This window comes from Papaver somniferum, chromosome 5 (assembly GCF_003573695.1).
Source record: "Papaver somniferum cultivar HN1 chromosome 5, ASM357369v1, whole genome shotgun sequence".
Lineage (NCBI taxonomy): Eukaryota > Viridiplantae > Streptophyta > Magnoliopsida > Ranunculales > Papaveraceae > Papaver > Papaver somniferum.
Genome location: NC_039362.1, coordinates 53686759 through 53758847, shown reverse-complemented (window position 1 = coordinate 53758847; position 72089 = coordinate 53686759). Strand labels below are relative to the sequence as shown.

General features: G+C 39.7%; 1 protein-coding gene and 1 pseudogene across 1 annotated transcript; one reads left to right on the top strand and one right to left on the bottom strand.

Annotated features, from left to right (window-relative positions):
• The first annotated feature begins 1457 nt into the window (after positions 1-1457).
• On the top strand, positions 1458-6439 carry LOC113279053 (annotated as a pseudogene).
• Positions 6440-38133: 31694 nt separating this feature from the next.
• Positions 38134-39700, bottom strand: LOC113281582. The gene is made up of 2 exons (XM_026530373.1): positions 39038-39700; positions 38134-38854 (listed from the first exon to the last, which is right to left on the bottom strand). Exons 1-2 carry the CDS (start codon positions 39408-39410, stop codon positions 38343-38345), a joined length of 885 nt encoding a protein of 294 aa, XP_026386158.1. The 5' UTR covers positions 39411-39700; the 3' UTR covers positions 38134-38342.
• Positions 39701-72089: the final 32389 nt, after the last annotated feature.

Sequence of the window (72089 nt, the reverse complement as noted above, 5' to 3'; positions counted from 1 at the left end):
ACGGTTGCCCAAGTATTATAAACTGCAAGATCTTAAACTTCTCATACTATGTGGGACTAATAATCTCAACATTAAACAACGTCAGAGTAATTTGTATAAACCACCTAGTTCATCCCAAGTTACTGGAACCGATTTTTTCAATTTGAAGGATAAAGGTCAGACAAATTGTCACTAATTTTCCAAAATGGATGTAATAAAACGCCAATACAACGATTGATTCAAGAGCATCGTTAAGTTGATAATTGGTATAGACTACACATCTATGGGTTGGATGTTCCCATAACTGCCAAAATGTAACCCGAAGAACCTACTTCCAAAAAAGCCTCCGCTGAAAACTTCCTCGTACTTTCTATAAATGAGAGAAGGTACGTTATGGTTTGGGTTATTATGCAACCATTGCCTTGGGAGCACAGTGATATCTTCCCAAGGGGAGATAATGATGGTTTAGTCGGATCACGAGGCCGCGACCCTCTTATAATGCTTATCATAACTCAGAGTTAATGCAAGTTGAATATGATAAAAATGATAAATATGGCAGTATTGGGTAGTGAGAATTAAACCATTCACTCTACCAGCTTCATATACTACAAGAATTCTGGAAAAGTAAAATTGGATCGGGTCTAAAATTTAACATGAGAGTTCGACCCTTGGTCAACTTGGTTGTTCCCAGTTGGTTTCCAAGATGTTATTCTTGTTGACGCTTAACATAACAGTTTTAGTTTTATCCACAAGATGGATAGTAAGAAAAGAGAATCCAATTTAAAACAAGAGGCAATTACAAAATGGTTATACTTTCTAAGATGTTATTTCCTATATACGCAGCGGCACCACCACTACCAAATAACACCATTGTCAATAGGCCTGTCAATATCTGTCCTATATATGGAATCCGTTTTCGAGTATTCGAGATCCTATAAAATTTTATCCGTTTTATTCGATATCGGATCGAATATTCTATCAGATATTTCTTCCTTAATATATCGAAATCGGATTAGGCTCCATCCGAATTGTTAATATCCGATATCCGATAGAACAAGGACTTATTTGTGATTTACCCTAACCACATTAGAGTCGAGTAGAAGAGTAAGAAAAAATATCCGATATGAAATGTTTGAGAAATTGAACTTAAATTTCAATTATGAACATGTTTTACAGGGTTTTTAACATTTTTTATCTGAACCAGATATTATCGGATAAATATCTGATATCCGATAGTTTAGCCTATCGGAATCGATATCTGATTTTGATATCCTATAAGATATTATCGGATATCGAATATCCAATAGCGCTTAACCTATCGGATACAGATTTCCAAATATCTGACACCACTAACTGTCTACTAATGAATATTATCGGACACCGCTATCCTATTGGATATTATCGGATATCGAATATCCAATAACGCTTAACCTATCAAGATACAGATTTCATCTATTGACACCGCTAACTGTCTACTAATGAAGGTGAAACTCAACATTGCGTTTGGAGGTATAAATAGATAAACTAATTGACAAAATGTAAAACAACTCTCTCTCCAAAAGAAAAAACCAGCGACGAAAACTCCCTTACCCTGAAAATCCCTCTTCTCAGATCGACTCCTTTTGGAGTCGATCTGAGAAGATCAATCAACACCCCAAGTTTTCTTTTCACTCGTAATCCTCTGATCTGTGTTTTTTTTCTAGTCTTATTTTCGGATTTATCTTCTTCCAGTTGCTGTTCTTGTTGTTTTTATGGGTTTTTTAGTACATCCATGGATTAAAAGTGTGAGTAAGGTTTGTGCGAGTAGGATTTGGAGTACGAGTGCATCATCGGCTCGGATCTATGAACAAATCCAAGCAACAACATATGTATTAGTTCCATCAACAAATCCATTGAAGCTAAGCAGATATACTTTGGATTTTAATTTTGGTGTGATGTCCCCCAACCAGATTGCTACAGCAGGTTTTTCCCCGGCGGTTTGGAGCAAATCAGATTCACAATTTGTTCACAGTTTAATTTTTATTGGTATCTCTTTTTTTTTGTAGTTTGTAACTTGTTGCATCTTTTAATTTCATGTTTTAATAGTTTTAGTCTGTTTCTGGTTGAACCGTTTGGCTTGTCCAGATATTTAGTTCTAGATTTACTTGTATTAGGTTTAGTAATGAAAACAAAAACAAGAGCAACTCGTTCAAGATCATTATCTTCAAGTTCATTCACTGATACAATTTTTACCACATCTCCAAAGCCGAGTCAGCCCGTCGATTCGATTCACTTCAGACACCAAAAGACTGATTCAGATTACTACTGCTACTTTAGACATCCTGGTTACTCTTTGAGACACTTGAGACACTATGGTTACTTGGCTACTGTTACAACTAAATGGGTCATTGGTTCTTTGATTGCATTAGGCAATCTAAAATTAAAAAACTCTGGTTCATGTTTACATGTTCTGATGATCAATGGGTTGGATTTTATCCAATCATTGCCTTGTGCTTTGATTCATACCCTAGATATTTGGTCCTTTCCTTTCCAAGAGAGAAGGTTTTCCGAAACGTTTTATAGCTCCGAAGAGATCGATTGGATAAGCAAGAATTGGTGGACATACTACAAATTGTATGGCTTTTTTATGATCTTGAAAAGCTCTTGTAAGGTTCTCAATTTCCTAAATTGGCTTTATTATTACATGCATTGAGGTTAGCCTCTTTTCCGACAAAAAAAAAAGAAAAGAAAAAAAGATAAACTAATTGACCTATTTAGCCTCGTGTTTCCATTTAACTCTTTTTTTTTTGAGCATAAAAGATTATTCATGGCCATTTTGTAAAGTGTTTGCACTTTGCAGCGGTATAACCATTTATAAACGGGGTACTAATGGTAAATCGGGTACTAATGGTAGGACAATTTCTCACAATCCCCTAAAACAAAATAAATCACAAAATTGAAGGAATCGAAGGAAATCACTCTTTAGCTTGGAATCGCAAGGGACATGTTTTCACACGAAAAGAGCTTTCCGAATTTGCCTGTTTTTGTCGTTTTTCCTACAAATCGGTTCCTCGCATATGCCAACCAGTTGGCAAAAGTACAACAGCATCTGTAAGAGTTTATTCTTTCAAGGTGGAAAGTCAGTGAGTATTAAATACAACCAAAACTAAACTTTGGATAAAAAACGAACCAAATTTAATTAGAACCAGGAATCAATCACTTGGTCCAAAGAAAAACAATATTTTATCATCTGATCCCAACAATTCATCTTCCAAGTCACTTGTATTTTCCTACGTGGCAGGATACCTCCGCTACACGTTTCAAAATACTACTCCAGAAAATCGCTTAACCCTTTGAAAAAGTCCGACTTGTAGAAAAATCCACGTTTCTTTCTCATGTCCAAGTGCCATATCCGATCGCGTATTATATCAACGGCCCTGGTAAAAGGACATCATATTCCACCCTGTAAGATCCAACGGCGTAAACATCATATACTCAGTCACTTAAATCAGGGATTTCCTTGCCCCACTTTCCCCTTCTCCAAGCTCATTTGCGTTAATATAATAATCCTCCTCAAACTCTCGGACTCTCTTCTTCTTCTCAAAGTTACCCATCCTCTCTCCCTAAAGTCTTTTGGTCATAAACCTTTTAATCAGCAAAAGTGGTGAAAGGTCCAGGACTTTACACTAATATCGGAAAGACAGCTAGAGGTATTCATCATCTGTTCATCTTTTTGGGGATTTTTGTTATTTTGGTGGAGGCGGATTACTGATTTTTGGTTTGTTTGTTTTTTTTAGATCTTCTTTACAAGGATCATCAAAGTGACCAGAAGTTTAGTGTTACCACATACTCTGAAAACGGAGTGGTAAGTATTTTCTAAATAATTTAAGCTGATTGAAAAGTTAGGTTTCTTTTTTGAATTAGGATGATTTTATCTTTTCGTGAATATGTTATTGGAGGTTTTTTTTTAATTATGCTGATATAATGAGAATAAGCATGTGATGTATCCGATTAAGCAATCCCCTAACATGATTATTTTTGTATCTATTTTTTGTATAATCGGTATGATTTTTTTTTTAATCTATTCGTATCCTATTATTTTTGTTTAAAGTTCTTGAGTTTCAGTGAAATTTGAGTTTTCTAACTAGGTTAAGCAATCCCCTAGCATGATTATGATTTTAAGTTAAATGAATGTCCCATTTAAAAAAAAAATGTTTCTTGAAGAAGATAGTAGGAATTTGCTAATTTCTTTGAGGATCTTTGTGATTCAGTTAATACATTGTGTTGGATTTCCTGTAATATGTAATGATTGTTGGATTTGTTGTGTAATTTAAAATTTGTTAATGGTTTTTGAAGTCATAATTAGCTGAATATGTACTTGCTGTTCGGTTATGTAGGCGATTTGTTCATCTGGAACAAAAAAAGGTGAGGTATTCTTAGCAGACGTGAACACCCAGCTAAAACAGAAGAACATTACAGCTGATATCAAAGTGGACACAAATTCTAGGGTAAGACGTAATTTTATTGGATTTACTTTACTTCACTACGTCTCTGTCTATTATTGTTCTTTATAGTGCTCCTTACAAGCATAGACAAAGTGTGCATGCGGTAATAGATTGCTATATATATGTATTCTTATATATTTGATGACTTGATGATGTTCTGGATATACGATTTTCACATCATGCGTAGTATCATAGTAAGCACCAGCATGGAACATTATAGTTTCTTATGTGACGTGCCAAATGGGTCTGGGGATTATGATTTATTACAGTTCGGGTTCATTGACATTAATTGATGAAACTGTTCATTGGATCGCTTATATCCTTTACACAATGCTATTTTCCTTTACAAATAGCATCAATTAAAGACTATTTCAATTCAAAACTGAAAGAAAAAGATCTTATCAGCCACATTCAACTTTAGGTGTAGTTTATCATACCAATAGTAAGCAGTAATGGAGAGCATAACAAAAAGAAATAAGCACCGGGTCAAGAACTTGTGTAATAATGATGAGGTACACGCTACCTACTTGATATTTTAGCAAGTGTGTTAAGCAGCTTAAGCCAAACAGCTGATGCAAATTATATATATTTTAGCTCTCAGTTTGTGGTGTTTTATTTCTTTCCCCACTTGTGGTTCTTGGTTAACTAACGATTGTGCATAAATTTTCTCAGCTCTCTACGATTGTTACTATTGATGAACCTGCACCTGGTGTCAAGGCTATAATTAGCTTCATTGCTCCCGATCAAAGCTCTGGCAAGGTAAGTGACTTCATATATACGTCACTCTTAAACTAATGTTGGCACTATGTGATTTCATATTTTGCATTTTGTTTACTTTGTTTGCGTTTTATCGGTGTTTGTGACAACAGCTAGAGCACCAGTATCAGCATGAATATGCAGGGATTGCAGCTAGCATCGGGTTGACTGCCAACCCTGTTGTGAACTTCTCTGGTCTATTTGGAAACAGCCAAATTGCTGCTGGGACTGATGTCTCCTTTGACACAACATCAGGGAATTTTGTGAAGTACAATGCTGGGTTGAGCTTGGCTCGCCCTGACCTGGTTGCTTCGTTGACTTTGTGAGTCTTTTATTTCACCACATCTTTTCTTTTTTCCTTTTTTGTTTTTGTTTTCTATTGTGCTGTCCAAGAAGCCTTCTCCCTCTAGGTAAGTTAAAGTCAATTGAAAACTACTTTTAAATCCAGACAACTGGGCTATTAGATGTCATGGATATGCTTGGACTGTTTAACAAATGTAAGCTGGAAATATATTTCACATCCCTGGTTGTTGAAATTGTGTTGTTTGTTGATGATCTAGGAATGACAAAGGTGACAGCTTGAATGCCTCATACTATCAGACATTGACTGACCTGAGCAACGCATCTGCTGGTGCTGAACTGAGCTATAGCTTTTCCCGTGCCCAGAGCACACTTACTATTGGTGCCCAACATGCATTGGATCAGCAAACTGCAGTGAAGGCTAAGTTGAACAATTTAGGCATAATAAATGCCTTAATCCAGCATGAAATTTACCCCAAGTCATATTTCACCATCTTGGAGAAGTTGACACCAAAGCCATCGAGAAGAGCGCAAAATTCGGTTTGGCTCTTACTCTGAAGCCATAGATGATCGAAATCTCTTGGAAATGCGAGAGGTAGGTAGTAGAACAGTGCACAGTAGTAGTAGGGCATGTTTTTGAACTTGTAAGACTAAGCATTTCCTTTAGTTACATTTTCCATGCCCATTTCATTGTTTCATTTTGGAATGTTGTTCTGTTCCAATTTGATGAAATGTTTATCTTTTTCCTGTGGAGCTGGAACTTATTTTTATAATCAGTACTCAGTACTAAGCACTGCTACATTAGAAGTTCTCTAATGTTGTTTCTTTAGGGTTCGTGTGTTGTTTTTGCTTGTTTTTGTGTATGCACCTGCTTGTTTGATTTGTTCCACTGCCCCATGAATTGTATTGTGATGATTTTAGTTCGGCCTTTTCTGGTGTTTGAGAGGAGCTGTATCTTAGACATCTAAGCTGCAAGGTTTAGGGCCTTCCAGATCGTGAAGCTTAACAGAGTACATATATTAAGTGACCATCTTCTTCCCTCTGCTCCAGATGAGTTGAACATAACTCGTATTTTGGCAATTGTGTGGCTTTGTGCTTCTTTTCCTGTTTCCTGTTGTGGCTACTACATCTACAGAAGACTGCATGACCCTTGTCAGATACACCCATCTCATCGCCATGTCTTTTTCTGTTTGGATGGTGTGGTATGCATTTGGGTTGCAATCGTCGTCAGATATGTACGTCTCCCAAGAATTTGTTTCTTCCGTGGACTATTTGAAGCAATGCCCAGCATGGTTTCACTAGCAGAATATCTGATCCTAGCATTGCACCTCCACCATTACAACCTGAAATCCCTACCATTCATGGCAGCGATACAGCCATTTGGCCCCAACACTGTGAAGCCCACCATTCTCTCGGAGAGAATCCTTCCTCACTTCTCAACTACGCCTGCCGTTCCCACTACAAAAGTGCTGAGAAGACTGGTTCAACTCTTCCCAAGTCACACAGAATTCATTTTTCCGACCCATTATGCCCAATCCTATTTACCAGTTTGGACCTTGGTCTGTTACCCAATAACCCTAATACCCACACCCATAAATCCTAAACCTTCCGCTCCATTACCAACCACCCATATCCAATCCTGTCCCATATGCATAGAACGATTTTTTGGGCACTACTCCATTTTGATGGGGGACTATTATGTGATAAGAATATCTACCCTACAGTTATAAGGGGTGTCCTAAAATGTGGAAATGACTAACCTATCCTTAACCTAGTTTAATTTAAAACCAACCTAATAACCACATATATATATCTATATTATAAAAAGAAGTGCTGTGTGTGTAGCCTTACAAATCCGACCATCGATTTTGTCATCCTACGATGCGGATCGATTGGTTATATGTCTTATATAGACGTCTGTCCGATCTCTTGAAATTTAATTATTTTGGACGACATATTATGTCGTGGCCCGTACCAAAGCTAATTTCAAGCTAGACATGGTTCTGAAATAGGCTCTGCCCGACCACCAAGGTAACGAGCCCTTATTAGTTCACCTGACCTAACACGCCTAAGCTACCAAAAAAAAAAAAGTAAAGCGTGAAAGTGCAAAACAAAAACGAGTGGGACTCGTTTGGTTTTTCTTTTTTGTGAGCAGTGTACAAACAGGAAGAAAAAATTAATTTCCTTTTGCAACGTGGTTAAGATTTGGACTTAGACTTTTCTTCTCGGGATTGATAGTTTTTTTATCCTTTTTTTTTGAAGCATCCTATTGATATTGAGCATCAATATTTGGGATATATAGTCGATCAGATACGGGCCATATGGCAACGTCAGATATTTGCGAGACTACGGCAAGGATGTGGGTCCTGGCTAATTAGACCGACCAACAAAATACTAAAATTCGCGTAAAGGACTACGGTCGGGGTTGTAGGCCCCGGCTAATTTGATCTCATTAACAAAATACCAGAATTTGCGTAGGGGACTACAACTAATTTGACCCGACAAACAAAATACTGGAATTTGTGTAGGGGACCACGGTCGGGGCTGTAAGCCCAGACTAATTTGACCCCATCAACAAAATACCGGAATTTGCGCTACAACCCCGACTAATTTGACACGACAAACAAAATACTGAAATTTGCGTAAGGGACCAAACAACAAAAAGAAAAGAAATCAAAAATGGTTGAGCCCCGGCCGTAGGCCGGAATTTGCGTAGGGGACTACGACAGGGGATGCAAGTCCCGACTAATTTGGCCCGACCAACAAAATACCGGAATTTGCGTAGGGGATTACGGTCGGGGATGCAGGCCCCGACTAATTTGCCCAGACCAACAAAATACAAGAATTTGCGTAGGGGACTACGGCCAGGGTCATCAACCCCGGCTAATTTGACACGACCAATAAAATACTGGAATTTGCGTAGGAGACCACGGTCGGGGCTGTAGGCCCCGACTAATTTGACTTGACCAACAAAATACTGGAATTTGCACAGGGGACCACGGCCGGGGCTGTAAGCCCCGGCTAATTTGACACGATCAGAAAACACTAGGGTCGCAAGCCCCAAACAACAACAAAAAATCGAAAAAAGGTTGAGCCCCGGCCGTAGGCCGGGGTGATACCTAGTCTATATTATAAAAAGAAGTGCTGTGTTCGTAGCCTGATAAATCCGACCATCGATTTCGTCATCCCACGATGGAGATTGATCGGTTATATGTCCTATATAGACATCCGTCCGATCCCTTGGCTTCCTAATAAAAATATGATTCTAAAGATTATTTAACGGCGTCGGATCCTTGGATTTCTTAATTTAACTGTAGCGTCGGATTTCCTTATTTGACTAAGTTTCCGTTAATATAGGCTAACACTCAGTAGATGTATTTATAGAATAGAAGAGCATCATTCTTTAACGGTTTCACCAACAGATGGTCTTCTATCTATAGTTCTTCCCCTCCATTAACGACTTCTAATTCTTAACTTCGTCTCTCTATATCATAATAATACTGAGTTATTAATACTAAGTTATTATTATGGATGATTTAAAGGATGGATACGGTGAAATAAAAGAAAACAGAGCTGATGATTTAAAAAAAAAATTGGTCTAAAGAGGAAAGGAGAAGAAAGAAAACCTAATTGAGGAAGAGGAGTGAATTGAGTAAGAGGTTTTATGTTTAATGCAACCAAATATCTCCTTACTAATACATCTTCACGGTAAACATATGGCTAAGGGTCTGTTTGGATTATGTTTGGTGGATGACCCTCCATGAAGATTATTCGTATACACCAGATATACTCTGGTCCATCGAATAAGTCATTTGAACGTTCAATCATCCAATAAGCATAATGATTTGTACCATAACTTTCTCAAGAAAATTTAAGTTAGCCTCAACTAATCTAAAAGCTATTTTTAAAAAACAAGTAAAATAAAAAACATGGTAAAGATTTATGTACGATATTTAAGTGTCACAATCCCGACCAACAAAACATTTGGGAATATTTAAGGGTCACGGTCGGGGCTGTAAGCCCCGGCTAATTTGACCTGACCAACAAAATACTATAGTATTCTCAAGGGACCACGGCCCCGGCTAATTTGACCCAATCAACAAAATACTATGGTATTCTCCAGGGACCACAGCCGGGGCTGTAAACCCCGGCTAATTTGACACAACCACAAATACTAGGGACGCAAGTCCGAACTAACTTATAAGCTCGATGTACCGTTATAATCTAATTAGTTTTTCGAATGACTAAAAAAGATTTTGGTAGAATACAGACCAGCCGATCAAACAACAAAACGAAAACGAAAAAGATTGAGCCCCGGCCGTAGGCCGGGGTGATACCTAGTATATATATATACTAGGTATCATGCCGGCCTGCGGCCGACGCTCAACCTCTCGTTGATTTTCGAAAAGTTGTTCAAGGATTCTATAGCTAAAACTATAAATAATCCAACGAAATAGAAAAATATAATATAATCCAACGAAAAAGATATAATATGGAGATTTACTTAATTATTCAGTATCTAAATTTTATATTAATTAAAGATTTAATACCTAAATAATAATAAAATTGAACATTAACCGAAAATATTAAGACAAATCCCTCAACTTTTTTTATAGTTTTGTTTGTTGTTCATTTGTTTAATAAATCACAACAAAACATCCCGGAAGACGACATTAGTTGCCTTTAAACTGTCTGATTTATCTTCGGGTAGCACAGTTATTCGTCATGCAGCGGTGCACCTTGACAAAGCAAAGCATAGTTGGTCGTGACTGTTTGAGGGTGAAAACAGTTTCTGCTGGTTTCGGTAATTTCGTGTGTTGTGGGTGAGAAACGATCTTAAACCCTAAACAATGTACTACAAGGGAGTACTTTAGATTCGAGAGATCAATCTGTACAAATCCGTCCTAAACCAAGAAATGGCCGTTCCAGACTTGCTTCGAGGGGTTGGTTTTTGGGGAGGGAAGCGAAGAGAGTGTTGAGACCAGAATAGTTGATTCTGGAAGAGTAGTTGTTTGGCTTGTATCAGAAAGTGAAAGCTAACAAGTGATTTCTGAGTGCTATATGTTCCTGAACAAAACTTGTTTTTCGGTGGAAATAGGTAAGACCTATTTTTACAAGTCGAAGTGAAACGTACTCGGGTCTCGTAAGAAATAGAAACAGATGATTAAATGGGAGGAGGTGATAACCGGTAACGCCTGGAATTAATGTTCCATAATGAAGGAAAGCGTTTCACCATTACTACCTGTATTTACTAACCGCCTCATTCTTATGACACTGTCTTGTAACGGGCTTAGTGTACGCCGCACGCTGTAAACCGCCAAACCAATACCCTGATGAGCATCCCCAGTTTGTGACATGTTTTGATGTCTCGAGTGTTTCTGTAGAAAACGTGTAGCATGTTGCTACGTGTGGCGTGGCCAAAGGATTTGGCGTTTGTAGCCACATTGGTGCCGTGACCAAAGAATAGGCATCGTAGCCAGGTCGGTGTCGTGACCAGAGAGTAGGCATCGTAGCCAGGTGGGTGCCGTGACCAGAGAGTAGGCATCGTAGCCAGGTTGGTGCCGTGACCAGAGAAAAGGCATCGTAGCCAGGTTGGTGCCATTACCAGAGAGTTAGCATCGCACTCAAGACATTGCCACAAGTCGTTTGGTGGCAGCTTTGTACGGATGAGATCTGCATCTCAGGAGGAAGGGTGGTCGTTGATTGTTGCAACCCTTCTTTTGGAAGCTAGCGACATGTGGTAGGGCAGGCATGGCGTAGTTTAGGCGCGACCAAAATTAGGGTTTTGGAAAAACCGTGATGTTTGGCCTTAGGCCGGAAGTTGCCATGCGTTAGGTGGCAAACTTGGACGGCTGAGATCCGCATCTCAGATGGAAGGGTAGCCGTTGATTGTTGCAACCCTCCTTTTTGCAAGCCAACGTCGTGCATGGCTTTGGCATGTGTTAGGCGCGACCAAAATTAGGGTTTGCATAAACCGTGATGTTTGGCTTTGGGACGAAAGTTGCCATGCGTTAGGTGGCAAACTTGGACGACTGAGATCTGCATATCAGATAGAGGGGTGGCCGTTGATTGTTGCAACCCTTTGTTTTGGAAGCCAACGTCGTGCATGGCTTTGGTATGTGTTAGGTGCGACCAAAATTAGGGTTTGCGTAAACCGTGATGTTTGGCTTTGGGCCTCAAGTTTACATGCGTTAGGTGGCGAACTTGGACGGCTGAGATCTGCATCTCAGATGGAAGGGTGACCGTTGATTGTTGCAACCCTTCGTTTTGGCATCCAGCGTCGTGCATAGCTTTGGCATGTGTTAGGCGCGGCCAAAATTAGGGTTTGCACAAACCGTGATGTTTGGCTTTGGGCTGCAAGTTTCCATGCGTTAGGTGGCGACTTAGACGGCTGAGATCTGCATCTCATATGGAAGGGTGGTCGTTGATTGTTGCAACCCTTCGTTTTGGCAGCCAGCGTCGTGCATGGCTTTGGCATGTGTTAGGGCGACCAATATTATGGTTTGCATAAACCGTGATGTTTGGCTTTGGGCCGCAAGTTTCCATGCGTTAGGTGGCGAACTTGGACGGCTGAGATCTGCATCTCAGATGGAAGGGTGGCCGTTGATTGTTGCAACCCTTCGTTTTGGCAGCCAGCGTCGTGCATGGCTTTGGCATGTGTTAGGCGCGGCCAAAATTAGGGTTTGCATAAACCGTGATGTTTGGCTTCGGGACGCAAGTTGCCATGCGTTAGGTGGCGAACTTGGAAGGATGAGATCTGCATCTCAGATGGAAGGGTGGTCGTTGATTGTTGCAACCCCTCATTTTGGCATCCCAGTGTCGTGCATGGCTTTGGCATGGAGACGTGGCTGGCATGGTTGGCATTCCTTGGCGCGGAGACGTGGCTGGCATGGTTGGCATGCCTTGGCGTGGAGATGTGGCTGGCACGACATGCCATTGGCACATGTGGTGCGGCTGGCATGGTTGGCATGCCTTGGCGCGGAGATGTGGCTGACACAGCATGCCATTGGCACATGTGGTGCGACTGGCAGGGTTGGCATGCCTTGGCGCGGAGATGTGGCTGGCACGACATGCCATTGGCACATGTGGTGCGGCTGGCATGGTTGGCATGCCTTGGCGCGGAGATGTGGCTGGCACGGCATGCCATTGGCACATGTGGTGCGGCTGGCATGGTTGGCATGCCTTGGCGCGACGACGTGACTGGCATGGTTTTCCATTGGCACGGTGGTGCGGCTGGCATGGTTGGCATGCCTTGGCGCGGAGACGTGTCTGGCATGGTTTTCCATTGGCACGGTGGTGCGGCTGGCATGGTTGGCATGCCTTGGCGCGGAGACGTGGCTGGCATGGTTTGCCATTGGCACGGTGGTGCGGCTGGCATGGTTGGCATGCCTTGGCGCGGAGACGTGGCTGGCATGGTTTTCCATTGGCTCGCTGGCGTGAGAATTAGGGTTTGGTATGAAGGGAGATGATGTCAGTCAATACTAAGGGTTCTGCCGTGGAACATGACACATGTATATAAAAAAAGGTACCCTGGTAATTCTTACGTAGGCATGTTGAATGATTCAATAAATGCACTAGTGGTCATAGTGACGTCATGCCAGATGTAAGGTTTTACGATTTTAACCCTAAGATAAAAACCACCATCATCATTAAGTCCTCTTCTTAGCTCGAAACAGGAGCATTGTTGCGAGGTAAGCATAAGATGGTGACATGCGAGGACAAAATCGAAATGACAAGTCGTGAAAAGATGGTCAAGAAGACCCGGATAACCTTTTTTGAGAGGTAAGGAGAGTTCGTGATTCTCGTGTTGCTGGCTAGACCGTGAAGTGGTGTGATGTAGATTGTCGGATTGGCTTGGTCACGCGTCATCTTGGCTGGGTTAGGGAACACGGAGGTGCTGGCTTAGCGAGTTGTTGGCGTTGCTGGCTTGTCTTGGAAAACCGTTGGTATTGGCCTGGCCTGGAATGGAGCCGTTAGTGTTGGATTGGCTTGGAATGGAGCCGCAGGCGTTGTACTGGCTAGGAATGGATCCGCAGGCGTTGTACTGTCTAGGAATGGAGCCGCAGGCGTTGGATTGGCTTGGAATGGAGCCGCAGACGTTGTACTGCCTAGGAATGGAGCCGCAGACGTTGTACTGGCTAGGAATGGAGCCGTCGGCATTGGTCGGCTTAGAATGGAGTCGTCAGCATTAGTCGGATTGGAAAGGAGCCGTCAGTATTGGTCGGCTTGGAAAGGAGCCGCTATCATAAACTTGGCATGGGTGCTAGCTTGGGCATGGCATGAGCGCTGGCTCGAGTACTGGCTTCAGTTCCGTGGAATGATGGCAACTAGCTTCAGTTCCGTGGAAGGATGACGACTGGCTTCAGTTCCGTGAACGGATGGCGACTGGATTCAGTTCCGTGGAAGGATGACGACTGGCTTCATTTCCATGGAATGATGACAACTTTGTCTTAAATCAGGGTTTGGCATGCCGAAACCCTAATTAGCGCCCCTTACTAAAATCGTTGTAGAATTCTCATACGAACTCGGATTTTGACGGTCCGCCCCTCCATTCTGATCAGAAAATAATTTCTTATCTCCTCAGGCGAGAATATTTAGGTTTTGAGTTCGTTTAGAAGGCGAAAACAGCCAGACAGTAAAACTCAGGAGGGATATTGCGGGCCCGAGGTGGCATAGTCGCGCCCAGTCATCTATTCCCGTTCATGGAGCAAGAAGGAATCTTTATTCTGTTCAAACTCTAGAAACTCCTCCCTCATGAAAAGAGGTATCGACCTTCTTCTGATTTCTGTTGCTCGTCCGGATCCGTGCTTTCGTCTGTTGTGTCTCTCCAGAGGATTCCAAAATTTACCAAACTCCATTGCACTCTTGGGACAGATGGATGAAATGTATGCTCGACAATGATCATGTCAGGGCTAATCTTAGAGATTGCGGTTGTGTTGTCGGTCCATCCTTGATTTTAGGTTGTTCGGTGTCTGGGCTTCTGATCGCGATGATGATATGCCGTGGATAATTGCATGGTAGAAATCTTCCGAAGCCACAAGATGAAATGGATGAGTTGGGAGACATTCTGCTGCCGATGTGGTGCTATCAAGTCTTCAAGGACTTTGCCCCATGAGACACCCTTCGAATATGGAATGGGATGCGGTGAGCAGTCCCCAGTTATATTTCTGTTAGATCCGATGGCATGGCCGAATATGTGAATGTATCTCTGCGGCGTGCTTTTGGAGTCTTCGATGCACATGTACGACTTCATGTTGAGAAATTTCTGTGGTTTGTAAAACTTCGGCAGTAATGATGTTGAAATCATAAATAACCAAGTTGAGGGGAGTGAAAGCGTCCCGTGCTGGTAGTCCCCTTGTGTAGCCTACTTTCATTGCATCGCCTTGAATCCATGTCCACAGGATTTGATACAAGCTTATTGTACTCTTCTGGATGTGTTGCTGGGATGCACATGGACGAAATATTCTGGATAACGAAGTGGTAGTAATGAGAGAGTTATGTTGTTTATCGTGGCTCCCTCTGTTTCTTCAAGAAAATGTTCCAGCCGCGTCTCTGGAGTCATCTCATGAGTCTTTGATGGTCGTCGGGATGGACTGCGATGAGCAGTCCCCGGTCGCATTTTTCTTTAGTTTCTGAAGTTGTTTTCCTCTGAGCAGGCTTGGGATCCGCCGCGGCCTCGTAAAGTGTTGAAGGCGTCTTCTAGACAGAGAGGTGATGATATTCTTGCGCTACACCCTTGAAGAGTAGATGACCTTGTTGTGGCTATGGCCTTTTGGTTGACTGTGTCTTCTGAGCTTTGACAATGAAGGGATTCCGTGTAGATCTTTGTAGTGATTGCTGCTGCGGTGAAGCTCTGGCTGGTATCAACAAATGAGCGACAACAGTTATTGGTAGCAGATGTAATCAGAAGACACTACATTGTCGTGGGAACAATGTAGGTTGGCTAGAATTGTATGGGCATCCATGGAAGTAAAAGGATTGGCTGGATGCGTAAGCGAGCAAACTGTCCATGGTCACGAGTTTTGGCGGTATGGATCAAAAGGTGGCCATGACTACGAAGATTGGCTGGCTGCGATCATGATCCTTGACATGGGGAGTGGGGTGGCACGACCCTTTGCAGGAAGGAGTGGTGTTGAAGCGTCTTCGGCTCTTGGAGAGGACGTTGAAACTCAAGGAGCCAAGCGTTGAAGCTTCGGCTTCGGATCCTGGAGCAGCTTATAGAGAGAACGCTGAAGCGGAGCGGCTGCTGGAGCGAACGTTGAAGCAGACCGGCTGTTGAAGCGAACGTTGAAGCGGAGCCGCTGCTGGAGAACGTTGAAGCGGAGCCACTTCTGGAGAGAACATTGAAACGACGCCGTGCAACTCTCAGAGCCTTGACGGTTACCATGTTGAAGTCGGATACCGCGTTCTGTCAAACTCGACATCCATATGAATAGAGGTTAGGAGTACCCAGTTCCATCTATCGATCGTGCTTTCCAGGAGAGGTTGGGGTTTGGGAACAGCTTCCCTGGCTGGAAACACCTGCTTTCCTGATGCAGTGCGGTTGAGGGATGCAAATATGTCTTGACGCTACGCCTTGGAGAAATATAAAATCTCACATAACTGTTTCATCATAAACTGCACGACTTTGTAGGCGAAGTCCCCAGAAACCGTGCATCTCCTGATGGGAAGAGGGTCTCTATGAACTCAGGAGGGTTGCTGATTTCCTTTGCCTCGATTTTGGAGAAGTCGTTCATGATATTTACGTGTGACGGAATTGGATTGCTGATTACCTTCTACTGGGCGTTCAAGAGCAACGCGAGCCTCTTCATCTATAAACGCACGTCCTGCTGAAGTGCCTGCGCCGGATGTTAAAAGTATTCTTTGTAAGCTCCCTTCTGGGTTGACGTGACTCTTATGGTGGCCGCTCCATCAGTGTCTTGAGGAAATAGGTATCTCTTCCTGAGTTATAAACACGTCTGTCTGAGCCTTACGAGAACCTTTTGTTTTTTCATCAAATCAATAGTGGTAAAAGGAGGTCGGCTTCTTCCGGTTCTTCCAGTATCTTTCCCTGATGGTGGAGTAACAGCGTCTCTGGTGACGGTTGGAGCTGTCATACTTGAAGAAACGTTGGGGTGGTGGAAGCGGCTCTGGTTCTGGTGATCGTAGGTGTATCATGCAGAGATGGCACGGTTTTGATCACAGAGTGATGGAGCCATGGCGTTGTTTCGAAGGGTGAGGATGGCGCTGCTTTGGCTGGTTATGGAGCGGAGAAGATGGCGCTGGAAGGGTGCAAGCTGTTAGCGCTGGAAAGGATGCAAGCTGTTAGCGCCGGAAGGATGCAAGCTGCTGGCGCTGGAAAGATGCAAGCTGCTGGCGCTGGAAGGATGCAAGCTGCTAACGCTGGAAAAGATGCAAGCTGCTGGCGATGGAAAGGATGCAAGCTGCTGGCGCCGGAAAGATGCAATCTGTTAGCGCCGGATCGGCTTGGAATGGGCGCTGGCTTGGCGTGGGTACTGGCTTGGCGTGGGCGCTGACTGTTGGCCTGGCACGGCGCTGGCTTGGCACGGTGCTGGCTTGGCGTGGTGCGGACCGTTGGGCACCGTGAGGCTTGTTATTGCGGGACCAGTTGCCTCTTTCCATACGTAACTCAAATAGGAAATCCTTTCCTTATTCAAATTCCAAAAGTGTTATGCCTATAAAAGGGGTTGGCTTTCCTTTTTTTTTCCGAAAGGAAAACAAAACGCCTGGTTTATGGTTTGATTTGAATTGATAGGTAACTGTTATCTATGAGGGTTTTGGATTATTCTTTTGGAATGAATTGTGTTAGAATAATGTTGTTTTGGTTATGACTATAAGTAGCATAAGTACCCCAGGAAATCCATAAAATCGTGAATGTTATGCGACAGTAGAAAGCACGAAATGAAACATGGGAACAATATGACTATCGGTTTTTATCATCTTTGTGAAGATTTAAAGTAGTAGACCATGTATTTTGTCTAGGAAAGACTTACTCGGTTTTTCGGATCTCCCAACGGAAAATGAATCTTCCAGGTGCAAGTCCGAGTTTTGTGGGAAACGCCGCCGTGATCGTGGAAAGTCCACAGTCGTTCCTGAGCCACCTGATAACCGAGTCGTCGATCCCTAGTCGGATCGTTTGCTTCTAACCTCTGGGAAGTCCCCAGTCATCCCTTGCCGTGTCATGACTGGTAATCAGGCCGTTCGGTAACTGAGTCGTCGATCCCTGAGTGGATCGTTTGCTTCTACCGCCTTGATGTCCAGGTCGAAGTATGAGATCGATAATTGGAAATTGATATTGTAACCGAGAGATTAATCTCCCACTGTGGTCGCCAATTGTTTGAGGGTGAAAACCGTTTCTGCTGGTTTCGGTAATTTCGTGTGTTGTGGGTGAGAAACGAGCTTAAACCCTAAACAATGTACTGCAAGGGAGTACTTTAGATTCGAGAGATCAATCTGTAAAAATCCGGCCTAAACCAAGAAATGGCCGTTCCATACTTGCTTCGGTCACAAAGTGAAGGAGAAGGGTTCGTTTTTGGGGAGGGAAGCAAAGAGAGTGTTGAGACCAGAATAGTTGATTCTGTAAGAGTAGTTGTATGACTTGTATCAGAAAGTGAAAGCTAACAGATGGGAAAGCTAACAAGTGATTTTTGAGTGTTGTATGTTCCTGACCAAAACTTGTTGTTCGGTGGAAATAGATAAGACCTATTTATACAAGTCGAAGTGAAACGTACTCTGGTCTCGTAAGAAATAGAAACGGATGAGTAAATGGGAGGAGGTGATACCCGGTAACGCATGGAATTGATGTTCCATAATGAAGGAAAGCGTTTCACCATTACTCCCTATATTTACTAACCGCCTCATTCTTATGATACTGTCTTGTAACGGGCGTAGTGTACGCCGCACGCTGTAAACTGCCAAACCTATACCCTGATGAGCATCACCCAGTTTGTGACATGTTTTAATGTCTCGAGTGTTTCTGTAGAAAACGTGTAGCATGTTGCTACGTGTGGCGTGGCCAAAGGATTTGGAGTTTGTAGCCACATTGGTATCGTGACCAAAGAATAGGCATCGTAGCCAGGTTGGTGCCGTGACCAGAGAGTAGGCATCGTAGCCAGGTTGGTGCCGTGACCAGAGAGTAAGCATCGTAGCCAGGTTGGTGCCGTTACCATAGAGTTAGCATCGCAGTCAAGACATTGCCACGAGTCGTTTGGTGGCAGGTTTGTATGGATGAGATCTGCATCTCAGGAGGAAGGGTGGTCGTTGATTGTTGCAACCCTTCTTTTGGCAGCTAGCGGCATGTGGTAGGGCCGGCATGGCGTAATTTAGGCGCGACCAAAATTAGGGTTTTGGAAAAACCGTGATGTTTGGGCTTAGGCCGGAAGTTTCCATGCGTTAGGTGGCGAACTTGGACGGCTGAGATCCGCATCTCAGATGGAAGGGTAGCCGTTGATTGTTGCAACCCTCCGTTTTGGCAGCCAGCGTCGTGCATAGCTTTGGCATGTGTTAGGCGCGACCAAAATTAGGGTTTGCATAAACCGTGATGTTTGGCTTTGGGTCGCAAGTTGCCATGCGTTAGGTGGCGAACTTGGATGGATGAGATCTGCATCTCAGATGGAAGGGTGGCCGTTGATTGTTGCAACCCTTCGTTTTGGCAGCCAGCGTCATGCATGGCTTTGCCTTGTGTTAGGCGCGACCAAAATTAGGGTTTGCATAAACCGTGATGTTTGGCTTTGGGCCGCAAGTTTCCATGCGTTAGGTAGCGAACTTGGATGGCTGAGATCTGCATCTCAGATGGAAGGGTGGCCATTGATTGTTGCAACCCTTCGTTTTGGCAGCCAGCGTCGTGCATGGCTTTGACATGTGTTAGGCGCGGCCAAAATTAGGGTTTGCATAAACCGTGATGTTTGGCTTTGGGCCGCAAGTTTCCATGCGTTATGTGGCGAACTTAGACGGTTGAGATCTGCATCTCAGATGGAAGGGTGGTTGTTGATTGTTGCAACCCTTCGTTTTGGCAGCCAGCGTCGTGCATGGATTTGGCATGTGTTAGGAGCGGCCAAAATTAGGGTTTGCATAAACCGTGATGTTTTGCTTCGGGCCGCAAGTTTCCATGCGTTAGGTGGCGAACTTGGACGGCTGAGATCTGCATATCAGATGAAAGGGTGGTCGTTGATTGTTGCAACCCTTCGTTTTGGCAGCCAGCGTCGTGCATGGCTTTGGCATGTGTTAGGCGCGACCAAAATTAGGGTTTGCATAAACCGTGATGTTTGGATTTGTGCCGCAAGTTGCCATGCGTTAGGTGGCGAACTTGGACGGCTGAGATCTGCATCTCAGATGGAAGGGTGGCCGTTGATTGTTGCTACCCTTCGTTTTGGCAGCCCAGCATCGTGCATGGCTTTGGCATGGAGACGTGGATGGCATGGTTTGCCATTGGCACGGTGGAGCGGCTGGCATGGTTGGCATGCCTTGGCGCGGAGACGTTGCACGGCATGCCATTGGCACATGTGGTGCGGCTGGCATTGTTGGCATGCCTTGGCGCGGAGACGTTGCACGGCATGCCATTGGCACATGTGGTGCGGCTGGCATGGTTGGCATGCCTTGGCGCGGAGATGTGGCTGGCACGGCATGCCATTGGCACATGTGGTGCGGCTGGCATGCCTTGGCGCGAAGATGTGGCTGGAACGACATGCCATTGACACATGTGGTGCGGCTGGCATGGTTTGCATGCCTTGGCGCGAAGACGTGATTGGCATGGTTTGCCATTGGCACGGTGGCGCGGATGGCATGGTTGGCATGCCTTGGCACGGAGACGTGGCGGGCATGGTTTTCGATTGGCTCGGTGGTGCGACTGGCATGGTTGGCATGCCTTGGCGCGGAGACGTGGATGACATGGTTTGCCATCGGCACGGTGGTGCGGCTGGCATGGTTGGCATGCCTTGGAGCGGAGACGTGGATGGCATGGTTTGTCATTGGCACGGTGGCGTGAGAATTAGGGTTTGGTATGAAGGAAGATGATGTCGGTCAATACTAAGGGTTCTGCCGTGGAACATGACACATGTATATAAAAAAAGGTACCCTGGTAATTCTTACGTAGGCATGTTGAATGATTCAATAAATTCACTAGTGGTCATAGTGACGTCATGCCAGATGTAAGGTGTTACGATTTTAATCCTAAGCTAAAAACCACCATCAACAGTGACAAAACACAGGTGTCTTCAAGTCAATGCCAACATGTTGCACCGACTGTCCTTGAGATTTGTTGATCGTCATTGCATACGCCAACCGAATCGGAAACTGCCGTCTCAGCATATTTATGTTCAACTCTGAAATATTGGGCTGGAATGATGTCCTAGGCAATATCACTTTTTTTTTCTTCCGATCTTGCTCTTTTTTCCCGTCAGAATTTTTGCTTGTATAAGATGCTTCCCGCAGTGCGTTACTAACAACCTCGTTCCATTGCAAAGTCCCTCCGAGGGAGCGAGATGTAAGGAACCTCAAGCTCGTCAACGCTATTAGACTATTCAAGAGACGATTTGCAGCTATTTACTCGATTAGTTAATATAGATCTTAATTAATAGTAATTAATCTAACAACGATCTAGATACGAAACTAGTATCGTTGAATAGGTCTCGAAAAGTTGTGTGGAATGGACTACTCGAACGTGTCATTCGGACATCGGACGAAAGGTAAAATGGTCATTTCATATTAAAGAGTTATTAAGGCAACTGGATTTTGTTCTCAGGGCACCCTATGTGGATAACTCAAAAGCAATTCGATAAGATCAAGGACTTTCTACTTCTCTTTCATTTTCTTTTATTTCTTATTCTTCTTCTTTCTCTTTCGGTTATTCGCCTCTGGCGATTCTGAAAATGTTTTTGAGACTGTAAAATTGAAGAGAGATTTAGGGGAAAACATTTCGGGGATGTTACCGGTGATGGTGTTGAAGTTGGTTTATCATTGGATGAAGAAGAAATGATGGATGATGAGAACTGAAGTTAGGGTTTCTGTGATTTGATGTTACAGAGGATTCATGAGAAATTGAGTATGGGATTAAGTGATTAAAGTTGGGTTTTAAGAATAGAACATGAAGAAGATGATTATATAACTGATTTGAAGATTTAATTACAGAGATGCATATGGTTCGAGAAATTTATAATTAGAGTTTGTAAGACTGAATTCAAAGAAGGATTAAAAGATGAAATTAGAGTCGCAGGTGAATCATTATAGATGGGCCTGACATGAAATAGGGGATACAGTAGAAGAATCACTAGTATCAGAAATTAGGGTTCTTAGTGGATTTGGAATTTAGGGTTCATGAGTTTGGGTTGTAAAGGGTAAAGATGAGAATGATTTATGGTTTCTGGGAGTGGAAGATAGTGATGAAGATTGGCTGGTGATGGAGGAATTGAACTGAAGACTGTGAAGGGTCTTGAGATGGATTATGGAATTGAATCAAAACACAAGGGAGGTAATTTGAACTACTTTAACAAAGTTAAATCGAGATAATTGTTCTTCTATGTGGTTTTAGTTAAGTTAAACAATTTCTGTTGTTGAATTTGTTGATATGCTATGAATATGAGAACAAGTATCCTAGTTGGATGAAGTAAGAGAAACTCAGATGAAGAGTTTTGGCTAGAGATAGTGTCAATTGCAAGTGTTATGAATTGGTTTGGGTGATTTAGGGATTAATATTGAGGCAGGTGATAGGTGATATAGTTGATTGTTACTCAATTAATTGTGTTGATAAGCTTTATATGTTGATGTTGAAGTGTTTGAATTAGGTTTGTTATGGAAACGGTGTTAATGGTTATAGGTTTGGCTGAAAGATGAGTTTGGGTTGGAGATATCAGGTATTTAGATATGTTGGTGGTATTGAACTGGTGATTGTTTGAATGTGTAGAAGTGGTTCTGTTGTTAGTGTTTAGGATTGTTACTGTATTGAAGGTGGTAGTGAAGTTGAATGCCAGGAGTTGGTTTATAATAGAGTGAGCCTGCAGTTAGTGTTGTTGTTTGTGTGCTTGGGAGTTGCAGGTAGGGAAGGTGTATCTGAGAATGAGTTTATTAGGATGAAGAAAAGTTAGAGTGTTGAGAAGCTTGCTACTACTGCAATTGCAGGTAGGCATAATTTGTAATTGTAATTGAGATTTGAAGTTTATTTGAATGATTGAATTAATGCATTATTAGATTGAAGTTGAACTTGAGTTAGCTTGTAGAGTTAGAGTGCAGTTGTGTGAGAAGAACCTTTAACCTGTCTGACTGAGCTTATTCAGTCTGATTCAGTTTTGTTTAGCTGACTCATTTAATCTGACTGAGTAGAGTTGACCCTGTTAACCTGAGTTGAATCGGTTTGACTCAGTGACCAGACCAGTAGATCGTTGACTTTGACCTGGACTTAGACATTGACCGTTAGAGACCCGTTGACTGTTGGATCGACTGTTACTGACCGTTTGTTGACTCAGATGGACCAGGCCTTAGATTAATGGGCCAGAGTAGTGGGCTTGAGTTTAGGGCCAGTTTTCTTAATTAGACATTTTGGACTCTTGTCGTCTGAATTAACATTTGGTTCCTTCTACAGAGTTGTAGATACTCATAAGACATATCTAATGGACTATAGAACCAACCTAATTGGATTAGTAAATCTTTGTATGCGAAAGTTAGATAATGAAAAGGTGTAGAACCATAAATGAGCTTAAAGCCATTAGTTAGTTCACTTAGCCTATAACTAGAGAATTGTATGGGATTATTTTATGAGCTTTGTGTGAGCCTTTTGGATAATCTCTTAGAGTCCTTGTGTGATTAACAATTACTCTTTATTAATAACGATAGAATTAAAGGATGAACTAGTGGATTGTGGATCTCGAGGTAGGCGTGGCTTGTCATCTAATCAGGTGGGGACTCTGTAACCTTCTTGTAATCATTAAGTTTACTTTATCTGCGAGCATGATAAGTCTTTAATTTTCTGTAAGCATATTTTTTGTAACTCAATGGGTATGTTGTGTAATATGCGATGTGTGGTTTCCCCGCGAAGAGTGTATGTGATTCCCCATAGCTCTTGGCTAAGTCTTAGTACGGAATGCTACGTTGTTCGAATATTACCTAGTAGTCTGGCTTTACCCCGGTTGAATATTATTACATTTTATTGTCTTAAGATAGTAGTCCGGCTTTACCCCGGTTGATTATTACCTAGTAATCCGGGTTTACCCCGGTTGATTATTATATATACTATTTTATTTGGGGAAGTCACTCATGTACATATTATACTTGTTTGTGCAGTCTTAGTAGTATGACTGGGTTACTATGACCTTGACTTAGGAAGAAATTCTAGGTTCATGACTGGATATGGTCATTATTTGGAGACTTCGGCCTACTAATAATGATTGAGCCTTTTGTGAACCTGCTGTGTGGGGTTATATCATAGTAATCAAAACCATATTATATTCTAGACTTAGATGGTGGCATTGGGATTTATGAGGTACTCATTTCACGATAATATCTTACGGTACCTGGATTCATGTTATCATTTGAGACTGGAGTTATTCCTAGCATCATCTTCTCCATTGAGTGAGACGAGGTTGGGATAACATATGTTTAGGTTGTTAAACTCGTTTCTCGTAGATCCATACGGTGGTGGATCTTTCACGGATATTGCAACTATGGACGTAATATCTGGGGAGGTGTGTTGAAGCAATCTTCTACTCTATGTTGCGTGTAAAAGATGTTTATCGTTTTTCTTTGTTAGAACTGTGATGCATGTTGGTGATTACATGAGAGTTATATGTTTCCATTGAGAACCCCTTTGGGATGATGTGCTCACTCGTTCCCACTTCAGTTTTCAGTTTTCAGAAGAGAAGGCGCACATGAAGATATTCGTTTCGTAGTTTGAAGATTTAGCAGATTAAGAGCGTTTATGAATCTTTTATATATCTCTATTCTTTATTTACTCTGTAAAACAACACATTAATATATTCATATCATAAGAGTGTTCTTCATTTATACAATGTAAGAGTGTATGGGTTTGTCTTTGGATTTAGCTTATGTAACTGAGTTTCTTAAGATCGGTAGTATAGGCTTGATGCTTTTATTAGGTTATAATCCTATTAGCTAAGAAGGTGATTAGATTGGGGTGTCACAAGTTGGTATCAGAGCTCACTATTAGATCTTACATGGGCAACAATAGATGATAGTTAGTATCAGATGGGTGAAGTAGATTAGTTTAGAACCAAGTTGGGTTGTGAGATAAATCTTAATCACTAAAAGATAGCAATAACTAAAAGATTTATTTGATTGATTGATTTGTTTGTTCGACTATGTATACGTTTATGAAGTAAAAATTGTAGGGTAAACCAACTACTTTATATGAGATTAGAGAATAATTAGTCTAAAATTATGAACGCATAGGCAATCCAATACTATAAGAATAGTGAGACTAGTATATTTGATAGATCCTGAATATCATATAGAAACTTTATTATAGAGCATCTTATATAATGTAATTAGAACCGGTAATCTATTGAAATAGAAATTAGTGTACTGAACCCAGAGCCACAAATTTTAGACCTTAGTGGTAGAAAGCCATTTAGATTTCGTGTTTCATTTCATGTTACTTTGAACTCGTTTAAAATTAATTGACTTTCGCGCGTTTGTAAGTACGAGCAGTACTTGGAGATAGTCGAGAGATAGCATTTCTCTATACGGTGGGGAGTTTTGAAGACCACAAGTATGGTTTGATTTTCGAGGACGAAAATAATATAAGGTGGGGAGAATGTAAGGAACCTCAAGCTCGTCAACGCTATTAGACTAGTCAAGAGACAATTTGCAGCTATTTACTCGATTAGTTAATATAGATCTTAATTAATAGTAATTAATCTAACAACGATCTAGATACGAAACTAGTATTTTTGAATAGGTCTCGAAAAGTTGTGCGGAATGGACTACTCGAACGTGTCATTCAGACATCGGAAGAAGAAGATATTTGTTATTTTAGATGAAGGGTAAAATGGTCATTTCATATTAAAGAGTTATCAAGGCAACCGAATTTTCTTCTCAAGGCAACCTATGTAGATAACTCAAAAGCAATTCGATAAGATCAAGGACTTACTATTTCTCTTTCATTTTCTTTTCTTTCTTCTTCTTCTTCTTCTTCTTCTTCTTCTCTTTCGGTTCTTCGCCTCTGGCGATTCTGAAAATGTTTTTGAGACTGTAAAATTGAAGATATATTTAGGGGAAAACATTCGGGGTATGATTACCGGTTATGGTGTTGAAGTTGGTTTATCGTTGGATGAAGAAGAAATGATGGATTGATGAGAACTGAAGTTAGGGTTTCTGTGAGTTGATGTTACAGAGGATTCATGAGAAATTGATTATGGGATTAAGTGATTAAAGTTGGGTTTTAAGAATAGAACACGAAGAAGGTGATTATATCACTGATTTGAATAATTGATTACAAAGATGCATATAGTTCGAGAAATTTATAATTAGAGTTTGTAAGGGTGAATTCAAAGAAGGATTAAAAGATGAAATTAGAGTCGCAGGTGAATGATTATAGATGGGTCTGACATGAAATAGGGGATACAGTAGAAGAATCACTAGTATCAGAAATTAGGGTTCTTAGTGGATTTGGAATTTAGGCTTCATGATTTTGGGTTGTAAAGGGTAAAGATGAGAATGATTTATGGTTTCTGGGAGTGGAATATAGTGATGAAGATTGGCTGGTGATGGTGGAATTGAACTGAAGACTGTGAAGGGTCTTGAGATGGATTATGGAATTGAATAAAAATACAAGGGAGGTAATTTGAACTACTTGAACAAAGTTAAATCGAGATAATTGTTCTTCTATGTGGTTTTAGTTAAGTTATACAATTTCTGTTGTTGAATTTGTGGATATGCTATGAATATGAGAACAAGTATCCTAGTTGGATGAAGTAAGAGAAACTCAGATGAAGATTTTTGGCTAGAGATAGTGTCAATTGCAAGTGTTATGAATTGGTTTGGGTGATTTAGGGATTAATATTGAGGCAGGTGATAGGTGATATAGTTGATTGTTACTCAATTAACTGTGTTGATAAGCTTTATGTGTTGCTGTTGAAGTGTTTGAATTAGGTTTCTTGTGGCAAAGGTGTTAATGGTTATAGGTTGGCTGAAGGATGAGTTTGGGTTGGAGATTTCAGGTATTCAGATATGTTGGTGGAATTGAACTGGTGGTTCTGAACTGGTTAAGGTGGATGTGGTGATTGTTTGAATGTGTAGAAGTGGTTCTGTTGTTAGTGTTTAGGATTGTTACTGGATTGAAGGTGGTAGTGAAGTTGAATGCCAAGAGTTGGCTTATAGTTGGAGTGAGCCTGCAGTTAGTGCTGTTGTTTGTGTGTTTGAGAGTTGCAGGCAGGGAAGGTGTATCTGAGAATGAGTTTAGTAGGATGAAGAAAAGTTAGTGTGTTGAAAATCTTGCAACTACTGGAATTGCAGGTAGGCATAATTTGTAATTGTAATTGAGATTTGAAGTTTATTTGAATGATTGAATTAATGCATTATTAGATTGAAGTTGAACTTGAGTTAGCTTGTAGAGTTAGAGTGCAGTTGTGTGAGAAGAACCTTTAACTTGTCTGACTGAGCTTATTCAGTCTGATTCAGTTTTGTTTAGCTGACTCAGTTAATCTAGCTGAGTCGAGTTGACCCTGTTAACCTGAGTTGAATCGGTTTGACTCAGTGACCAGACCAGTAGATCGTTGACTTTGACCTGAACTTGGACGTTGACCGTTAGAGACCCGTTGAATGTTAGATCGACTGTTACTGACCGTTTGTTGACACAGATGGACCAGGCCTTAGATTAATGGGCCAGAGTAGTGGGCTTGGGCTTAGGGCCAGTTTTCTTAATTAGACATTTTGGACCTCTTCTGGTCTGAATTGACATTTGGTTCCTTCTACAGAGTTGTAGATACTCATAAGACATATCTAATGGACTATAGAACCAACCTAATTGGATTAGTAAATCTTTGTATGCGAAAGTTAGATAATGAAAATGTGTAGAACCATAAATGGGCTTAGAGCCATTAGTTAGTTCAATTAGCCTATAACTAGAGAATTGTATGAGATTATGTTATGAGCCTTGTGTGATCCTTTTGGATAATTTCTTAGAGTCCTTGTGTGATTAACAATTACTCTTTATTAACAACGATCGAATTAAATGATAAACTAGTGGGTTGTGGATCTCGAGGTAGGCGTGGCTTGTCATCTAATCAGGTGGGGACTCTCTAACCTTCTTGTAATCATTAAGTTTACTTTATCTGCGAGCATGATGAGTCATTAATTTTCTGTAAGCATATTGTTTGTAACTCAATGGGTATGTTGTGTAATATGCGATGTGTGGTTTCCCCGCGAAGAGTGTTCGTGATTTCCCATAGATATTGGTTAAGTCTTAGTAGGGCAATGCTACGTTGTTCGAATATTACCTAGTAGTCCGGCTTTACCCCGGTTGATTATTATTACATTTTATTGTCTTAAGATAGTAGTCCGGCTTTACCCCGGTTGATTATTACCTAGTAGTCCGACTTTACCCTGGTTGATTATTATATATACTATTTTATTTGGGGAAGTCACTCATGTACATATTATACTTGTTTGTGCAGTCTTAGTAGTATGACTGGGTTACTATGACCTTGACTTAGGAAGAAATTCCAGGTTCATGACTGGATATGGTCATTATTTGGAGACTTCGGCCTACGAATAATGATTGGGCCTTTTGTGAACCTGTTGTGCGGGGTCAGATCATAGTAATCAAAACCATATTATATTCTAGACTTAGATGGTGGCATTGGGATTTATGAGGTGTACGCATTCCACGATAATATCTTACGGTACCTGGATTCATGCTATCATTTGAGACTGAAGTTATTCCTAGCATCATCTTCTCTATTGAGTGAGACGAGGTTGGGATAACATATGTTTAGGTTGTTAAACTCGTTTCTCGTAGATCCATCCGGTGATGGATCTTTCACGGATATTGCCACTATGGACGTAATATCTGGGGAGGTGTTTTGAAGCAATCTTCTGCTCTATGTTGCGTGTAAAAGATGTTTATCGTTTTTCTTTGTTAGAACTGTGATGCATGTTGGTGATTACATGAGAGTTATATGTTTCCATTGAGAGCCCTTTTGGGTTGATGTGCTCATTGTTCCCACTTCAGTTTTCAGTTTTCTGAAGAGAAGGCGCGCATGAAGATATTCGTTTCGCAGTTCGAAGATTTAGCAGAGTAAGAACGTTTATGAATCTTTTATATATCTTTATTCTTTATTTACTCTGTAAAAGAACACATTAATATATTCATATCATAAGAGAGTTCTTTATTTATACAATATAAGAGTGTATTGGTTTGTCTTTGGATTTAGCTTATGTATCTGAGTTTCTTAAGATCGATAGTATAGGTTTGATGCTTTTATTAGGTTATAATCATGTTAGCTAAGCAGGTGATTATATTGGGGTGTCACAAGTTGGTATCAGAGCTCACTATTAGATCTTACATGGGCAACAATAGATGATAGTTAGTATCAGATGGGTGAAGTAGATTAGTTTAGAACCGGGTTGGGTTGTGAGATCAATCTTAATCACTAAAAGCTAGCAATAACTAAAATATTTTTTTGATTGATTGATTTGTTTGTTTGACTATGTGTACGTTTATGAAGTAAATATTGTAGGGTAAACCAACTAGTTTATATGACATTAGAGAATACTTAGTCTAAAATTATTAACGCATATGCAATCCAATACTAGAAGAATAGTGAGACTAGTATATTTGATAGACCCTGAACATCATATAGAAACTTTATTATAGAGCATCTTATATAATGTACTTAGAACCAGTAATCTATTGAAATAGAAATTAATGTACTGAACCCAGAGCCACAAATTTTAGACCATAGTGGTAGAAAGCCATTTAGATTTCGTGTTTCATTTCATGTTACTTTGAACTCTTTTAAAATTAGTGGATTTTCGCGCGTTTGTAAGTACGAGCAGTACTTGGAGATAGTCGAGAGATAGCATTTCTCTATACGGTGGGGAGTTTTGAAGAACACAAGTATGGTTTGATTTTCGAGGACGAAAATGATATAAGGTGGGGAGAATATAAGGAACCTCAAGCTCGTCAACGCTATTAGACTAGTCAAGAGACAATTTGCAGCTATTTACTCGATTAATTAATATTGATCTTAATTAATAGTAATTAATATAACAACGATCTAGATACGAAACTAGTACTGTTGAATAGGTCTCGAAAAGTTGTGCGGAATGGACTACTCGAACGTGTCATTCGCACATCGGAAGAAGAAGATCTTTGTTATTTTAGATGAAGGGTAAAATGGTCATTTCATATTAAAGAGTGTAGTGGTGGATTTTCTACAAGGGTAAAATCATAAAACCATAATTATACATATTCCGGATCCGGCAATCGGATGAGTATTGAGACTCATGTCTCTCATTAAAGCAAGAAAGCTCATGCCATAAATCTCTGACTGAGAAGGCTGTCTCTCAGAGTATATGTAGATGTGTAGTATCTCAGCTGAGGCCACGACACATTTCATGAATACTGAGCAATTTCAGTAATTATTTCTATATAGAATCGAAAGATTGGGCGGCTCCTAGACAGCATGCCTGCTAGTATAGAGCAACAACGTCTTCAGGATGCAACCAGGTTTTCCCTGACTACATAGGAGAAGTATGACACTCCAGCAAGTTCATATTGCTCAACTCTCAGATAATTAATGCTCCTAGACAGCATGCCTGCTAGTAGAGAGCCATCAATTAATTATCTCTGATCTTAACTGAATATGCAGCTATATTCTACGATTCGTTGAATATTTCGTTACTTCAATTTATGGTTCTTCCCAGCAGAGTTCCATGGGTTAGTAATAAATATTCAACGTACGGGCATCTGAGCATCGACTAACCCCTGACTAAAATGGTGCAAGTGTACTTAACAATAATGCACAGACCAGCATTTGAATGCACAAACGAGCATTTCAGAGCACGAAGGAACGATGAACCTATGCAAAATAGGAAGAGAAATAATAATAATAAAATATTAACAAAGGCGCCAGGGGACTGGGCTCACCAGCCGGCCAGTCACGCCGTGACCAGTCCCACGCCAAATTTTATATTTTATCATATTTTATTATTTTTCCCTGATCTCATGAAAATCCTCTGATTTGAGCAAATCTCCTTCGTTTCAAGGAAACTCCCAGTCCCATCGCGGGACCAAGCCCACTAGCCGGCCGGCCATGCCCTAGCCGTGACCGGTCCCACACCTCACGGTTCCTTATTATTTTATTATTTCCCTCATCATATGAAAATTCCCTGATTTCATGATTTTTTTCTAAACCCATGAAAATATATTATAAAATTAGGAAAACCGTGGGATCAGACCCTAGCCGGCCGTTCATGCCTAGCCGGTCCCACACGTCCCTTATTTTATTATTATTATTTGTTTTGTTTTCCTCATTCCATGAAAAATTTCTGATTTCAACAAAATACCTTGGTTTCAACAAAACTCTTGATTTTATGAAAATTCCCTAAAATCATGAAAATTACATAAAATTGGGAAGAGTGCTCTGGGACCGTACCCGTTGGCCGGCCAACCATGCCCTGGCCATTTCCGGCCCCACACTCCATCATTCCCTATTTTATTATTGTTTTATTTCCATAATCTCATGGAAGTTCCCTAATTTCATAAAACTCTTCAGTTTCATGAAATTTCCCTCAATTCAGAGAAAATACATAAAATTGGGAAGAGTTCTCTGGGACCGGGCCCGTTGGCCGGAGGCCATGCCCTGTCCATTGCCGGTCCCACACTCCATCATTCCCAATTTTATTATTATTTTTCATCATCTCATGAATTTTTCCTAGTTTCAGCAAAACCCTGGATTCTGCAAATTTTCTCAAAATGTTGCTCAAACGCACACAGGAAAATATCAAAACTCTCAGGACTGAGACACGAACGCCGTGGCGACACAGGCATATCCCCTTGACCGACCAAGGGTGGCCCTAAGACTTGCAAATGGCCGATCCCACATGTTTTAGTTATTTTGACCTAATTTGCTCAATTGCCCGTATTAGGTCCAAACTCTTTTCAAAAAATTGAGGGTTTGCTCAAATGACCATCAATTGGTCCCACGACCACCAAAGGCCGGTCTCATGACCTCTTGGTCGGTCCCTCATCTTTTCATAGCTAGGTTTTACTACCTGTCGCTCACACGAGCATTATTTTAACAAATGATTAAACCAACATTTAATCATTCTTTCACCAACTGGTCCAAGAGACTTTGGTATTTTGCTCGTTCGAGTGTCTGGGCATTACATGGTGGACGCATCATTCCATGTAGCCGGTCTCTGCTTTGCTCTGCGGTTGATTTTCAATAAATCATCAATTCATTAAAATTAGGGTTTTGAATCCAGAGCTCTGCAAAACATAATTCTGAGCAGATTCAAATACTGATAATTTTATGTTGATCCCATGATCAACACTTTTATTTATTATACTCGGCCCAGCAGTCAGTATCTTAAATTAATATTTTATTTGGTCCTGCAACCAACAATTCATCAAACGAGCAATATTTGCTCAGACTAGTAATATTTGCTCAAACCGGCAATATTTGCTCAGATTAAAGAATATTGATTCAACTATCAATATTAAACAATTCAAAAAATACGATTTGCTCAGGTTATCAATATGACAATGATATTTTGCCTCAGGAGGCATATTCAATCATCTCAGAACATTTGCAAATTATGTTCAACTCAGCAATACAAGGACTCATCGTCCCATAAAGTCAGCAACTGACTCCACAATCACGAGACATCAATCGTGTCACATGGGGGGATATTAACTAGGGTTTTGATCTGGCGATCTACGACACGTGTGTCTAAACACATGACGAGAATGTGAGAAAGTCGTGCAATTAGTTGGAAGAGTCAGCAAAGTAGTGGATGGAAAATTAACCAAGTCTCCGCGCGATGAGTAACTGGTTTTGACATGATTTCCCACTTCCCCACTCTCTGACTCCAGCAACTGTCACACTTCATGGGATCATGGTGTTTTCATCTTAGCAATATAAAAGACATCTGAATCATGATTGAAAAGGACAAGGAATTTCTCGACAAGTTCATACAGACAATCTTTCGTCTACACGAACTTATGATCTGAGAAATCACTCTCAATTGAGTAAACTTAAATAGTTCAGAACTTTCCTATGCTGAATTCACAACACACCTACAATATCAGATCACCATTGATCCCCGCACATTTCTCAGCTTCCCTCCTACAGATCAACCCATCCTCTCTTGTGACCGAATTGACTCTGGAACGACCATTGTTCTTGGTTTAGGCCGGAGTCCTACAGATTTATTTCTCGAACTTAAAGCACTCCCTTCTTGCAGTGCATCTGTGTGAGGTTCAACATTTCGCTCAGTTCAAGGAGTCTCCACATGGACGTCTCCTCAATTCCTTAAAAACCAGCAAATCGTTTTTCCCCATCTACAGATTGGCGACCAAAGTGGGAGATTAATCTCTCGGTTGCAATCTCACAATTTCACAAGATGGCTGGTCTTAGGTCTGGGTTAGTTACAGGTTCCAATACAAACGACGCTAGCACTAGCAAAAACAACAATGAGGATATCCCGGAAACAATTCCGGCCTCTAACACTAGCAGTGGCGATGTTACTCCTCCTCACGCTAACATGAAAGCTCATCTTCTGTTCGGATGACACCCTGAGGAAGTCAGTGGAAACCCACCACCTACCATGGATGATCTCATCAAAGTGCAAGAAACTCTTGCAAAGAATCAAACTGATATGGCTACAACACAGAAAGAGCTGTTTGATTATCTGAAGACTCTCACTGACAAGATGTCAGAGAAAACTCAATGAAAGGGAAAGGAAAAGAAGAAATCCTCAGATGCTGATCCTGAGGTGGTCCCTATTCATACAGTGGATGAAGACGAAGTCCGCAAAGCTGCAGACGATCCATCAACAAAGGAATCATCAAATTTCATTACTCGGGAAGATTTGGAGCGCCTTTTGGAGAACCGTGGAAAGGATAAGACATCACATGTCCATTGTCACAAGCCTCCATATCCCGCCGCTACCCAAAGGATCCCTCTTCCGAAGGGTTATACTTCTCCGACCTTCACTCTGTATGATGGAACTGGCAATGCTCGAGAACATGTCTCTCATTTCCTGGAAGACTTGGGAGAACATGAACACAACCATGTTGTTCGCCTCAAAGAATTCTCAAAATCTTTGAAAGGCAGGGCATACACCTGGTACAACAACATCACACCGAGGACCATCAACAATTGGGGAGAAATGATTAATGCCTTCTACAAGAAGCACTTATTTGTGTCAGAGCAAGTCACTCTCTCTGATCTTGGAAGAATGTTTCAGAGGGTCAGTGAAAATCCCAATGACTATGTGAAAAGATTTAGAGTCCAGGCCCTGGACTGCCATGATCCAAATATCACGGAGCAACAACTGGTAGACTTGTGCATCAATGGTATGATCCCGGTCTACATAGCTCTACTGGAAAATCTTCGTTTCCAGACTTTCTTGGAGCTTCATGAAGCTGCGAAGAGATAGACAACTACTGCACCTGCTTTATTGGAAAGAGCAAAATCTTCAAAGGATGAAGAATCGCGAGATACTCGAGGAAGCAGACGTCTGATCAACAAGCAGTACAACCTACATCCCTCCACAAACGTTGTTGCAGAAGGGAGAAAACGGAAAGCCGAACCTCCGCATAAGCGTACCTCAACTCCTTCAAAAACACAAAAGAAGGATAAACAAGATGCACAAGCCCCTGGTAAACGTACAAAGGCTCCTGATCAAGATGCACCCGACTTTCCTCTTCCCATTGAAGAGGTGCTCGAACTACTGGATGTCTGGATCCAAGATTGTGCAATCAAATTTCCATATGTCAGGAAAGAGCCAACTGAGGAAGACATGAAAAATCCTCGTTATTGCCGCTTCCACAGGTTCGTCAATCACCCCACAAGTAGCTGCAAAGTTCTGAAACGCATATTTAGGGAAAAGGTTGAGTCAGGAGAACTTAATCTGGGGGATGAAGGAGTGCACAGAGACCCCCTCCCAGTCAGGACTTTCTCCATCTCCGAATAACCAGTTCAGTCATTGATAGAGCATGTCTGCGAAACTCTATCTGTCGAAAGCGCAAAGGGGAGACATGTTCACGGTTTTGAACCACATAGTTTCTGGAAAACGCCTATTAATTCCAGAAGTACCTCCTGAACCTTCAGACACTGACAAAGAAATGTATGACTGGGGACTGTTCACCACAGTGCATATTAAAGGAAATGAATTCAAGAGGGCATTTGTTGATGTCGGCACTGCCATCAACATCATTACTTAATCTCAAAGCCGCCGGCATTACTCGACAAGAGGCTACTCACGCTCCCATGGCAATCAGGGATCACGAGGGGACTTCCAGAGACGCATATGGCTACATCATCCTCAAAGTCAAAGAAAGCTCAGTCTGCACTGAGACCAAGTTTTACATAATCTGGGAAGACCCAGGATATGACATGATCCTTGGAAGAACTTGGATTCATGCTGAAAGAATGGCTCCAACGCCTTCAGCACACCCTACTGTTGAAGAAGACTCTGACTCGGAAGAAATAGAGAATGCCCCACCATTTGAGCATCTGGAGGAAGTTAAAGCTTTGATGGAGCTCACACATAAACTTGGAGAAAGTGCACACGCCTTTGTCAAAAGGTTCCGTACTCAGGAAAGTCTTATCCCTCTTCATGCACCAATAATACCAATGTTCAAATATGTTACTCTAGTCCGGGGACTTCTCCCTGCTAACAACTTAGCAATTACAAAAAGCTACGAGTGGATAGTATCACCTCAACAATATTATACCAAGTGGTTACGCACAGAGCCTCTTCAAATTGGCCATTCTATTGAGAGATTCATTGCTGAAGACGTGGCTAAGCATGACAAACAGTATGCTGGATACTCCCCTTTGCCTGAGTGTCCATATGTGCCGCAGCCATGGAATCAACAGAAAATATTCAAGGCGCGGATCACTAAACCGAACAAATTCAAGGAAGGAGATTTGGTTTTCAAGGAAACTAAACGTGATCTCTATTCTGCAAGGAACTCCAATTTGGAAGGACCATTTATGGTTGCTAAGTCCATAACCGGAGGATACTACAAGTTGATCAACACAGATAGCAGAACCCTGCCAGTAATTCACGAGAATTGGATTAAGCATTTGTCTGAAATTATTGAGCATTTGAGGTACTGTACGTTTGAGCATTCATGACGTCTGGATTTTTCATTTAGGATTTTCTTTCATTATATTTCAATTCCTCCAAAACGTTTGCAATACTTGCATTCAGTATTTGAATTCAACAATTTATCAAGATTTAGTTCATTATTACTTAAAAGAAAAATCTCTATCAAATCTAAAAGAAAATCCTCAATCATCTACCGAGTTCAAAACCAATCTACATCAAAACCAAAATAAAACCTCACATCTCTCAGAAATCCATAAGTCCAAGAGATTATGAAAAGGAAATCAGCAAAGAAAATTTTTCGCTCCTCTGCATCCTTCAAGACTCACAAGGGCGCCTTCTCCTTGTTCAACTCTTCAGTCAGCCTGGAAATCTTGTCTTCTTTCTCCATCACAACATCATTGGGGAAGGGTATGTTGTTCTCACATGAGTCCTTGCGAACATTTATTTTCTTACGAAGCCACTTCACGTTAAAGCCAAGTCTTTCGGAATTCTCCAAGTTGAACTCCCAATCAAAGAGTACATCTGGAGTCACAGTATTTCTGGCCCTAACGCGTATATCACTTACGACACGCAAGACAACACTTACTTGCATTGTTAAAGCATAAGCGCGTCCAGGATCCCTGTTAACAATGATGTGACCAAACTTCCTCCATATTTTCTCGTACAAGCCCGCATATCCAATGAGAACGCTGAACCCACCAACTAGTTCATGATATGGGAGTGATGCATCAAATGGAGGATCAAAAGCAACTCCTGCACTTGGATATTAATGCACCACTATACGGTTCTCATTTACTGGAGAAACTTCTACAGTCAAGGCAACAACTTCTTCAGTATTCTCTACTGGTATCTCGGTTTCTTATATCACTGAACCAGCAACAATCGGGGTTTCCATAACTTCAGTGACAACCTTCTCATGGCCTTAAAGTGCAGGTATGGTTGTCTCATCATCAATAACTCCAGGGAAGCTCGAGTTATCCTTATTGGTTTCAGTATCCTCAACTTCGGTATTTGACACCTATTGCGAAGATTACATGAGGTTAGAGCAATCTAAACATGAAACCAAATGAGATCATAAAATACAATATACAAGCAGTCCAACATCATCAAGATTCATCATTATACATTCAATTCACGTGCAAATAGAATGAAAGTCATGAAAATACGTTTTGCGGCAAGCTCATCTGAAGAGATTGTACTCTGCCTTGTACTGGATGACGAACTGGGAGCAATATACAAGGAATATGAGGATGTTTTATGTACCCTTCTCTTCGTATGGATGTCCTATACCACATATACAAATTTCATAACAATCCGATGAACGAGCAAAGAGATGTGGTCAAAACATCGAATAACGTACAGTCTGAAAAAGTTCTGAAAATCTCTGGAAGTTTACTGTTTCGCCTTTTTCAGGCTCTGAACGCGCTCAAAACTTAAAAGCTTCTTAGTTAAAGCTTGGAAATTCTCTGGGATGAAAGATACATATGTAGACCATGAAAATCCGACTTCAGATGAAGGTTTTATGGTATTTTTGCTAAAATATTGGGTTCTTAATTTTCTAACGACGAATTTCGACAAAGTTTTTCGTATATGCACATGGATTCTCATTCATTCATTCACAAATAAACAATTTCATACTTCTATTAAGAGGTTACAAGATATGTGCTTACTTGGAGAGTCTCCGAAGCGATCAAAGAATTGGGATTGCCCGTGTCAACATCAAGAGGCTCATTACTTCCATTCGGTTCCGAACCTTTGGAATTTTCTTCATCTATATTCTCAGAGGATGACCGAGTATCAGCACTCTCCACCTCCATGGCGACATCCTCCTGGACATATTCTCAAACAATTAGCATTTTACATATGAAGCATTATATTTGGCTATGAGGAAGAATACTGACGTCATTTTCTTCTTCAACGCTCGAATCAGAAATTATCTTCCCAGCAACAGAGAATTGAAGACCATCAATACTAGACGGAGCAAAATTCTGTAACCAAATAACAAATATTGGTTTTACGATCCTAGTAATACGTATAGAAGAATTCACGGCGGAAAAGTGTCGACAACTCACCAAAGAAACAACCGGGGACTTTATGGTGTTAGGAAGCAACTTACAATTCTTGTTCCTACCTTCTCCACCGTGAATAACTGTTTCAGCTTCTGAGAAATTCACTTCAAGAAGAGGTCTCACAGCACGACCGTCCTGCGAAAGAAATTGAGGTGATAATCAAAGGAAATTGTTTCAATTTTACGAAGAATGTGCAAAAGATACATACTGGAGAACATCCTGGAGATGTCTTTCGCTTATCGCCGCCAGAGATGTGTTTCAATCTGGGTCGAGAAGCAATCATATCAGCAGAAGGAGGCTCTTTCACCAAAGGTTGACTAACCCTTACGAAATCATGTAAGTGTTCAAATTGCTGGTTCCAGAAATCTATATAACCCGGAGTTACATATGTAACTCGGTCAGCACAAAGGAACCAATAAGAGCTTCCTTCGACATGTGTACGGTCTAAACAAGTCTTAATCTATTCCATCGATGGTTTGATCCTCCGAAAAGTTGGAACGCACTGATCCATACCCATCTGACGGGATGCTCTGTCAATGTTGTATTCCTCCACCGAAAAGTCTCCATATGTTGCTGCTATTAGATAACCTGGAGTGCAGCTCAACATGAAGGATCTTTCGCCATCGCTCAAGTTAGTACCGTATTTCAAAGCCATGCTTTCTCCATGATTGAAAGTTATCAATTGGGAAACATGAGGAAGAATCAACACCCAGGGACGGAAGTTAAACTCAGACTCATCTTCTACTTCATCAATGAAGCGCGTCTTGGATTCAGGCTGTTTTGTTGACCAACGCATAATCCTGGCCTTATCCTTCTCGGGGAAAATATATCGGGAATCAATAACATTCAACCCTTGCAAGATACTACGGGGAATAGGTGCATACTTCTCGAAGCATTCCCACACCAAGGCCTGAAGAAACATTGTATTGGCGTAGCATTCAATCTTCATAAAGCCGTTCGAAACACTGGAGTCTATAACCAAGGAGTCCAGGTTAGACTACAAAGAACCCAAGAATAAGCTACCTATGAGAAGTTGTTCACCTTGAGCCATCTTAATGGCAAAAGGGATTACAAACGGCTTTAGCAAAGTTCCGGCGTCTTCAAACATGTCCCTGGACAACCATAAACACAAGAAAGTGGCAATAGACAACATACCATCAGGTTCGTCGAGAGGGACATCTCGTGGCCACCAGTGTGTTAACCAGTGAGCATAACAACCTTTGCCAGAAGCCTTGTTAATTCTCTCCATCTCAGCTATTAAGGTGTTGGAAATTGCTTTCTCCTCCGTCGAAAGCTCTTCAGGAAAGTTACATGTTATTGGAAGATGCAATAAAGCAACTACATCTTCCAAGGTAATAGTAAACTCTCCCCAGCTGCATATAAAGGTATGAGTTGGAATGCACCAGCGAGAGAGAAGGGCCACAATACCTCGTGGATCATGAAAAATATACAAATCTCCGGATGATTGAATAGATCTGGTAACCTGTGCTCTATCCAGCATAGCTCTAACACGAGGAAAACCCAGCATGTGTCTTTCCCATCCAGAAAATTTCTCTAAAGGTCGTCGAGAGAGTTTGAATTCTATAATTAAGGCAAGGAAAAGTCCTCATTCAAGGCAAAACCGAATAGCTGCTCGAGGAGTCACCAACTTCTTTTGAATAACCGTTCTGAGATTTATCAAAAGGCGGAATGCTGTAATTATGAGACGTCTTTCAGTGTCTTGCTGAACCGCGAAGAATGCATCATCTATATTTGGAACATTCTTGATTCCAGGTACTTCTTCTTCTTCATCACCAATAAAAGTCTCATCCATACACGTATCATCTCTGGAAGCGTCATTTTCCTGGAAGTCAGACATCCTTGCGAAGTAGCTGTAATGTGCACAAAGCATTCTAATTCAGTATACTATCATACCAGGTGCAAACTTCGACGATATGATGAGGTCATATAATCTGACAACAAGATACTTATGGAGACATCTACAAAAATGGTAATTCTTGACTCTTACCTCTTTACAATTCCACTAACAATAGTGATTTTTCCGCAAGAGTTAACACTCCAAAATTAGTTCGTTCCTTGAAACCTGCAATAACGAACGAAGCTTTATTGATTTTTAAAACTGATTTTTCATAAAGTTATAGACACAATTTTCATAGTATAAAGATCCACAATTGAGTTATGAAATTTACACCAAGACAATATTTCATCATAAATAAGTTGTCCAATTTCGAGGATTACTCAAAACTCATGTTTTGATTTTACAAAATAATAATTAATGTGGGTTACTCACGTAAATCCTCAAATTTTATCTAACGTGAACAAACTCACGTGAACAAAATATGTCATGTTTTGTTTAATATGTCACAGTTTCATAATAAAAAAAAAACTCTTTTCCTTCGTATGATCGTTTTTCTTTGAAACGAAGGTTTCTTTCCGTTTTGTGTAAAGTTCACATCTTTTAAGATAAAGTTTTGGTTTCCGTGAAAGCTCATAAACAAAATTTTATCACTGGACACAGGTCTATTTTAAAAGAAAAATCTGTCCCAAGTTAGAGATTATTGCTAGTCTCTTGAACCAATGATCGAACTAACATACGTTTAATAAAAGGCTATTTTGTGTTTCCTCTCCTCCCAAGATCGCTAATTAGCGTTTCCTCCCCAGAATAGATTGAAATTAGTGTTTCCTCCCATTGTTAGTTTTTCCATCCATTGTCCGGTTAGCTGACTCAGCACCTGTACACACATGGCATTGATTGTACACATGTTTCATAATCTTCCCAAAATACCCTTTAAGAATACCACGCCATACCACATGAACTCCTCCTTCTCCGCCACCACCATTTCCTTTTCCGCCACCTCTCTGTATACGACACATAAAGAAAATTTAGGAAAAAATAATATTTTCTTTAGCGATTTGAAGGTAGATATGAAATTGAAAAATCAAATCTACTAAGGAAAAAAAAATTCATTAAGAAAAACCAAAATCATGTTCTTCCCTAAATCGAAGAACCCTAATTCCAAAACTGAAAAGCCCTTTAAAATCAAGATAAAAACCTACCAGCACCATCTTCAAATCAAGCACCACCACCACCATCAATGAAAACCCATGATACATATGTAGAAACATATGCAGGTACACATTCACTTTAACAAAATTTTTCCCAATTTCAAAAATCTTTCTTCTCGGACCCTTAATTCCTTTTCAGAAATCTCTAATCCCATACAAAACCTTAATTCCTTCTTTAATATCGTTAATTTAACTGCGCAACATCATATTCATAGAAACAAGATACTGAATAGCCCAGCAAGTTGTTGCTTCCATTAGCGGTGGTTCGATTGAAACAGGTTAGCAATATGATTGTGAGATTTAACGGCGGCAGATAGTATGAGACATAGAGAGAAGAAATTAAAGGGAGTTACACGAGATTAATAAGAAAAATGTTTTCATGAAAGAAAAGATTCACTGTTGACTAGACCATCTATTCTCCACCATTAAAATCCCAAATTTCTTAATTAAACTTATGTCATCGTCTTTTGCTAATTCATAAAACCCAAAACTCTTATTTTCATATAAAGGTTCGGCTATCATCGCTCTCACCATTAATACATGTGACGGGTTTGTGTCTTTTTTCTTTTGAATACTCCATCAACAGATCTAAAACTCATATCCATCTAACGAAGCGGACGAGGGTATTTTGGTAACTTTGTCTGACACGTGTATATATTTTCCACGCATATATTTATGCTGACTCAGCTAACCGAGCAATGGACGGAATTTCTAACGATGGGAGGAAACACTAATTTCAATCTATTTGGGGAGGAAACGCTAATTAGCAATCTTGGGAGGGGAGGAAACGCAAAATCGCCCTTTAATAAAATAAGGGTTTTTCTACAAAACTCACACTAACATATACACATGTATAGAATTTTAACATGATCAAAGCATGAACAACTCATGAAATCAGCAAACAAAAGAAAAAAAAAAACCTGGTCGGTGTCGGCTGGAAGTTGGCCGGACGGTGAACGGAGGGCGCCGGACGGTGACAGCAACTCCGGCGAATTTTGCTGCTCCTCCTGATGCTCGGGCGTGAAGATGAAGAGGATATGAAGATGGTGGTTGGTTGTGGGAGAAATAATAAAAAAAAAGGAGTAATTCCTTTTATATCAAATTTTATTTCCAAAACCTAATCCCATAAGGATTTCCTTTTCGGGCCCGGCCCGTGAATCCTAGACCAACCAAGGTTCCACCATCAAATCAGCGGTTCTACACCAATTTATGCTCGCTGGATGATGCTCTATTAGGCCACTGGGGTTTGCGCTCGAACCATGGTTTGCTCGTTCAGTTTAAATCCGGTAACATCTTATCTTATAAGTTCAATTACTTATTTTATCTGTACCTAGAAAATCACCATTCAATGTTGATTGAGGAACATGACTGTCCCTCACTAAGCAGGGGACTTAATGTAGATGGTGGATTTTCGACAAGGGTAAAATCGTAAAACCATAATTATACATACTCCGGATCCGGCAATCGGATGAGTATTGAGACTCATGTCTCTCATTAAAGCATGAAAGCTCATGCCATAAATCTCTGACTGAGAAGGCTGTCTCTCAGAGTATATGTAGATGTGCAGTCTCCCAGTTGAGGCCACGACACATTTCATGAATACTGAGCAATTTCAGTAATTATTTCTGTATAGAATCGAAAGATTGGGCGGCTCCTAGACAGCATGCCTGCTAGTATAGAGCAACAACGTCTTCAGGATGCAACCAGGTTTTCCCTGACTACATAGGAGAAGTATGACACTCCAGCAAATTCATATTGCTCAACTCTCAGATAATTAATGCTCCTAGACAGCATGCCTGCTAGTAGAGAGCCATCAATTAATTATCTCTGATCGTAACTGAATATGCAGCTATATTCTACGATTCTTTGAATATTTCGTTACTTCAACTTATGGTTCTTCCCAGCAGAGTTCCATGGGTGAGTAATAAATATTCAACGTACGGACATCTGAGCATCGACTAAGACCTGACTAAAATGGTGCAAGTGTACTTAGCAATAATGCACAGACCAACGTCTGAATGCACAAACGAGCATTTCAGAGCACCAAGGAACGATGAACCTATGCAAAATAGGAAGAGAAATAATAATGATAAAATATTAACAAAGGCGCCAGGGGACTGGGCTCACCATCCGTCCAGTCACGCCGTGACCAGTCCCACGCCCAATTTTATATTTTATCATATTTTATTATTTTTCCCTGATCTCATTAAATTCCTCTCATTTGAGCAAATCTCCTTCGTTTCAAGGAAACTCCCAGTCCCATGGTGTTTCCACACGTCAAGGAAATAATAAAATTAGGAAAAGGTGTCGCGGGACCAAGCCCACTAGCCGGCCGGTCATGCCCTGGTTTCATGATTTTTTCCTAAACCAATGAAAATATATTATAAAATTAGGAAAACCGTGGGACCAGACCCTAACCGGCCGGTCATGCCTTAGCCGGTCCCACACGCCCCTTATTTTATTATTATTATTTGTTTTTTTTCCTCATTCCATGAAAACTCCCTGATTTGAACAAAATACCTTGGTTTCAACAAAACTCTTGATTTTATGAAAATTCCCTAAAATCATGAAAATTACATAAAATTGGGAAGAGTACTCTGGGACCGTGCCCGTTGGCCGGCCGACCATGCCCTGGCCATTGCCGGCCCCACAATCCATCATTCCCTATTTTATTATTTTTTTATTTCCCTAATCTCATGGAAGTTCCCTAATTTCATAAAACTCTTCAGTTTCATGGAATTTCCCTCAATTCAGAGAAAATACATAAAATTACATAAAATTGGGAAGAGTGCTCTGGGACCGGGACCGTTGGTCGGCCGGCCATGCCCTGGCCATTTCCGGTCCCACACTCCATCATTCCCTATTTTATTATTATGTTTCATCATCTCATGAATTTTTCCTAGTTTCAGCAAAACCCTGGATTGTGCATATTTTCTCAAAATGTTGCTCAAACGCACACCGAAAAATATCAAAACTCTCAGGACTGAGACACGAACGTCGTGGCGACACGGGCATATCCCCTTGACCGACCAAGGGTGCCCCTAAGGCTTGCAAATGGCCGATCCCACATGTTTTAGTTATTTTGACCTAATTTGCTCAATTGCCCGTATTAGGTCCAAACTCTTTTCAAAAAATTGAGGGTTTGCTCAAATGACCATCAATTGGTCCCAATACCACCAAGGGCCGGTCTCATGACCTCTTGGCCAGTCCCTCATATTTTCATAGCTAGGTTTTACTACCTGTCGCTCACACGAGCATTATTTTAACAAATGATTAAACCAGCATTTAATCATTCTTTCACAAACTGGTCCTCAAGAGACTTTGGTATTTTTCTCATTCGAGCATCTGGGAATAACATGGTGGACTCATCATCCCATGTAGTCGGTCCCTGCTTCGCTCTGCGGTTGATATTCAATAAATCATCAATTCATTAAAATTAGGGTTTTGAATTCAGAGCTCTGCAAAACATAATTCTGAGCAGATTCAAATACTGATAATTTTGTGTTGATCCCATGATCAACAGTTTTATTTATTATACTCGGCCCAACAGTCAGTATCTTAAATTAATATTTTATTCGGTCCTACAACCAACAATTCATCAGACTAGCAATATTTGCTCAAACCGACAATATTTGCTCAGATTAAAGAATATTGGTTCAACTACCAATATTCAACAATTCAGCAAATACGGTTTGCTCAGGTTATCAATATGACAATGATATTTTGCCTCAGCCGGCATGTTCAATCCAAGAGTCTCGGAAAATTTACAAATTATGTTCAACTCAGCAATACAAGGACTCATCATCCCATAAAGTCAGCAACTGACTCCACAATCACGAGACATCAATCGTGTCACATGGGGGGATATTAACTAGGGTTTTGGTCTGGCGATCTACGGAACGTGTGTCTAAACACACGACGAAAATGTGAGCAAGTCGTGCAATCAGTTGGAAGACTCAGCAAAGTAGTGGGTGGAAAATTAACCAAGTGTCCGCACGATGAGTAACTGGTTTTGACATGATTTCCCACTTCCCCACTCTCTGACTCCAGCAACTGTCACACTTCATGGGATCATGGTGTTTTCATCTTAGCAATATAAAAGACATCTGAATCATGATTGAAAAGGACAAGAAATTTCTCGGCAAGTTCATACAGACAATCTTTCGTCTACACGAACTTATCGTCTGAGCAATCACTCTCAATTGAGTAAACTTCAATTGTTCAGAGCTTTCCTACACTGAATTCACAACACACCTACAATCTCAGATCACCATTGATCCCGCACATTTCTCAAATTCCCTCATACAGATCAACCCATCCTCTCTTGTGACCGAATTGACTCTGGAACGACCATTGTTCTTGGTTTAGGCCGGAGTCTTACAGATTGATCTCTCGAACTTAAATCACTCCCTTCTTGCAGTGCATCTGTGTGAGGTTCAACATTTTGCTCGGTTAAAGGAGTCTCCACACGAACGTCTCCTCAATTCCGTAAAAACCAGCAAATCGTTTTTCCCCATCTACAAAGAGTTATCAAGGAAACCGACTTTTATTCTCAGAGCACCCTATGTGGATAACTCAAAAGCAATTCGATAAGATCAAGGAATTTCTATTTCTCTTTAATTTTCTTTTCTTTCTTCTTCTTCTTCTTCTTCTTCTTCTTTCTCTTTCGGTTCTTCACCTCTGGCGATTCTGAAAATGTTTTTGAGACTGTTAAATTGACGAAAGATTTAGGGGAAAACATTTGGGGGATGATTACCGGTGATGGTGTTGAAGTTGGTTTATCCTTGGATGAAGAAGAAATGATGGATTGATGAGAAATGAAGTTAGGGTTTCTGTGAGTTGATGTTACAGAGGATTCATAAGAAATTGAGTATGGGATTAAATGATTAAAGTTGGGTTTTAAGAATAGAACATGAAGAAGATGATTATATCACTGATTTGAAGATTTGATTACAGAGATGCATATGGTTCGAGAAATTTATAATTAGAGTTTGTAAGGGTGAATTCAAAGAAGGATTAAAAGATGAAATTAGAGTCGCAGGTGAATGATTATAGATGGGTCTGACATGAAATAGGGGATACAGTAGAAGAATTACTAGTATCAGAAATTAGGGTTCTTAGTGGATTTGGAATTTAGGGTTCATGAGTTTGGGTTGTAAAGGGTAAAGAGGAGAATGATTTATGTTTTCTGGGAGTGGAAGATAGTGATGAAGATTGGCTGGTGATGGTGGAATTGAACTGAAGACTGTGAAGGGTCTTGAGATGGATTATGGAATTGAATCAAAATAAAAGGGAGGTAATTTGAACTACTTGAACAAAGTTAAATCGAGATAATTGTTCTTCTATGTGGTTTTAGTTAAGTTATGCAATTTCTGTTGTTGAATTTGTGGATATGCTATGAATATAAGAACAAGTATCCTAGTTGGATGAAGTAAGAGAAACTCACATGAAGAGTTTTGGCTGGAGATAGTGTCAATTGCAAGTGTTATGAATTGGTTTGGGTGATTTAGGGATTAATATTGAGGCAGGTGATAGGTGATATAGTTGATTGTTACTCAGTTAACTGTGTTGATAAGATTTATGTGTTGCTGTTGAAGTGTTTGAATTAGGTTTCTTGTGGCAATGGTGTTAATGGTTATAGGTTGGCTGAAGGATGAGTTTAGGTTGGAGATTTCAGGTATTCAGATATGTTGGTAGTATTGAATTGGTGGTTCTGAATTGGTTAAGGTGGATGTGGTGATTGTTTGAATGTGTAGAAGTGGTTTTGTTGTTAGTGTTCAGGATTGTTACTGGATTGAAGGTGGTAGTAAAGTTGAATCCCAGGAGTTGGTTTATAGTTGGAGTGAGCCTGCAGTTAGTGTTGTTGTTTGTGTGTTTGAGAGTTGCAGGCAGGGAAGGTGTATCTGAGAATAAGTTTAGTAAGATGAAGAAAAGTTAGAGTGTTGAAAAGCTTGCAACTACTGCAATTGCAGGTAGACATAATTTGTAATTGTAATTGAGATTTGAAGTTTATTTGAATGATTGAATTAATGCATTATTAGATTGAAGTTGAACTTGATTTAGCTTGTAGAGTTAGAGTGCAGTTGTGTGAGAAGAACCTTTAACCTGTCTGACTGAGCTTATTCAGTTTGATTTAGCCGACTCAGTTAATCTGACTGAGTCGAGTTGACCCTGTTAACCTGAGTTGAATCGGTTTGACTTAGTGACCAGACCAGTAGATCGTTGACTTTGACTTTGACATGGACTTAGACGTTGACCGTTAGAGACCCGTTGACTGTTAGATCGACTGTTAATGACCGTTTGTTGACTCAGATGGACCAGGCCTTAGATTAATGGGCCAGAGTAGTGGGCTTGGGCTTAGGGCCAGTTTTCTTGATTAGACATTTTGGACCTCTTGTGGTCTGAATTAACATTTGGTTCCTTCTACAGAGTTCTAGATACTCATAAGACATATCTAATGGACTATAGAACCAACCTAATTGGATTAATAAATCTTTGTATGTGAAAGTTAGATAATGAAAAGGTGTAGAACCATAAATGGGTTTACAACCATTAGTTAGTTCACTTAGCCTATAACTAGAGAATTATATGAGATTATGTTGTGATCCTTGTGTGAGCCTTTTGGCTAATCTCTTAGAGTCCTTGTGTGATTAACAATTACTCTTTATTAACAACGATCTAATTAAAGGATGGACTAGTGGATTGTGGATCTCGAGGTAGGCGTGGCTGGTCATCTAATCAGGTGGGGACTCTGTAACCTTCTTGTAATCATTAAGTTTACTTTATCTGCGAGCATGATGAGTCTTTAATTTTCTGTAAGCATATTGTTTGTAACTCAATGGGTATGTTGTGTAATATGCGATGTGTGGTTTCCCCGCGAAGAGTGTCAGTCCCCATAGCTCTTGGCTAAGTCTTAATAGGGCAATGCTACGTTGTTCGAATATTACCTAGTAGTCCGGCTTTACCCCGGTTGATTATTATAACATTTTATTGTGTTAAGATAGTAGTACGGATTTACCCCGGTTGATTATTACCTAGTAGTCTGGATTTACCCCGGTTGATTATTATATATACTATTTTATTTGGGGAAGTCACTCATGTACATATTATACTTGTTTGTGCAGTCTTAGTAGTATGACTGGGTTACTATGACCTTGACTTAGGAAGAAATTCTAGGTTCACGACTGGATATGGTCATTATTTGGAGACTTCGGCCTACGAATAATGATGGGCCTTTTGTGAACGTGCTGTGCGGGGTCAGATCATAGTAATCAAAACCATATTATATTCTAGACTTAGATGGTGGCATTGGGATTTGTGAGGTGTACGCATTCTACGATAATATCTTACGGTACCTGGATTCATGCTATCATTTGAGACTGGAGTTATTCCTAGCATCATCTTCTCCATTGAGTGAGACGAGATTGGGATAACATATGTTTAGGTTGTTAAACTCGTTTCTCGTAGATCCATCCGGTGGTGGATCTTTTACGGATATTGCCACTATGGACGTAATATCTGGGGAGGTGTGTTGAAGCAATCTTCTGCTCCATGTTGCGTGTAAAAGATGTTTATCTTTTTTCTTTGTTAGAACTGTGATGCATGTTGGTGATTACATGAGAGTTATATGTTTCCATTGAGAACCCCTTTGGGATGATGTGCTCACTTGTTCCCACTTCAGTTTTCAGTTTTCAGAAGAGAAGGCGCGCATGAAGATATTCGTTTCGTAGTTCGAAGATTTAGCAGATTAAGAACGTTTATGAATCTCTTGTATATCTTTATTCTTTATTTACTCTGTAAAACAACACATTAATATATTCATATCATAAGAGAGTTCTTCATTTATACAATATAAGAGTGTATGGGTTTGTCTTTGGATTTAGCTTATGTAACTGAGTTTCTTAAGATCGGTAGTATAGGTTTGATGCTTTTATTAGGTTATAATCCTATTAGCTAAGCAAGTGATTAGATTGGGGTGTCACACGAGATTTCTCATCAGAATTATCGGACACCCAACTTTGAGTTGTAGTTTGAATAATGGCATTCCTGGAGGGTTTAGATTTTGCAGAAATTCATTGCTTATAGGTGGTATCCTACCACTTTCGTCGGGAGTCAACCTTTCAGCTGCTAGATATGTGTGTGTATCTCTTTCCAAAAAATTAAGTGCCCTCGAAATTAATCTCATTAACATCATCATTGCGAGCCGTGATAATCATTCCGTTGGTTAGTTCCTCCTCCGAAACTTGTTCGTAACACTCCTCATCCCCTCTCCAGATTTTTGTTTTTGTGATCTCGTCATTGAACCCATTCAATGTATGAAATATGAAATTCAGATAATTGAGCCCCGGCTTTACATACATTGAATAGGCCGAATTCAGACAGGGAAACATCTGAATATGAAATTAGGGTCGAAAAAAGAAAAAGATTGCCGAAATTTAAACAGAATTCACGGCCTGTGTGGTGGTGATGGACATGGTAGTGTATTAGAAGATGTTCCAAAGACGAACCGTATGGTGTATATTCTAATGATTTTTTTCTGAGTTTGAGAGGATTTGAGAGGAGAGGAGAAGGATCGAAAGAAGATGAAGAAAACAAAAGAAAAAAAAGACGCGAGAAAAGAATTAGATAAGTGGAGTTGCACGGACCTAGCATAATCCTGGCCTCAGGATCTCATCTCGACGACCACGAATTACTCCACCCGTCGTTATTTTTGCAGGCCACAGGATCTTCGATCCTACGATCACCTTTATCCCGGCCATAACCACCATTTTTCCATAATGAAGATATATATATATAACCACCTCCTCCTCCCACCACCACCGCCCACCACCTCCTCCCACCATCGCCGCCCACTACGGCCGACTATCACCTACCACCTCCGACTACCACCACCACCAACCACCACCACACCTCTATATACATATATATATATATATATATATATATATATAGCTTAATTTAAATCATTAACAAAAATATTTTCACAAACCCATTACTTGTCATTCGTTTTTGGCTGAAAAAAATGAGAAGTAAACATCAAAATGAGCTGAAAATGGAAGTTGCAGAGAGATGTTCGGCTAGGAATTATGTGAAAAACTTTTTCGAACTAACCGAACTCAACTTTAATGGAGGTTTTTTTATTTTCAGAGAAAAGTTCGTTTACGTCGTAAAAAAAATGTCTCAACCGAACTAAAAGTTCGGCTACGTCGTAAAAAGTTCGGTTACGTCGCAACAAGTTCGATTACATTGAAATTTTTTTCTCCTAACCGAACTTTTTCTCTGAAAGAAAAAACTCCATTAAAGCTGAGTTTGGCTACCGGTGTTTTCAGAAACATTAGCCGAACTACACTTGCAGATGAGTTCGGCTACCTGTTCTTCAGATGTCGTAGCCGAACTTTTTTAACCAAACCGAAATCAATCTATAAATTGTTCATTTTTAGGAATGTTTTGGCCAATTCAAGCACCATTAACTAAATTTGAAGTATCCTTGAGTACCCAAAACATCATACTCTTGTTGTGGCTCTTAAAGAAAAAGATCTAACTTTTTTTCTTCCAAAACCCTCATCTTCATTATCATCTTAATCTTCTTCTTCTCCCTCTCAATAATTCTTTTTTTTTTGAAAAAAATCAACTTACTAATTTAATCTCACTAATTATTAATTAACTCACTAATCATTACACTAACTTAATTAGAAAGGGTAATTTTGGTACTAAAATAAATATATGGATAAGGGGTGTTTCATTTTACTTTCAAATATCCACCCAAAAAAGAAATAGTAGCCCCCTCCAAAATGGAGTAGTGCCTAAAAAATCGTTCACCAACACACTTAATAAGCCCAATAGCTGAATCAAAATAAGCTCAAAAGCCAAAATCAAAATGAGCCCAAACAACTACCCACAAATTTTAATTCCACCACCCCATCTCTGCTACACCCCAATCCCTAACTGATGAAATAGCATCCCCAATTCCACTTTTCTTCACAAAAATCTCCGATATCATCTTCCACCCCAATAACCCAACCACCACAATCAAATTCGGTCAGAAGCTGGAGACAAGTTGTTTGATACACTTGGGAAGTAACTAATGATACAATTCACCACCATTCTGTAAACAAATGAGTTATCTCGTCTATGGAGTGTGATCCTTCGTCTTAGATATCAAATATACTATCACAAACTCATTTTTGCGTGCTTGTAAGCCAACAATTTTATTTCTATCTTAAACTCAACTTAATGGAAGGAACAATGTGAGGGCTTGCTGTTTTGTGAATTTTTAACACCAATCATTATGTTTCTTCTCGTGGAAGAAGTGGTAGCCTCTTGTTTCTACTGAAAGGCTCAGTGGACTTGGTGGTCATATCTTCATCAAAAAATCCCATGCACTCTGCGATTACCATTAATGATGTCAAGACTATTCTTCAACAGTAATTTATATCATGTTTGTTGATGATGTTATGCTTTGTGACACAAAATGCAACTACTATTGATGTTGTCAAGACCATTCTTCATCCAGGAACTTGTGAATTAGATGCAAGTTATATTATGAAGTGGAAATCTTGGTTTTAAGCTTGATATAATTCAAGCTTTTGACTTTATTAGTTGAGACTTCATGACAGTTGTGAGAAAAATTTGAGTTTTAATAAAAGTTGGGAGAGGTATGGCGGGCTACTTTAATGTTGAGAGAGGTTTGTGACAATGAGATCCCTTTATCTCCTATTGTTTTTGTGATTATTGATGATTTTATAAGTAACGTTGAAAAAGCGGGGGTCTAACAACACCACCCAATATTTCGCTTAGCAATCTGTATGGACAAACTCGAATATACTTTTAAGAGAATCAACAAGACTCAATCAATTAAAAGTATATCAACGAGTTTATATCTCTCTCTTGATTTGATTTCCTCAAACAGAAACTACGAGTACTAATCAAATACAAGGAATAACTTGGATGGTACCAAAGACCAATATCCAAGTGTCAATCAATATCAATCAACAACCGTTAGGTCGGATTCTCCAATTGATTGATCTAACACACAACCTGTATTATTTCAATTATAAAGATAAAACAATATAATGCGGAAATTGAAATAACACAGACACCAGAAATTTTGTTAACGAGGAAACCGCAAATGCAGAAAAACCCCGGTACCTAGTCCATATTGAACACACATTATATTAAGATGCTACAGACACTAGCCTACTCCAAGCTAACTTCGGACTGGACTGTAGTTGAACCCCAATCAGTCTCCCACTGATCCAAGGTACAATTGTACTCCCTACGCCTCTGATCCCAGTAGGATACTGCGTACTTGATTCCCGTAGCTGATCTCACCCACAACTAAGAGTTGCTACGACCCAAAATCGCAGGCTTTGACAATAAACAAATTTGTCTCACACAGACAAGTCTATCAAAGGATCAATCTGTCTTCCACAGAAAAACCCTAAAGTTTTTGTTCCGTCTTTTGATAATAATCAAGTTGAACAGGAACCAATTGATAATCCGGTCTTATATTCCCGAAGAACAATCTAGATTAATCAATTACCTCACAACAATCTTAATCGTATGGTAGCGAAACAAGATGTTGTGGAATCACAAACAATGAGACGAATATGTTTGTGATTACTTTTTATATCTTGCCTATCGGAGGTATCAAATCTCAAGCCAATCAATATGATTGTACTCGTACGATAAAAGATGCAAGATCAGATCACACAACTACGATAAAAGTAGTATCGGTCTGGCTTCACAATCCCAATGAAGTCTTTAAGTCGTTAACCTAGTTTTAGAAGAAGAAAATCAAAGGTTAAAGGAGAACCGACTCTAGTACGCAAACTAGTATCACACCTAAGGTGTGGGGATTAGTTTTGCACAATACTAGATGTCTTCTTTATATAGTATTTCAAATCAGGGTTTTGCCTTAGTAACAAAGCAATCAATATTCACCGTTAGATGAAAACCTGATTTAGATTCAAGCTAATATTTCTCAACCGTTAGATCGAAAACTTAGCTTTTTATATACAAATAAACTGCACGCTTCTAGGTTTGTTAACCGTACCCAAACGTGTACATTGTTGGTTCAACGACAGTTAACCAAAAGGTTAGCTATATGAGCATTTCATATCAACCATGTTCTTATTCACCATAACTAGTTAAAATGACTCAAATGAACTAGTTAGAGAGTTGTTCAATTGCAAGGAAATCTTATGTAACTACACAAGACAGAATTGAAGCAAAGATGATTTGATTCACTTGAATTGGTTCATGAACTTTTATAGCCACGGTTTGAAAACTGCATTCCTTAGTATTTTTAAGGTTTAAGTTTAGAAATCATCTTCAGATATATAACCTTCTCAAGTTCGCAGACTAGGTTCGCGGACTTAAGACACCGGATAGAGTTTACAAACTCCAGCAGAAATTCTCGGGATGAGAACTTCGCCGTTTCGCGGACTGGGTTCGTGGACTTAGCTCACGCAAGTAGTTTGTCAACTCCAGCAGAATTTCTCGGGATGAGAAGTTCGGCAGTTCGCGGACTTGGCAACAAGCCATTCTTCCGGTTTCTCTTGATCAACAAAGTTCGCAAACTTTGGTTCAAGGAATAGGACTTATACATAAATGTGTTTCCACAATAATGCTTGTGTCCATCATTGGTTATGTAATCTAAACTCTCATTTCAATCATTGAAACATTCTTAGAGGACGTTATGTAGTTGTTACACCATTTCTCGTCAAAGCAATTTTCAAAGTGATTGAAACATATCATGACTTTCGTCACTAGGTAAAGATAAACTTGGTTGAAGCGAAAAGCTTACCAACAAATATTTCGAGATATAGATAGGCAAGGTATACTCGGCTCGAAATACCAAATGTGTATAATCTAAGTCTATATATATAGCATATGACTTTTTGTCTCAAGAAGTAGGAGATAAAGTAGATATACTTTTGAGTGACAGATAAGTTCAAGTCTTTACATACCTTTTTGTCGAGAAGTTCCACCAGTTCCTTGAGTAGTTCTTCTACTTGTATGATGAATCGCCATGAAGTCCTTGAGCTCAACTACACTTTCTATCCTAGTCCGAGACTTAGCTATAATAGACTAGAAATAAAGACTTATAGTTTTGATCACTAACATTGACAAACATGCTTGAGATAGCAACACATGCGAGTTCGATCGAGCAATGCTCTAACAATCTCCCCCTTTGTCAATTTTAGAGACAAAACTATCAATACATATGGAATACAAATAAGATAAAGAAACTTAAGTAGCTCCTATTCCACATGTCTAATCTTCAACATTCCTTGAAAACTTCGTCACTTCCAAGTACTCCAATGATCCCAAAGGTTGTAAGTTTAGCATCACCGCTGTTGAAGATCCGTAGCTATAACAATGAGAAAGCATCGGTCTCGATCATTGTTATACAATGTCATAGTATTATTAGACAACGTCAAAGTTCAATTGTATCACAACTTCAAAAATAATACTATGGTGATATGTATCACTCCCCCTTTGTCAATAATCCATCTCACATGGAAACCACTGCCCCTTACATAATGACCCGAAAACCATATGTATTTGTAGTGTGAAATACGTATTAATTCTCCCCCTTTTTTTCAATAAAATTGGCAAAGGTACAAGAACGGGATCATAATGAAATTTCCGTAAGAGACATTTCATGACTAAAAAGAAAGAACACACATCATCCTATTTAGATGCAATCATATAGCCGAAGCTAATAGCATTCATCAAGGAGTTTAAAGATACAAGATAACCCCTCTAAAATTCCACAGCCGCACACCCCTCAAGATATGACCCTTAAGCACATTCAAAAGAACTCTCCCCCATTTGATGTCATTCCTGAAAGAACAACAAGAGCGACCTTAATTTCGAAAGAAAAGAAGGATTTTATTGGACATCAAAACCATAAGAATGATTTTTATATCCAAAAACTCAATCAAATTAATCACAAGTAAAACCCGTGACTAATTTAATTGGTATACGCAATCAAATCAAACACAAAAAGTGATCAATTCAATTGTTTGTGCTCAACATAAGAAAACTCATCGAGACACAAGAATACTCAACTAGATTAATTACAAGAGAACCCATAATTAATCTAATTGTAATACACAACCAAACTAATTACGAAAGTAATCAATTTAAATGTCAATTGTTTTGCTCGACATAAGAAAACTTACGGAGCAATAACTAAATAACCAAACAATATGATTAATTTAGTTCAAAATGCTCAACATAAAGTACCTTACGGAACAACCAACAAAGCTAATCAAAAATAATCATCTTGGTTGTATCGTGCTCAACATAAGACACATTAAGGAGCCTCACAGTAATACATACGAATATGGATCAGGGATGATCAATGCTGCGGAATACACAAGGATTCATTCTATCTTCAATCATTATTTTCATAACAACAATAATAGACATAATCCTTGAAAACAAAAGATTTTAACCTATCTTCCATCAACATAATCGACAATATAGGCTTAACTTTTGTATTTGTCAAAAGTCCATTCATCCTTTTACCAGTACGTGAATACCGAACACGAACGACTTTACTTTTGACAAAGTATGGGACCTTCAAGTTCACGGACGCAAACATACATATCCCATAACAAGTTGCAATATAACAAATCATAATAATTAATAATGCAAAACCATCATCCTCTAAATATTTTTAGAATTTTATACCAAAAAAACCTAAAAAATAACACAAGAAGATGAAAAATAATATCTATGTGTAGTCACAATCATTGCTATTCAAAGAACTAGTTATTCTTCCAAATAAAAACAAGAAACATGACTCTCATTCGAAGACTTACTAGGTATTGTAGATCTTTCTCAACGCATCTACAGAAAACTCCTTCTCATTATTGAAAAACCCATTGATTATGGGATCGTTCAATTCCTCTAGATCTTCAGAAATATCAGTTAACTCACTAAGTTCTCTTTTTAGATCACGCAGAGATTTCTTGGTTAGAGACAACCTTTTTTCATAGTGAGTTATCTCTTCCAAAGAGGAAATGATTTGGGATTTTAAATCATTTCGCTTGTTGATGAAAGCTTTCACCATGTCTCTAAAATGATTATTATGACACACAGAAAAGAGACAGTTAGAGGAAGAACCTTCTCCAATGGTTGTTGACTTCTTCTTTATCATCACAGATGTACATTGACTGCTTTTATAAGAACGTGAAAGAACGAAGGAGAAGGCAAACAGTACCAGGAGATTTATAAGTGTCAAACCCTAGATATTCTTGACACAATCTTCCAAACATAAAGAACTACACAAATAAAAATGAAAACTTACGAACATTGACTTGAGCCACTTCTAGACACTTCTCATATTTCCAAAGTTAAGGATGAGAAGGTAAAAGTCATCATTCAGTTGGTGATCGGATGGGCCAAATACCCACTTCCCTTGTTTTTCCGTGGCTTGTCACTGGTGGTTGAGCTAACAGATTTCTTACCTCTTCTGGAATATTTACTCTGTTTGTCTTTATCCAGACTCACTCTTTGCATGTTATTTTGAAGTTTGGTGACTCTCTTGTTGCTTTTCTTGAATCTCCAATAGGTATCTTTAACATGTCTTGAGTATCCACAGAAGGAGCAGATCAATGTGGATTTTTCATTTACATGTAATTTCCCCTCTTTAACACAACGCTCAACCATTGTTTCCTGATTTGAAGAACCCATCACTTTTGCTGTTTTGCTATTGAACCCTAAACCATGATAGTTTCCAAAGGATCTCTGACCAAACAACATTTCCGCAACTTTGTCAGAGCTTCCAGACAGCCTTTGCAGGTCATCTCTGAGAGAATTAATCTCTTCTTCCTTTAGAGACATGGTTTTGACGAATTTAATATTAAGATGTTCTATCTCAATATTTTTCGTTTGGAGTGATGATTCAACATTACTCAAGGAGGATTTAAGACGAAGGTTCTCTTGAAGAATTTGTTTTTTCAGGAGATCAACCAGCTCAGTGTCAAATTCAAGTTCTGAATCAGAATTTGAAGTTGAAAGAGAATCTGAAGTAAGGGCAGTAAATCCATTGCACCAGTTAGACTCATTTGAGTTATATTGAGAAGTATTGTTTTCTATTGAATCAACAACCAGAGAAGATGGAGAACCTGCAAATCTATTCTTCCTTTTTATTAAACTCTTGATCTCATTGAATATTAGTGAATGATCACATTCATCAGCCCATGATAGGTGAGAGGAAGACATCTCAGTTTTGTTCACAGCGTTGAGTGCGAATGTTCTCCCTATCTCTTGATCAAGAATTCTTAACTTTCCAATAAGTGTCGTCCTGGATAGTGTATCGGGGTTATTTCCCTCAACGATGACATGCTTCTTATACTCGTATCTAGATGACAGCGATCTGAGAATTTTCATCACAATGTCCTTTTCAGGAATAGTCTTACCCAATGCAAACGATGCATTAACAATATCAGACACTTTGTGATTAAACTCATCAAATGTATCTTCATCTGCCATACGAAGGTTCTCCCGGTCGGAATTAAGGTTTTGAAGCCTAACTTCCTTTTCTCTGGAGTTACCTTCGAATACGGTTTCTAAGATATCCCAAGCATCTTTAGACCTAGTGCAATTTGACACATGGTGCTGAAGATTTAGGGTAGTGACATGTATGATAGCATTCAAACCGTCGGAATTTTGCTTCGCAGCTTTTATCTCAGCAGGGGTGCATTCACAAATAGGTTTGGGAACATTTACATCTCCAACTGCAACAACGGGAGCATCATAGCCATTAACAACATATACCCATTGTAGATGGGGCAAAATGATTTGCTGGTTTTTAGGGAATTGAAGAGACGACCGTACGGAGGAGACTCCTTGAACCGAGTGAAATGTTAAACCTCACACAGATGCACTACAATAAGGGAGTGCTTTGAATTCGAGAGATCAATCTGTAGTACTCCAGCCTAAACCAAGACAATGGCCGTTCCAGAGTAAATTCGGTCACAAGAGAGGATGGGTTGATCTGTAGGAGGGAAGCTGAGAAATGTGTGGAATCAATGGTAATCAAAGATTTTAGGTGTGTTGTGAATTATGAATAAGATAAGTTCTGAATGATTGAATCTCTGTTGAGAGTAATTGCTCAGATGGTGAGTTGTTAATCTCGTGTTGTCTGTGAGACATGAGATTCTTGTTGTTCTCTTGTGTTCAATCATGATTCAGTTACTTATTTATATTGTTGGAATTGTAGACACCATGAACCCATGAAGTGTGACAGTTGATGGAATCAAATAGTGGGGAAATGGAAATAGTGTTTGAAACCAGTTTCTCATCGTGCGGAGACTTGGTCGATTTTCCATCCACTACTTTGTTAACTCCTTCAACTGATTGCACGACTTGCTCGCATTCCATCGTGTGTATGAACACACGTGTCGTAGACCTCCATACCAAAACCCTAGTTAATATCCCCCTTTGTGACACGATTGACGTCTCGTGGTTAATTAGTCAGTGGTTGACTTCATGACTTTATGGGACGATGAGTCCATGTATTTGCTGAGTTGAACATGATTTTGCAAAATATTCCAAAACTCATGAATGGAACGTGTCTGTTGAGATAGAGGTATAATTCTCACGTTGATAGTTGAGGCGAGCAAGTATTGCTCATTCAATGAACTGTTAAATATTGATAGTTGAACCAATATTCCTTGATTTGAGCAAGTATTGCTCATCTGAGTAAATGTTGCTCGTCTGATGAATTATTGGTAGCTTGACCAAAATAAAACATTAATTAGAATACTGGTAGTTGAACTGAGCATAATTAATAAGAATACTGATCATGAGATCATCGTAAAGTTATTAGTGTTCGAGTCTGGAATTATGATCCTTGGACTCAGAAACCCTAATTTGATCAATTGATGACCAATTGATGATTTATTTCAAAATCAACCATGGAATGAAGGAGGGATCGGCTACATGGGATCATGGATCGACCATGTAACGCCCATATGCTCATGTGAGCAAATACCAAGGTCTCTTGAAGAGTTGGTGACTTGTTGATGAAAGAATGATTAAATGCTGGTTCAATCATTTCTCATATAATGCTCGTCTGAGCCTTAGGTGATAAAACCTAATCAATTATGAAGAGATGAGAAACCGGCCAATGGGTCATGAAACCGGCCCTGGATGGTCACGGGATCGAATGACGATCATTCTATGAAAAATTCCAAAATTATTTGAAAGAGTTTTGGACCTAATACGTGCAATTGCGCAAGTTAGGTCAAATCGTGAAAATACGTGGGACCGGCTTCTTGCAAGCCAAAGAGCCAACCTTGGTCGGTCAACGTAACATGCTCACGTCGCCAGGGTTTCCGTGTCTCAGTCCTGAGAATTTTGATATTTTCTGGCATGCATTTGAGCATCCATTTGAGAATATATGACAAAATCAGGGTTTTGCTGAAACTGAGAAAACTTCATGAGATGAAGGAAAATAATTATAAAATGAAGGAATGATGAGGCGTGGGACCGCTGAAGCCAAGGCATGGCCGGCCGGCTAGTGACTACGGTCCCATGGTGCCTTTTCCTAATTTTATATTGTTTTTCATGATTTTATAAAAATATCATGAAATCAAGGAGTTTGTTGAAATTAAGGAGTTTCCTTAAAGTGAAAGAGTTTCCATGGGATCAAGGAAGCTAATAACATTAAAAATAATAAAATAAGGGCGTGTGGGATCGGCTAGGGCATGGCCGGCCGGCTTGGGCCCGGTCCTACGAGTTTCCCTAATTTTATGTAATTTTTGTGTATTTTTCCATGATTTGAAGGAATTTTCATAATTTGAGAGAAATACTATGAAATCAAGGAATTTCATGGGATCAAGGAAACCTTATAATAATAATAATAATAAAATAAAGGGGCGTGTGGAGCCGGCTGAGGCATGGCCAGCCGGCTAGGGCCCGGTCCCACGAGTTTCCCGAATTTTATATTATATTTTTCATGGTTTTGTGAAAATACCATGAGATTAAGGAGTTTTCATGAGTTTAGGAAAATAATAATAAAATAATGAGGAACCATGGGGTGTGGGGCTGGACGGGATCAAGGCATGGCCGGTTTGCCAATAATCACGACCCCACAATGTTTTTCCCAATTTTATATTATTTCCTTGGTGCGAAGGAAACACCATGAAACTGAGGAGTTTCCTCAAAACGAAGGATATTTGTTCAAATGAAAGGATTTTCATAAGATCAAGGAAAATAAAAAAATATGATAAAATATAAAACTGGCATGGGATTGGCCACGGCACGGCCGGCCGGCCGGTGAGCCCAATCCCTCAGCACCTTGGTCAATATTTAATTATTTATTATTTTCCTTCCTATTTTGCATAGGTTCATCGTTTCGTCGTATTTTGAAATACTCGTTCGTGCGGTGATTGTTAGTGCATCATCGTTGAGTACACTTACACCATTTGAGTCGGGGCTTATTCCAAGGTAGCTCAGACGCCTGTGCATTGAATATTTATTACTAACCCATGGCATTCTGCTGGGAAGAACCATAGATTGAAGTAACAAAATATTACGAAAATATTTGAATATTTTCAGAAATTCAATGGATGAATCCAAGAATTTAGGAATAATTAACTGATGGCTCTATACTAGCAGAGCAAGCTGTCTAGGAGCATTAATTATTCTGAGTGACATGAGCTTGCTGGAGCATGATATCCTTTATATAATCAGGGAAAACTGTTGTTTGTATCCTGAAGACGTTATCGCTCTATACTAGCAGAGCAAGCTGTCTAGGAGCCGTCAATCTCGTGATTCTATGTAGAAATAATTACCAAAGTGTTCAGTATTCATGAGATATGCTATTGTCCAGCCGAGAGACTACATATCTGCATGTACTCTGAGAGACAGTATTCTCAGTCAGAGGTTCGATGAGAGACCCGTGTCTCAATACTCGTGTCTGATTGCTGGATCAGAAGTTCGTATAATTATGGGTTTATGATTTTAGCCTTTGTCGAAAATCCACCATCTACATTAAGTCCCCTGCTTAGTGAGGATCAGTCGTGTTCCTCAGTCAGCATCGAATGGTGATTTTCCGGTTATAAACAATATAAGCAGTTGAACTTAATTGAACTTAGTCGTAAGTTAAGACGTTACCGGATTTCTGATAGTACGAGCAAACCACGAATTGAATGGAGATCCCACTGGCATGATAGAGCATCGTTTAACGAGCATAAATTGGTGTTGAACCGTTGATTTTGATGACATGACCTTGGTCATTTAGGATTCGCGGGCCGGGCCCATGAAAAGAAATCCTTGTTTTAGGAATAGGCGCTCGTTCGTTCGTAAGTTTAAGGAACAAACAAAATAGACCTGAGTCTAATGATATAAAATTTTGTCTATGAGCTTTCTTGAAAACCGAAATTTTATTTTTTAAATATCTGAGTTTCACAAAGTGGAATAAACTCACGTTTCAAAGGTGGATGCTCGTACGAGAGAAAAGTCTTTTTTTTTTTGAATAGACGTGCGTCTGTTAGTAATAAAATTTTGTTTGTGAGCTTTCATGGAAAATTTTATCTTCGAGCTTTCGGAAATATTTGAAAATATACTCTCGCTTCAAAGACAGATGCTAGTGCGAGGGAGCAAAAATATATAGATTTATTTTTCAAATTTACGTGAGTTTCACGCCAAATATTTATATATTTTGTAAAACCATGTTTTGATTTTGAACAACCATTGAAAGTAGACATGGTTAAATAATGTTTGTATGTGAGTTTACACAATTGTAGAATGGACGTATGTCCGATTTTTGAAAATCAGTGAACGTTCACATAGTAAAAATTTATATGGGTGGTTCACGGTTTTATGAACAAGTCATGATTTTGAATAATGAATTTTTCTCATTCTTGCAGGTTTGAAGGAACGAGCAAGTTTTCGAAATTCTGACGTTATAATCACTACAACTAGTGAAATTGTAAATAGGTAAGAGTTGGATCATTACCATTTTTGTAGACGCTGATGTGAGTATCTTTGTTATGCTTTAATTCCACTGCTTTGATGAAATTTGCACCTCTGAATGACATTTTGAAGTAGAAATATCACATGGATACCGCAACTACTTTGTAGAGATGTTAAAGGGCGGTTATGGGACCCCTTTAGTTGTCGAAGAGGAAGAAGCGGTGACTAAGAGTTCTCCAAATGCGAATTCCGAATTCTTCTTGGTCCAATGTAAACCCGAAAAACGTCATCCAGGTTCGAGCACTGTAAAGTCCCCTGTCTCTTTGGTGAGTTGTTAGTGCTCCTTACATCGTGACTTTTTCTTGTCCGTGCAATTAGGATCACAAGACCAAGGTTTGTTATTCCGTTGCAGAATTTTGCTCCATCAAGTATTGACGGTTTTCAATTTTCCACTGGGCAAGCGGCTTCTGAGTTGAGTGTCGAAGAAGAAGATGTAAGTACTTCTTCGTATAGTCGTTCATAGCATTCCTTGAATGAAATATCACTAATCATTTTTGATGTATCCAGGAGGATATTTCCATGGAACGAGGGAGTACTGATGATGCTCATTCGTCTTCGGAGGATGGTGAAGAAGGAAACCCTGGATTTCGAAACCGTATGAAAGCAATGATGTTTCCAACGGTGATGTTGGCAATTCCGGTCTTTCAAGCACTTTAGGGACCACTCCAGTAAGTACCCATCGTATATTTTCTTCATAGAAGTATGAAATTGCTGATTTGTGAACGAATGAATGAGGACCTGTATAAAATGAATGAAAATTTTTCCGAAATACGTCACCAGAAAATTCAAACTTCAGCCTTTCAGTAAAAATGTTGTATATTCTTCATACAATGTCGAATTTTCGCGATCTACCCATGTTTCTTCATGCCCAAGAAATTTCCAAGATTTAGCAAAGAAGATTTTTGAGTTTTGAGCACGTTCAGGGCCTGAAAAAGGCGTAACAGTAAACTTCCAGGAGACTTTCAGAACTTTTTCAAACTGTACGTTGTCCAATGTTTTGACCACATCTCCTCGCTCGTTCATCGGATTGTTATGAAATTTTGACATGTTGTAGATTACATCCATACAAAGAGAATGGTATATATATCACCCTCAGATTCCTTGCAGATTGCTTCCAGTTCGTCATCTTGTACATGGCAGAGTAAAGTCTCTTCAGACGAGCTTGCTGCAAAACGTATTTTCATGACTTTCATGTTATTTGCTTGCGTCTTGAGTGTATAATGATGAACCTTGATGATGTTGGATTGTTTGTATGCTGTGTTTTATGATCTCATTCGGTTTCATATTTAGATTGCTCTAACCTCATGTAATCTTCGTATTAGGTGCCAAATACCGAAGTTGAGGATATTGAAACCAATAAGGATAGCTTGAGCTTCCATGGGGTTATTGATGAAGAGACAACCATCCCTGCACTTCAAGGCCATGAGAAGGTTGTCACTGAAGTTATGGAAACCTCGATTGTTGCTGCTTCAGTGATAGAAGAAACCGAGCCACCAGTAGAGAAGACTGAGAAACTGTTGCCATGATCAATGGAGCGTCAGTCCCCAGTATTTTGTTAGATCTTTCCTTTTCGTTTTCCCTTCTTCTGGCAAGACCTAGATAGAGGAACCGGGTAGAAAAATTGATGTAAAGACCCAGGTGGTAGAAGCTGGAGGTACTTTGATGAAGGACTTAGCGAAAAGACCTGGTGGAGATCGATCGACTGTAGGGGTTATGAACCCCGTCTACGAATTTCTGCTTGCATGTTGTATGCTATGGAAGCTGCAGGAACTTCATACAACGTTGGAATTTGATTCTTGACCCAAACTTTTGAAGCTAAGAGACTGTGTTATCTCATGAGACAAAAATCACTCAATTTGGAGTTGTAGAGATCAGCCAACGAAGCGCACACATTTGTAATTTGTAATCCCGTGTAAATTTTTCAGATTTCGTGGACCTGACGGTAAAGGCCATATCTTTCAGCTCGTATGTCCGATGGATGCGCCCTTTTGGTATGTTGTAGAAGAAACATAGACGAACATCTTTCATTGAGTAAGTATTGTACTATTCCTCACCCATTGGTACGTTTCTGTAAACCCATGGCCCGAAGCATGTCATTTGTAGAGGCGATGAGAACATCTTGTAGGAGACTTTGGATTATGCCCACCAGTCGTGCCAGCTTTGGGAAGACTTTCATGTGAGCATGTTATCAGGTCTACACATCTTGATATGAATCATTAGCTCTTGGAGAAGTCTGCTTCATGTGTAGCACTTCAGAGAATGATTAGTTGATGAAACCCTGAGGATGTTGCTCCTGAGACCGTTGTTGGTGCTGAGACCATGAATGATTACGCTCCAGAGATCCTTGTCGATGCTGAGGTAATGGATGGTGTTCCTTTAGAGATTATTTGATGCTGATGCCATGGTTGAAGTTGCTCCAAAGACCGAAAATGCTAGAACCATGATTATAGATATAATCTTTGCTCCTTCATCCAGTGAGCCTTTTACATTCACGAACTAGTTGATGAGTTGAGCATCCCTAAGATGAATGTGTACTTAGACTTCAACCTGAATGCTCCGGATGTGATTGGTGAAGAGACAAAGTTCCTCAATCATGCAGGGGCTTGTGATGTAGAGAAATCCCGTTGATGAAGTTTCATGAAATCACCTCAGGTTTCCCAGTATATGTTGAAGGAGTTAGTGCCATCCATGTATGAATGATGTTGCATATGCTTCAGAAGTCCCATCATGGGATTATGAAGACTTATCGATTGTAGTTTAGTTGCACTTTGACCGTGCTGATGTTGAATCAATGTGTCATCGTCGAGATATTTGTGCTGAAGCTGTACTCTTTGATTGGGAGTACAATTTGATGGCTTTTTAGATGCTTGAGCGTTGAAGCGTATATTCCTTAAGCATCGAATGTCTTAGGGGTTTGATCATCTCGGCCCTGGAGTATCTTCTGTTGATTCAACATCCCTTTCGTTGCAGTAGTGGGATTCGACACTTGTGCAGACATCAAAGCTTTCTGATTTTGTGGAACACATGGACTTGCAGGAGAAACTCCCAATGTGTTCTTTGCCATGCTTGAACGTCAGTGAATGTTTCCGTGCTTGATTCGGAGAAACGTCAGATTCAACCACTTGGTAAAATACTAATGCGGTGAAGCTATCATTCATAACGTCTTGTAGAGTTGCTAGCATAATTAAGTCCCCATGCTAGGATAACATGTGGGGAAATAAATGATATAGACATAGAATGAGACTTGCCTGAGTGCAGAACCTCTTGATGAATGTTTATGCATCTTTTGCAGGTTCTTGCTTCAACCTCGTCAAAGTTTGAAATTCCTCAAAGTACTCTGATGATGGAATGTCGTCAAATCTTCTGAATCATAACTTTCTTCGTTGGAGAGATGTGTAACCAAAGGCACTTTGTAAGTACCCATCTTTTCAGCGTGGATCCACGCTCGTCTGAAGGACATGTCATATCCTGAATCTTCCTGATCATGTGAAACTTGGTTTCTGTCCAGGTTGAACTTTTGCTCACTTTGAGAATGGTGTATCCATAAGTATTTCCGAGCGCTCCTTCAAGGTCTATGATTGATATGGAGCATGAGTATCTTCTTGTCGAGTGATGCATGTGGATCAAATGGTTTTCAGTGGAGTGTTGTTGATGGCGGTGTCAGCATCGATCAACGTTCTTCCAAATTCGTTTCTTCTGAGATTGACTGTGGTAAGCAGTCCCCAGTCGTACATATCTTGGTCTGTGGTTGGAGGCTCAAGAAGTATTTTAGGAATGGAATTCTTGACACGATGTGGTTCAGTACTGTGAACATGTCTCTCCTTTGTGCCTTCGACAGATAAAGTAATTCACGTTCGACCAAGGATTGAACTGCCTCTTTGATAGGTTGTTCAGAGAGTGTAAAGGTTCTGACTGGGAGAGGGTTCTTGTGTACTCCTTCAGTCCCCAGTTGAATCTATTGTGGATCAACCTTCTCTTTGAAAATATGCTTCAAAACTCCGCAGTCGCTTGTGGGATGATTGACGAACCTGTGGAAGTCACCTCTTCAATGGAAAAAGGAAAGTCAGGTGCTTCTTGATCAGGAACTCTTGTGCGTTGGTCAGAGGCTTGTGCATATTGCTTATCCTTCTTTGTGCTTTTGAAGGAGCTGAGGTATGCTTGCGCGGAGGTTTCGCTTTCCGTTTGCTCCCTTCTGCAACAGTGTTTGTGGAAGGCTGGAGGTTTTACTGCTTCTTGATCAGACGTCTGCTACCTCGAGTGTCTCGCGGTTCTTCAGCCTTAGTAGCTTTTTTTCTTTCCAGTAAAGCGGGCGCAGTAGTTTTCGATCTCTTCGCCGCTTCATGAAGCTCTGAGAAGGTCTGGAAACAAATATTTTCCAATAAAACTCTGTAGACAGGGATCATGTCGTTGATACACAAGTCTACCAGTTGTTGCTCCGTGACGTTTGGATCATGACAGTCCAGGGCCTGGACTCTGAATCACGTAGTCATTGGGATATTCATTGTTCCTCTGAAACATTCTTCCAAGATCAGAGAGAGTAATTTTTTATGACACAAAGAAGTACTTTATGTAGAAGGCATTAGGCCTTTCTCCCCAATTGTTGATAGTTCCTGGTGCGATGTTGTTGTACCAGGTGTATGCTCTGCCTTTCAAGGATTTTGAAAATTCTTTGAGACGAACAACATGGTTACGTTCGTATTCACCCAAGGCTTCTAGGAACCGAGAAACATGTTCCCGAGCATTGCCTGTTTCGTCATACAAACTGAAGGTTGGAGAGGTATAACCTTTTGGAAGAGGAATCCTTTGCGTAGCAGCAGGGTACGGAGGCTGGTGACGATGGACATGTGATGTCTTGTCTTTTCCACGGTTCTCCAAGATGCGTTCCAAATCTTCCCGAGTAATGAAATTTGATGATTCCTTTGCTGATGGATCCTCTGCAGCTTTGCGGACTTCGTTGCCATCCATAGTATGAATTGGAACTACTTCAGGATCAGCATCTGGAGATGTCTCCTTTTATTTTCCCTTTCCTTGAGTCTTCTCTGACATCTTGTCACACTAGCACAAAATGACCCTTTAGCCACGCCAAATTGGCGTGTCCATAGGGTTTTAGATACGCCATTTTGGTTTGGACTTGGCGTGGTTTCTGCTTGCGTGGTTTTAGGTATGATGGCGTGTCTTAATGTTATTCTATGGCCACGCCTACCTTGCGTGTCTATTGTTGCATGAAATAGACACGCCAAAACCCATAGGCGTTGCCATAGAGTGTCCCCAAAACTTAAGTACCGATACCCTATAGACACTCAATTTATTGTTTTAGTGTGTCCATTGGTACCCTATAGACACACAAGTTTCTTTTTGGCGTGGCCATTGTCTCTCTATAAACACACAAGCTTTTTTGGCGTGGCCATTGTTTATTCTATGGACACGCAATTGTGTTTGGGCGTGGCTAATGGTTATCCATAGACACGCAAAAACAAAAATGGTGTGGATGTTGGTTACCTATAGACACAAAAGTTTTTTTTTGGCGTGGCTATAGGTTATCCTATGGACACGCAATTGTTTTTTGGCGTGGCTATTGATTATGATATGGACACGCAAAAAAAAATGGTGTGGCTATTGGTTACCTATAAACACGCAATTTAAGTCGAATCGTTGGATCTCATTTAAGATGATACAATATTGACCGTTAAATTATATGCATCCTTCACCGTCCACATGTAATGTTATGAGCTGTTGATTGGATATCCTATAGACACGCCCCATATAGCGTGACTATATGTGCTATTTAGCCACGCCAATTTACAATTACCTTGATCCACGTGGCCGTATTAGGAATCGTTGGATCTCATTTTAGATGATGCAATATTGACAGTTCAATTATATGCATCCTTCACCGTCCACATGTAACGTTGTGAGCCGTTCACTGATTTCCTATAGACACGCCCCAAAGAGCGTGGCTATATATGATATTTAGCCACCCCAATTTACAATTACCTTGATCCACGTGGCCGTATTAGGAATCGTTGGATCTCATTTTAGATGATGCAATATTGACCGTTAAATTATATGCATCCTACGACATCCACATGTAACGTTGTGAGCCGTTCATTGAAGAACCTATAGACACGCCATATAGCGTGGCTATATGTGATATTTTTCCACGCCAATTTACAATTACCTTCATCCACGTGGTTGTATTAGGTACCATTAGATCTCGTTTAAGATGATGCAATATTGATCGTTCAGATGTAACGTTGACCGTCCACATGTAACGTTGGGAGCCGTTCATCGGAGAACCTATAGACACGCCATATAGCGTGGCTTTATATGATATTTAGCCACCCCAATTTATATCTGCTTAATGTGTCTTTATGGTATGTTTAGCCACGCCAATTAATCTCGAAGCGTGTATATTACGCGTGTGACGCCTCTAAGCCGTTCAGATATGGCGCATCTAAACCATCCACCTGGCACTATCCAAATTCTCTTATATACTTTATAAATTGTGGTTAAATCTGAAATTTATATATGCCAAAAATTCATATTATTATTAATAACACAGTAAAAAATGTTGAGCTTTGGTCTAACAGTTTGCAAAAAAAATAATATTAAAGAGCATTTATCCAAAAATCATCAGTTTTTCTTCAACTTTTTTGATGGTGGTGTCTCTGCATGCAATGGATCAGGTTGTGACATTCTCGACGCGCCAAACCTTGTCTTCCTATGTTGCCCATCTGAAAGTTGGTATGCCTTCTGCACAGTTGGTGCATATAACCTTATTTGCGCCTTTTTAGTCTTCTGAGAAAGCTTTTCAGAGGCTGCATGCATGACTCCCCGAATGTGGATTGACTTCTAGGTGCTCCTCATTCAGTTTATCACTATCCAATTTCTTCTCAAAATCTAAAACTGGTTCTGGTTGCTTATGAGGTTTTCCATGTTGTGGAGTTTCCTGCAGCAAGAGATTAAATGTATTATATATATATATATATATATATATATATATATATTCTAAATCCAAGGCGAATTCGTCTGTCATATGAATTATTCGTCTGTCATATGAATTTTCAACAAGAGACAGACAAAAGTCATTTTTCCAACAATGTGATAAAGCCAACTTCACTGAAGGCCGCGCCATTTTTCACAGCTGACGCCCATAATAAAATCCGTAACCAAATATCAATTTTCTAATTTACACTGGCATTCATGTTCCATTAGGTGTTAATATATTTCTATCACGTACTTATTCTTTAATCAAACTGAATACACGATTGATTTACGTAAAATAATTTATATACTTGATTAACAAAGCAAAAGAGCTAAGAAACTAACCTTGTCATCAGAGTTGGAACAATTATCTTTCGGCCATGCCACAAAACCATCTTTATCTTCCTTTAATAACTTAAACTCACCACTTGGTTCCGTTAACAGGAATGATGGATCTATGACCTCCAGAATATTGGCAGCATAACAGTGTTCAGGAAGCTCTTGTCGATGTATTTTCTGGTTAGGCACCTTAGGAAAAATACTGCCTCTAGCAACGACGTTTCCCCTAGATCCATTCCAAAAGTCGTATATTGCTTTCTACGGAGATACGACATATGAACATCATATAAAAAGAATATGCTAGGATTAGCAATATAGATTTACGAAGAAAAAAAAAATAATAATAAAAAAAATACTCCATTAGATGTCTTAGCCATAGGTTCTGCCATAGATGTGCACGACTTCTCTAGAGATATTGAAGGATTTGGTTGGGAATTATTGGTAGAGTTCTGCATAAAATTAGGAGACTGCTTCTTAGACCATGCACGCGAAGACACTGATGAATTGAATAGGTAACAAATATACAAGGTTTTCCAAAATATACCCTAGCATCCGTGATTCATATAATTGATATCATATTTCAGACATATGGTTTTAAGATCATGTAACTGGTTTAAGACAACAAACTTACTAATTTTAGTTTTAATCCCGAGTATCTTCCTCGTCCTGTCCGATGTGGGAACTTGGATTGTGATATTTCCTATGTTCCCTTATCCGAATTTTTCTTGCAAAGGAAATAAAATAATTTCATTAGTATGCTGGGATAGACAATAAGAACGAAACACAAATTAGAAAAAGCAATGTGTATTCCATACCTTAAATATAGGCGATTCTAGTACATACTTAAGGTATTCGTCCCAGTCTTCTTGGTCCATTACCGTTTCGTACTTTCTGGGAAAGTTTTTAGTTTGTACGGTCTTTCCAGGAAGAGTTTTACATGATTATTGTATAATTTCCTTCAGAAGTCCCGCAGCTGAAGAGCTAGACGCTTCATGACCGCTTGCTTATATTCATGGGGAACCTCATAATGAAACTGCAATAACAACTAATTTATGTTCATCACAGACTCACAGTTCGACAACAAAAACGACGAATTGATAATCGCATATGCATACCAGAATTTCCTCCCACATATTTTGTTTTGTTGTTGCAGGGACTTCCTTCCAACATAAATGTTTTATGCCAACCATATCACGTGCCAAATATCCTAGGTAACTACTGAATTCAATTCTATGGCCACCATCAGAATCCACCTCATCATCCCATTGGTCCTCCTCTGGGGCACGTTGTAATCATCTTCTGCCATGACAAAAGCTGTGTAGGTACGTGCATCTCAGTTAGGAATTTGAGCTTATTTTGGAAAATATTAGCTAAACCTAACAGGATAGGCTACATGTGTTACACCTCTTTTCTATTATATGAAAAGAAAACAAACATGAACTCATTGATGCATGTAACTTGAGGCTAAAACATCACTGCAACACACAAAATATCCTCATGAATATTGTGTTATCCACAAAGCGAAAGTTACCAGTTAAACGGTCTTATATAACTTTTTGTTACAAAAGCCAAGAGTACTAAAGCACCACATAATGATTATCCATTTTTAGCTTGAAGATGATAGTCAAATTGGCCAACTAGCAACATGGTATCATTAAAAGTGGCAACTTAAAATGCAGACGTTACAGGCTCGCCAAGTAACAAAGACTCAAATGATTAAATCTTGAGAATCCTTATATATATATATATATGATTGACACAACATCGTCCATCAAAGTAGAGTTATATCTAAATCAAACCCAAACAATAACAAAAACCCGAGAAAACAATTAGCATCGTTAAGTTTTGTAAAACCTAACTAACTAGTAAAGCCTAACTAAGTAACATGAAAGAAAGATCCTTACCTAAATCTTATAATAGTTCATGCATGTAACTTAAGCCTAAAACAGTATTGTTGTAACAAAATAAAATCACCTCTCATCGTTATTAAGTTGTTCTTTGATACAGCCGAATAAAAACCCTAGTCATGCTTTAACTAGTAAACCTATAAGATCTAACATCTGATTCCATGAGATTGAACAAAAAATCTAACATCAGTTTAATATTCATTCGATAACGGGTTGTATAAATAATACCAACAACAAAGATTGAGTCTGAAAAGGTAGGTTCTTTGTAAAGATTAGAGATAGTAAAAATAGAATAAAAATCCCAATCATGCTTTAACTAGTAAACATATAAGAAGTAATAGAATAAAAACCCTAATCATGCTTTAACTAGTAACCCTATAAGATCTAACTTATGATTCCATGAGATCGAATAAAAAATCTAACATCAATTTAATATTCGGTTGTAGAAATAATACCAACAACAAAGATCGAGTCTGAAGAGGTAGGTTCCTTGTAAAGATTAGAGATAGTAGCAGAATTATGATTTCAAAGAGAGAACGAATCGAGTAATAAAAACTGAAAAAGTAGATCGAACTCATCTTTCTTTTTCTTTTTCGAGTTTAACCAAACCATCAGGCGGGAATTGATTTTCCTTTTGAAATCATCCCGCCCAGTAAAATTCATTTTCATCGCACGCCAAACAAAATATTTTTAGTGTTTTTCTTTTTTTATTTCCAAATTTTTGATGTGTGACCAATATGGTTAGTTTCCTTTATTTTATGAGAGAATACATCGTAGACAGTTATGATAAAATTGTTTCCCAAAATTTTCGAAATTTAGTTTCCTATCTCTAACCAACTCGAGAAAAGGCCATAGAAAAAAATTACTTTCCTATTTCGAATAATATTTTCCTTAAAATTTTTAACCTG

Coding starts and splice junctions, on each gene's coding strand:
- LOC113281582 (XM_026530373.1), bottom strand. CDS start 39,410: ATGCTGGGTTTTCCTCGTGTTAGAGCTATGCTGGATAGAGCACAGGTT. Junction 38,855..39,037: donor CCCTCTCGACGAACCTGATG/GTATGTTGTCTA, acceptor CCTTGGTTATAG/ACTCCAGTGTTTCGAACGGC.